The 71,856-nt window shown below is 44.1% G+C and overlaps 3 protein-coding genes across 6 annotated transcripts in view; 1 reads left to right on the top strand and 2 right to left on the bottom strand.

The window, feature by feature from the left end:
* The window catches only part of LOC137438834 (polyadenylate-binding protein 4), a 27,229-nt gene extending 12,229 nt beyond the window's left edge, over window positions 1–15,000 (top strand). Inside the window, exons 3-15 of one of the 4 annotated variants that reach the window (XM_078767312.1) lie at window positions 1,967–2,082; window positions 2,185–2,324; window positions 2,454–2,548; window positions 2,648–2,785; window positions 3,282–3,377; window positions 3,552–3,824; window positions 5,332–5,419; window positions 5,523–5,636; window positions 12,303–12,436; window positions 12,539–12,632; window positions 14,277–14,407; window positions 14,499–14,597; window positions 14,710–15,000. In XM_078767312.1, coding sequence (XP_078623438.1) covers window positions 1,967–2,082; window positions 2,185–2,324; window positions 2,454–2,548; window positions 2,648–2,785; window positions 3,282–3,377; window positions 3,552–3,824; window positions 5,332–5,419; window positions 5,523–5,636; window positions 12,303–12,436; window positions 12,539–12,632; window positions 14,277–14,407; window positions 14,499–14,573 — 1,494 coding nt within the window. In that variant the 3' untranslated portion in view covers window positions 14,574–14,597; window positions 14,710–15,000. Of the gene's footprint in view, window positions 1–1,966; window positions 2,083–2,184; window positions 2,325–2,450; window positions 2,549–2,647; window positions 2,786–3,281; window positions 3,378–3,551; window positions 3,825–5,331; window positions 5,420–5,522; window positions 5,637–12,302; window positions 12,437–12,538; window positions 12,633–14,276; window positions 14,408–14,498; window positions 14,598–14,709 lie in introns of all 4 variants that reach the window. The other 3 variants (XM_078767311.1, XM_078767313.1, XM_078767314.1) reach the window with 3 other exon arrangements.
* On the bottom strand, window positions 5,943–7,723 carry LOC144888660 (uncharacterized). Its single transcript, XM_078767315.1, has 2 exons — window positions 6,949–7,723; window positions 5,943–6,805 (listed from the first exon to the last, which is right to left on the bottom strand). The coding sequence occupies exons 1-2, from the start codon at window positions 7,159–7,161 to the stop codon at window positions 6,065–6,067; spliced, it is 954 nt and encodes a 317-aa protein (XP_078623441.1). The 5' UTR covers window positions 7,162–7,723; the 3' UTR covers window positions 5,943–6,064.
* An 11,775-nt stretch (window positions 15,001–26,775) lies between the features above and the next one.
* LOC144888659 (uncharacterized) lies at window positions 26,776–34,430 on the bottom strand. The gene is made up of 2 exons (XM_078767310.1): window positions 32,883–34,430; window positions 26,776–31,159 (listed from the first exon to the last, which is right to left on the bottom strand). Exon 2 carries the CDS (start codon window positions 27,640–27,642, stop codon window positions 26,806–26,808), a length of 837 nt encoding a protein of 278 aa, XP_078623436.1. The 5' UTR covers window positions 27,643–31,159; window positions 32,883–34,430; the 3' UTR covers window positions 26,776–26,805.
* Between the last annotated feature and the right edge of the window lie 37,426 nt (window positions 34,431–71,856).

The following is a 71,856-nucleotide window of genomic DNA, read 5'->3' as shown; positions in this document are numbered from 1 at the left end:
TGACGTGCTTGTTCCATTTCAGGTCAGAGGTGATGGTGACACCAAGATACATGGTAGAAGTCACAAAGTCCAACAGGATATTTTCCAGAGTATAGTGTTGTTCGACATGGGTCCATTTTCGGGTAACTGTGATAACTTCACATTTTTCGGTTTTCAGTTGAGTCGTCCAGTCTGCAGCCCATGCTGCCAAGTTGTTGAGATAATCTTGCTCTGTTTGAATGGTCAGATGATATATTATCAGGCTGTTGATTGTAGTACAGGTAGCGGCACGGTCCAAGGACCGATCCCTGTGGGTATTCCAGATCCAAACTCTACCTCGTCCGATTCTGAATCACCTGTTGTCTCCTGTTCCGGAGGAAGTTGGAGATCCACGTCATCTTGCAGTCTCTTACTCCATAGTAGTCAAACTTCTGGAGGAAGGAGCCTCTAATGGCCGACTTTATCAAAAGCCTCACTGAAATCCATAAGAACATTCTTCTGCTTGTCCTGCTGCATATTTTAGGAAAGATCACTGATGAATCCCAGCAGATGCGGCTCACCAGACCTGTTATCACTAAGCAGTGTTCAGAGTATAAAGGATGTAGTGACTGTGGGCATGTCTTATGATGTGTTCCATTAACCTGCATGAGATACACGTGAGTGGGATATCGGTCGATAGTTCTCTGGATCGGACTTGTCCCCCTTCTTGTATGTAAATGGGCACATTTGCTCGACATCGGTGATCAGGTACCTCACCTGTCTCATAGCATTTCTTGAAGATGCCACACAGGATTGGAGCAATCATGCTGGACAGAGAATGCAAGACACACGGCATGATACCATCTGGACCAGAAGCTTTGTGGGGCCTAAATGCTTCTCCCAGCATCTTCCTAATCACCTCTGCCGCCACTAAGGTGGACGAAGGTCGTGTTTTCACCCCCTTCTCCGTCTGTCTATGAACAGAGTATCCCAAAAAACTGGGAACTGATTCAGACGAATCATGTTAGGTGTGTGACAAGGAAAAATTCATTCGATTTCATTCATTCATTTAAATTTGTGTATCCCAAAAAGTTATGGACGGATTCGGACGAAACTCGGTGGACAATTTGGGTATGTGACAAGGCCGAATAAATTTGATTTTGGTGAAGATCTGGATCCGGATACTCTAATTTTTTTTATTCTATAAGTGATTCTTTGCCATTGAGAGACGGGGCAAAAAACGATATATAGTATGATATTTCAAAACATTGGGGATGGATTATGATAAAACTAGGTGGACGAGTTGGTTGGGTGACAAGAACAAGTCGATTGGATTTTGGTTCAAGCCCGAATCCAGATCCGGCCTATCAGTGGGATACAAAACAAAACGTTCAGCCTGGCGGAGGTATGTCCTCTACCGACTTTACCACAGGAGCTGTTCTCTCCAAACCCATGTTCCAGAGGGTAAAGGATGTTGTGACATGTCTTATGATCAGGACAATACATCCGACGTAAAGCTCTTATGATCAGGACAATACATCCGACGTAAAGCCATACATAACTCACAAGAACCATCACACTGAACACCTTTTGATTTCCATGTGACTGCATCAGTTTAATGATATTGTGATGTCTGGGCAATGAGGGGTGTCCCAACGTGATGCTCCGCTCCAATGTAGTATGTCCAGGCAAGGTGCAGCACTCCAGTAAAGCGATTCGGTCCCAGGAACACGTGTAGGCCTTGCCGTTCTCAACTACTCGGGTTAGGCGGATGAGACTCGTGGAGCCACAAGCCGATGCCGATACTTTGTGGCCTACAGCTCAGGCTCAGCTCAGAGTTTGGAGATTTAAGACCCGTAGTTCCCCTTGACCCTTCGTTGCCTAGGCCTCGTTTTTCTGAACTTTTCGTGATGCTGACTCACAGATTGCATGCTGTCCATGATGCACACACACCTGCTGCTCTCAACACCCAAACTTTGTGTTGTTGATACAACCTCATGTCTTTCAGGTTGTATGTGACGAGAATGGCTCCAAAGGTTATGGCTTTGTTCACTTTGAAACCCAAGAAGCAGCGGACAAGGCCATTGAGAAGATGAATGGCATGTTGCTGAACGACAGGAAAGTGTGAGTATGCTGCCAAATTAGTGTCGCCGAGATGCTTATTCTCCCTATGGGCGGATTAAAACTTGTATGCTCGTGGAGTGAGGCTTATGTGTGGGATTGCAGGTTTGTCGGGCGGTTCAAGTCCAGGAAGGAGCGCGAAGCTGAATTCGGAGCCAAGGCAAGAGAGTTTACCAACGTGTACATCAAAAACTTTGGGGAGGACATGAACGATGACCGCCTGAAGGAAATCTTTGAACGATTTGGTAAGGAAGACTCAACGGTGCCCTGAATTACCCTCAATGGTCAAGTTTGGATTTTTTCTTTGTTTTTTTCTTATTCCTTCCATTCTTGCTGTTTCTGAGCGTGTCATTTCTCTACACTTGTCCTAGCAGGAAAAACCTTGAGTGTAAAAGTGATGATCGACGATACAGGAAAATCAAAAGGGTTTGGGTTTGTCAGCTTTGAACGGCATGAGGACGCACAGAAGGTGAGCTTTTAGGCCATCGTGCCAGGTGAAAGGAGGCAACGGGGCGGGTGTGTGAGATGGGCCTCGTACTGAGTTTTTGTGGGGATGTGCTCCATGCAGGCTGTGGACGACATGAACGGAGACGACATTAACGGGCGCCAGGTCTACGTGGGGCGAGCACAGAAAAAGGCGGAAAGGCAGACAGAGCTGAAACGCAAGTTTGAACAAATAAAGCAAGAACGCATGAGCAAGTACCAGGTTTGCAAGTCCGGCGCGACTAACATCCTTGTTTTTGTGCAAGCTTAGCTGACGTATCTGGAACAACTTCAAACCAGTATTTTCTTTTACAGTCCTGATTTTCTATCCATGTTATAAATACACACATTCTTGGTATACAGTACTATTTTTGAAAGGTATTGTGGGGTCTTCATTTTGTGCTATCCAATGAGAGTAGCCAGCCCATTGTCCCTGAAAAGTTTGCGTCTATGAACATTACCTTGTGCCTGTGGTACCTTCTCCTGCCCTTTATTTACTTATCGCTCTTCATCCTCTTCCCCTTTGTGGGCCTCAAGAATGATTTTGAGGCCACTCAATGATTTTTTATATATGTACTCCTCGGATTTCTCGCCCTTATTTCCTGCTTTAGTTGCAAAGCTCCCTGTTGGTGTCCATCGTAAGCACAAGTTTACCGTGGGCCAATTTTGCTTGTGGAGGTTGCACTCGTGACATCTTTCCATTCCCTTTGGTTGTTTAGGGGGTGAACCTGTACGTGAAAAACCTCGATGACAATATCAACGACGAGCGCCTCTGGAAGGAGTTTTCACCTTTTGGGACCATTACAAGTGCAAAGGTGGAAAAGAAGCGATCATTTATTTTACTGCCAAATACGGTCAAAGGAAGGACATTTTTGTCGATTTGTACATTTATTTTGTTTTGTTTGTGCATGTATTAGCTTTATTTTTTTGGAAATCGTTCTGTAGCTGCAAAGTGCATGTGATTGATGACTTCCTGTCCTCCGCTGCAGGTGATGACTGAAGATGGACGAAGCAGGGGATTTGGCTTCGTCTGCTTTTCTTCTCCCGAGGAGGCCACCAAGGCAGTGACGGAGATGAACGGTAGAATAATAGGCTCAAAGCCCCTTTACGTGGCACTGGCCCAGCGAAAGGAAGAGCGCAAGCTGCATCTCACCTCACAGTTCATGCAGCGCATGGCAGGCATGCGTACCGTACCCCCCAGCGCCATCATCGGGCAGTACCAGCCCGCAGCATCTGGCTACTTCATGACACCAATGCCACAGGTTTGCTTGGCGTTTGAAAGCCACCCCATCTTAAAGAAAGGACGAAATGGCTGAACCAATTGCCACGGAGCTATAGAGAGCGGATGGTTTGATTTTTAAAAATGACAGGAAAGTTTTCTGTCTCTGGTGAGATATACCTGCTTCCAGGTTTTGGTCCAACTGAATTTCTCGCTCTGTTGCTTTGCAATCTGTGTCGCCTTAATTGCACCGTTAATTCGCAGACAAATTTGGTTTAAGAGCTGTCAAAAGTTGCTGTTTGCATCCTTTCTGTAATTCACGGATCAGTGTTGGTGTGCTTGTCGTGCTACCACTCCCACAGTTCTGGCCCAATTTAATCAAGACACTACATAGGATCAGCATGATCCATATAGGGGTGTTTTTATATTTGCCTATGGTCTTGGGAGAGGAGGGGGGAGCGAGTTGGGATATAAATTGTCTATGTAAATGTGTATCGTGTAGCACCGCCTCCAGGTGGGAGCGGGTATTACATGCCTTGCCCTTTACATTTCAGTATTCCTGTCTCCACGTTTTCCAGTGCAGTGAGATATTTTGAATTATAAGCAGCAGCCATGTTTTTGCTTCATACACGTAACCCGGGTTATTTTATTTTTTCGGGAGCGATTGAGGGAGCTGTCAGTTGCCTATACACTGCTCAAATAAAGGTATCTGTCAGAAGAACGTGTTGCATGCTTAGAATAAGATCGTCCATGGGCGTGTACTCTGCTAGTTTGATATGGGTATTGTGATTTGCATTTTAACACCAGCAACAGATTCATCAGAGCGTTACGGTTAATTTGTCATATTCAGTTTTTGCTAGTTCGACTGAATTTCGGCACTGATGTGGAGAACATTGTTCGGTTATTTTTCCAAGATATGTACATGTGTACGACCATTAACATTGGACTTAAACAGCTCACAAACTGCCCAACCAATATGGACCAAATTTGGTGCGCTACATCAGGACAGCAAGACCTTTTGGGGTTGTGCTCCCGTATGGATGTGCCCCCTTATAGAGAGGGTGAAAGGGGGAGGTTTCGCCCAAATATTGGCATTTTATTCAAAAACCTTCTCCGAAAACACTCCAGACAGATCCAGACGAAACTTGCCACAAGGCATCGGGACCATGCCCTTAACCTTAAGTTGTGCTCCCCAGGGCTGTATCTCCCTTGGATAGAGGGCCACGGGCTCCCTCCCCTAATCCCTCATATTCACTAAAACGTATGTTCCTCACAAACTACATGACGAATGTCAATCAGATTTGATGCAATACTTCAGAATATTAAGGTCTCATGGGGTTGTGCCCCCCATAAGAGGTTGAAAAACGGGGGTTTCGCCTCAAATTCAGGAAATTTACTTGAAAGTCTTGGAAACTGTGCGGCAATAACTGTTGGCAGTTTCCCACAGGGCTAATTTTTCTATTATCTGCACTGTAGTTTGTATATGAAGTTTTGAGTAGGCTTTTGTCGCAGTTTCTGAACCGCTTAATTTGCTTCTCATCTCTACGCAGGCCCAGGGTCGTACCGCCTTCTATGCTCCTGGGCAGATGGCTCCCATGCGTGCCAGTCCCCGCTGGCCAATGCCAGTTCGTGCCCAAGGTAACTGGGAATGTTTCAGCCTTGTGATGAAGTGGGTGAAAGCACGTCGGTAAGTTGCCTTTGAAACGGCCCTGCCCTGATCGCTTGTGCTTTTGCTCTGCAGGTTTCCAACCAATGCCCAGTGCCATCAGGCAAGCGGCTCCACGCCAGTCGATTCGTTCCGTGAACCCCAACTCTGTACAACAAGCGCAACGCACTATGCAGGCCTCACGTGTCGGTGAGGCTCATCGGCTTATCATTTTTCCACCGAACGATGGTCCGCGGTTCGTTACACCGAATGGTTTAATTTAGGGCTATCCACCACTTAAAGGCTTTCATTCGCTACAATGAAGGAGCCATCACCACAACGGTGTCTGGTGATTACACTGGTCTGCGTCATTTCAGAGGTCTAGGTTTTCTCAACGGTTCTTATATGCTTTTTGCATGCTGAATTTAGAAATGCATCTCATTTCGCTCTATCAGGTCAAGTTTTTATGCTATCTCAATTTTAAGGAAAAAAAATAATCAAAATTTTTGTTTTTTTAATTAGCCTTTTTAAAATTCAAAATCAGACTTACATTGACAGAAAATGTACAAACTATATATAAAATGATGCACAAGTACCGTTAATGTGAAATTCAACATTAAAAAGACGAAGGAAAACAATTAATGCGGAATAAATGGCTTTCGCAAAGATTTTCGTCTGTGTGTCGCATCTGTAACATCTCTCTTGAGGCACCAACAGTTGTCTGCAAGCATGTTGACATCCCATCGGCCCTGGTACCTCTCTTCCATCACTCGAATATCCTGGTGAAACCGTTCTCCTTGCTCCTCGCTGACATCACCACAGTTTTCCGGAAAGTAGTCTAAATGCGAGCTGAGAAAATGCATCTTTATGGACATGCGTGCACCAAGAGCCTGGAAGCTCTGCAGGAGCCCTTCCACAACACATTCATACTCTGGACTTCGGTGATTGCCCAGAAAGTTCGTCACAATGGATTTGAATGAGAGCCAGGCATTCCTCTCATTGCTCTCCATACTTTCGTTGAATTTAGGATCTTTCATAAGCTCCCTGATCTGAGGGCCATCAAAAATGCCTGCTTTCAGTTTGGCCTCACTTACGCGAGGACATTTCTTGTTCAGGAAAGCGAAAGCTCGACCTTCTTTGTTCAGTGCTTTGACAAAATTCTTCATAAGTCCGAGCTTGATGTGCAGTGGCGGAAGTAGAATCTTCTGAGGATTCACAAGAGCGTGTGACACAACGTTGTGGGAACCTGGTTCCAGGCCAGATCTTTCTGGCCAGTTGCGTTGTACATAGTGCTGCTTGTCTGCTCGGCTGTCCCACAGACAGAGAAAGCAGGGGTATTTGGTGTAGCCGCCTTGTAGACCCAGCACCATGGACACAACCTATAAATAAAAATAAAGAACACACATATTTGTTTTAAAATTTGTTATTCCAGTTTATTAAAAATATATATTTTAATCCATGTTAAGAATATTTCAATAAATAAAGTAGAAAAATATATGTAACTAGGTTGACACCAACATACCTTTAGGTCTCTGCAAATCATCCAATTGTGATCTTTGTATTTCAAAGCAGTTAGCAAATGCTCCATGTTACTATAGTTCTCAGTCATCTGTACCGAGTGACCCACCGGAACAGACGCGATCTTGTTGCCATTGAAGAGTAGTACTGCTTTCAAGCTTCTACTTGAGGAGTCGATGAAGACGAGCCATTCTGTAGGATCATACGCTAAACCCATAGCTGCAATGAGGCCGGTGATGTTGCTACAGTAAACCAGAGAAACTTCATCGTCCGAACTAAAATATTCTCGAAACTCTTCTTCACCGCTGCGGTACCAGGAGAATGTAGTTTCAGGAGCTAACAAACGATTTTCACAAAGTCATGACCCTAGCAACTGAGCAGATTCTTTGGACAAACACAAATCTCGTGTCAAATCGTTCAACTCCGCTTGGCTAAAGAGTTTGGGTTGACTTGTCTCGCCCGTAGGTTGATATGTACCAGATATGTCACCATCTTCCATTTATTCATCGGAATCGGACGCCGAATGTCTGCAATTTTCGGGCGGTGCTGGAATTGGAATTCCTGGTCCATGAGGCACTGGTTTAATGGCAGATGGAACGTCTGGATACTTTAAGTGTTGCTTGTTTTTTCGATTTATGCCTAAAATGAAAGAGATAGACATACCGTCAAGGGGGTGACATGATATATAAAGTTAAACAATTTAGAATGTTTGGGAATTTATTAAACATAAAGTTAAACTCAAACAAAATTGATAAACTCACCTTGTAGGTTTGTCATACAGAAATAACAGTCATTAGTATGATCTCTTCCCTCCCTCCACACCATTGGGATACCAAAAGGCAGACACTCAATCTTCTTGTGGCTCCAGCGCCGCAGACTCTCAACGCACGTTTTGCAGCATATGTGAGGGGCAAAGGCTTTGTCCTGGTCACCAAGTTTCATTCCAAAGTATGCGTGATAGCTTTTCCTTACAAAACGTGTGATGTTAGACTGCCGGTCTGGCATGGTCACTTTACCACAGATATAGCAGAACTTGTTTGGGTCATTCTTGCACTTTCAATTCATCGTGAATCACAGGAATGTTATAGTAAGGAGGACACTACGCAGGACGTACTGCCGCTCACGTGCACCTAAGTGGACAGGAGACACCAGACTGAGCCACGCAGCTGCTGGAGCGACTGAAGTTGGGTGTTGCCAGAAACAACGATTTATCTATATTTTTCTGAAATTGAAATGAAAGTAATTGAGAAAGCACTTTCTTCCACATTAAGTGTACTTGTGTGTCATTATATGTATAGTTTGTACATTTTCTGTCAATGTAAGACTGATTTTGAATTTTTTAAAATGCTAATTTAAAAAACAAAATTTTTGATTATTTTTTTCCTTAAAATTGAGATAGCATAAAAACTTGACCTGATTGAACGAAATTAGATACATTTCTGAATTCAGCATGCAAAAAACATATAGGAAACGTTGAGATAACCTAGACCTCTGAAAAAAATATTTCAAATGCAGCCCAGTGTTATCACTTCCGTGGCCGATATTTTTCTGCCGATTAACTTTTCTCAATGGGGGGATTAACTTTTCAGAAGGCTTGCCAATAAATAACTTTTCAGAATGAAAGGGTTAAAAATAAGCATCTCTTCCACCACTCCTGCTGCCTAGTGTTCAAAAACTTGGACTCAACTTTTGATCAGATACATCAAAATTAATTTATTGTGTTGCTGTTTTTATTCTTTGGTAAATAATAAAATTATGAAGTAATTCGCAGCTCAAACCATTGTTACACCAAGCATATGGCTTTGCAAGTAGACTGAAAAATTACAGTTAGGAAACTAACTGTAATTTCCCCATAAGAAGTAATGTAAAGCAAGCTCCCACATAATAAAGGTTCGCATAACGAAGGCGTCTCTGGAGAAGTAACCCCTTTGTTAAGTGGGGGATACCGGAAACGCCGCGGGTCCCTCCTCCCACCCTGTCTCTTGCCTCCTACCACCCCACACCACCTTCGCCTCTTCCCGTTCCTCCTCCCACAAAGGTACCCGGTGTTTGCCCGGATCTAACGTACATCGACTGGACTACCCCAATTAAGCACGTATTAAGCAGGCTGACCAAGATGACATTCTCCCGTCTTGGTAAGGTGGTTTTAGATGGTAAAGTGGTATCTTGGTAAGGCTGACCCCCTAAATTATCTTCAAGACGGGTGTTTAAATTTAACCACAACACCCAGTTTTCATTCATGCACTTCCTTGGAGTTCCCTTGGCATGCATGAAACGTTTGGGGCCGCTAGGTTTCATTGTTTTGGAATTATGGAGGAGACACACTGACACGCACACTTTTTCTTGTATTATTATAGATTTTTATGGGCAGAGCTGTCTAGAACAGTGTTTGTCCATCTGTATGTATGTATGTCCCCTCAAACGTATACCAATCAGAGCTGAGGATCTCTTCACATGACAGGGATGATGTCATTACGGCATACAACAGCTGATACCACACACCGCCATTTTGATTTAGATGCCGTTCATGCCGAACATATTGTCGACCCTGTCATATATCACAATCACCATGCTCTACCTTTACGTTTTTCATTCAGTGTGAAACACAAAGAAACCGATTGTTAAAATGACCATCAAATATCAAAAGCATCGGCGTTACGTCTCTTCCAACAATACGGTACGTATGGGCCTTAGGTGTGATGACTCACCGTCCGCTCGGACAAATTAAACCCAAGTTTCTTAATACAGTGGTATCATTTCAGTAGTATCGTTTTCGTTATAATAATAATATAGCAAATATAACCATATCACTTTAATCCCAATGTCATGAATGGAAAGTTCATGGATTGAAGCGGTGTAACCACGGAAGTAAGGAATTCACCTCGGTTTTTTTAAAATAATAGAATTTTCGTAATAATAACGTAACTTTATTAGTCCCCTACCGGTGTACACCGGAGGGGACTATAGGTTTGCACGCCGTCCCTCCGTCTGTCAGTCCGTCAGTCCGTCACGCAAAGAACAGTTTTCCAGACTTTTTCTAAACGCTTAATGCTAATGATTTCAAACTTGGCACATGGTTTCCTCATGATAAGTTACAGATCGAGTTCGAACTTCACGACGTTTCGATCATTTTTGACAAAGTTATGGCACTTTGAACTTTGGGAATTCTGATAATTCTGATGATCCTTAACTCAGTGCCATTTTAAGTTTTAATTTCCTTTAAAAACCATTTTCTCTGCAATAATTGGACCGATTGAGATCAAATTTTCACCGTAGGGGGGACTCGGTCTGTAGAATATTTTAATGGTAATTATGACGTCACAGGTCACGTGGTTCGGCCGCCATATTGTTTTTCGTGAAAACACGAAAACCCCTTTTTCTCTGCAACGGCTGAACAGCTCGAGGCCAAACTTTGCAGGCAGAATCGCATACCCATGACGAACAAAAAAGTCAGCGAGCATGACGTCATGCGTCACATGGTTTCAGAGTTATGACGTTTTTAAGCAGGAACCTTTAAAACCGAGCTCCTCCATCATTTCCGGGGGGGGGGGGGGGGGGGGCGGAGCCAAGCCGAGCAACATATATATACATCGATCATTGATCGTGAACCGGAAAATATAATAAATTACTGATATTTAGCGACTCGAAAGGTTTTTATCAACAACTTATTTTCTCGTGCTTCTGCTGACCTGTCTGCAAGGTGTATAAATCGAAGTCCCGAGTGCGAATCACAGGTGAGCCCGTCCTGAGGTAATTAGCGATTGGGAACGATTCAGAACCTGTGGGTGAATAACCCTTTTTAATTTCCCCAACAGTTTTCCGGACGACAGACTGCCGGGAGGGGACATGTATTGCAGCGCAATACTCAGAATGCTTGTTATAAATAAAAAAATAACCACCTTTAGAGGCCATTTTTCCCTGCAAAGCGGGGGTTGGCCTTTTTCGGGAACCGTGGTTGTTGTTGTTTTTCGGTCCCCTTTTTGAAGCAATGTTTTACGGCCGGATGCCCTTCCTGACGCCAACCCCTTTTGCCGCCTTTAACGACAAACAAGGAATTACCAGTGAACTGGTACTCAATTAGCCGACCTCGGAAGGATGACAGGCTGAGTCAACCCCCCTGGCGTTAATTCAGCGATCGACCGGGATTCGAACCCAGGATCGTAGGATCCTAAGCCGGCACCCTAGCCGCTAGCCCAACACCAGGGTTTGTTATTATAGTAAATCTAATCGTAACACAAATCCCTTTGTAGTGACTGCAACATTACTGGAGGTTAAATATATCTTCTTCTTCTTCTATATTATTATATATATATAAAAGAAAGTTTTAGTTTGTTTGTTTGTCTGCACGCGCTAATCTCCTGAACGGTGAAAGATAGGAGGAAACCTCTGAAACAAAAAATGTCGGGACGGGCCCCGGGAAGGTTATAGGCTCGGTGGCGAGGCCGGTCGAGGCAGCCTCGGCCGAGCTGGGCCAATTTTGCAATTAAAAGCTGAGCTGAATTATAGTAGTCAATCTTCTACGGCCTCGAGTAAAAGCTGAATTGTAGTAGTAAATGAACGTAATGCGGTCGCGGCCGGATAGTCAAACTCCGCTGCTTCGTAAGGCCGCATTTTATTCCTTTTCTATCGTTGAGCACTAACTGATACTGGGCTCTGATACTGCGTCTGATACTGATACTGCATCAGACCTATGTACAGAAGATTAAATTCATTCAAAAAGAACCCGGGCTAGCTCGTAGCTAGTATCAGCTAGTATATTGTATGTATTAAAGTAGCAGAAGTTTTGTGTCCGGCCGTCATGCTATGTCATTACGTATATGATGTCATTACTTACAGCGTAAGCACCTGCTCACTTTGAGTGCGGCAGGAAAGGTCATTCATCTTTGGGGTATATAGATTACAGTCGATCTATGGTCGAGTCTCAAGAACATTGGGTTTGTGTTCATGTACCAAGTTTCTTGTGGAGAGATCGCCAAGTGGTTAATGCATTCGAGCAAGCACTCCATTCAAAACCGTTAAGGAACGACTTGCTTGACAAGCGCTAGCTAGCTGCTTGGTAAATGTGCACACCTCCAACCCTTGTGGGGTATATAGATTACAGTAGATCTTCGCTCAGTTCTGTAAGTAAAACTTACCTCATGGATGTCGAGATTCCTCAAAATTTCTTTGTTTATAACATTAAACAGCATTAGCGACTGTTTAAAAAGCCAATCATGTGTGTTTGTGGTTTATAATATTTTACAAGCCCTGCTACGCCGCTGTTAGACGTTTGGTCTTGTTTTTTTTAAATTCGAGTTTCATTCCTTTTATCACATTCTTTCATCGTAAATGTTGAATACTCCCTGTTCTTGTTTGCAGCGACTCAAGGTATTATTCCCCGTCCAGGTTTCCAAACCCAGGCAGCACCACGACCAATGACCTCGTACAAGTACACTGGCAGCGTGCGCAACCCACAGGCTCCATCGGTGCAGGCACAGGCTTCTCTTCAACAGGTACGATCCTGATCACGTGTGTTGAGGCATCGTTCACGTTAAATTGGCCGTCCTTTGCTGTCGGCTTCTTATCTGCTACTCCAACGCGTGTTCACCTGACAGGCTCCACAACCAGCTGTTCACATCCAAGGACAGGAGCCTCTAACTGCCTCCATGCTGGCTGCTGCGCCTCCAAACGAGCAGAAGCAAATGCTTGGTATGCCTGCATAGCCACGTTTTCTACACCAAGATTGAGGCTCATGGGAAGAGCTAGACGACAGAGGGTAAAAATGCAACGCACTGACAGTTGGGCCACAGTTAGCCTTTCCAAACAAGTGAATGATCGAATGGGAAAGGAGAACAGAACAGAGGAGTGGAGGAAAACCAGTGACCTGCATGTAAGACAGTACGGGACTTTCAAAGTAATGGATGAGTGCTCATGCGGCCTTTGCGCATGCGCTGTGTGCGTTTTCAGTGACTCGCTTCTGCCAGCCGGGCACTTTTAACCTGCTGTTGCAAGCGCAAAATCTGTAATTTAAATAGTCTTTGAAATATATTTTTCACCATTTAAAACATGCAAGGACCTCACACCACCTCCACAAAAGGAATTTCAAAGACAGCCCAACATGTGAATGAGTCTCACCTACCCAAATTTTATGAAGGATTTAGGGCAATCCACCTAACAGACAGTGCTGTGACTTGACTTGCATATGTGGGTTGCAATTTATCATACGCAATTAAGATAAAGAGGCATTTAAACAACATAAAAAATTCAAAATAATAATTAATCACGGAAACCTGGTGTTGGTTTCACGGTTAAGGTGGTGGCGGCTGGTTTAAGATTGCAAGGTCCTGAGTTGAAGCCCCTGTCATGCTGTTGAATTAACACCTGGTGGGTTGACTCCAGCCTGCCATCTGAGGTTGGTAAAATAAGTACCAGCTTACTGGAATGAGTGAGCCATTCGCGTATCCTGCGTCGGAGTGCCGCCCAATAGCTAAGAAACTTCTTTGGCACCCATTTGCATCTGAAGATGCAAAAATGAGTGGTTAACCTGGTGTTGGCAGGAGTGTCCAAAAAGTGTCCAAAAAGGAGTGGTTAATACCATCATATTTCACGGACAGTTGTGTGTTTGTTTGTTTGTTGCACTATTCCTGCAGTTCTGGACCGATTATATCCAGATTTGCCACATAGGATCAGCATGACCCAATTAGTGTGTACGGGTGTCTTATCTTGGGGAAAGTGTGTCTTGGGGAAAAAGACAGACAGACACACACACAGACGGACACACACACACATGCGCACAGAACAATCTGGGTACAGATTACGTCATTTCTAAAGTCCCGCCGTATTGGATTGGGTTACGTGAGGTTTGGGGGAATATATAAAGTTGTGGGTAAAGATGGGGGGAGGGGTGACATGAGCTAATGGTACACCACGTGCTTGTGGTGATGTGTAAAGAGCAGGATTAAATAGCCTCAGTAAGAGTAGGGCTGGGTGGGAAGCCTGAGTTTAGGGGATTTAACCAGGAGGGGTTACTGGAAGAACAGGTACATCCTGGAGGAGCTGGGGAAGGTCTGAGATCAGAAGTGGCTGGATTGGAAAAAAGGCCAAAGGCCTGTCTGTGATGTAAGGGCAACAGGCTTTGTTCTTTGACCTCCTTGCATTGTGATTATGAAGGAAAAATATGTTAAGTTGAATCACTGAATCTGACTTTTGGGGAGGGGCGATGGGGTGGTTGTGGAAGATGTCATGTGATGTTTGTTGCTGGTTGGTTGCGTTGGTTGAAATAGTTTTTCTCTCTGGTGGCAAAATGAGCCTAACAGTGACCGCACTGTCTCAACGGATGTTTTTCACGCACAGGTGAGCGCCTGTTCCCCCTCATCCACAACATGTACCCGACGCTGGCTGGGAAAATCACCGGCATGCTGCTGGAGATCGACAACTCTGAGCTACTGCACATGCTCGAATCGCCGGAGTCCCTGCGGGCCAAGGTTTGAATCGGGCCACCAAAGGCAATGAGCGCGAGCAGGAACCAGATCGAATCTGAAGTCTGAACCGTGCTAATGTTCTATTATATTCCAGGTGGACGAGGCCGTGGCCGTTCTTCAGGCCCATCAGGCCAAGGAAGCCGCCCAGAAGGCTCCGGGAGCCGTGTGAACATCGTGCAGATAGGGTGGGAAGGTGGGTCCTTTTGTTTATTTGTTTGTTTATTTATTTATTTTACGATCACTTGAACTTTTATGGTAAAGCCTGAAGTGTTGATCGTTATCCTGCATTTTCGTCGTCGTTTCAGGAACCGCCTCAATTGGCAGATTCACAAGAACAACAGCCACAAGAGAATCCAGTTGAGGATGTCCATCAGAGCACATCCGAGGCCCAGTTATTGTAACAACCGTTATTTTCTTTATTTTATACGGCTCGGAATGGTTCTTCTCATTTTTTTTCTTTCTGGAACCCCATTTAAATTTAAACCCGGCAGGAAACATCGTCGTGTCTGGGCCTCTATAACTGGTTCCATTTTAATTTTTAATTTGAAAGCTGCACACTTGGTGTTTTACGAAAAATAAATGTCAAGCTCTCTCTTTCCCTGCGTCGTTTAAATATTTTGTCATCGTTGATGCGTCGTTCCTCCATTGTTGAGGATTTCCTTTCAGAGCACAACGATGCCAATTGTTCATCTTGTTTGCAGCAATTGCAAACACTGAAGCAAATACCATGCAGAAGTAAAATGTTAAACTCGAGTGCAGAATGACGAGGGGTGTTGTAGTGTAGTTGAACTCTATTTACAACAGGTGGACGGAGATGGCTTGGAGGTACCGTGCTCACCTTTGAGCATTGATTCTGGATTTTAATCCTGACCCGACTAAATGCCCATCTTGGTGCATCCCAGTCCCGACGTTGAGCCAGAGCGCGTCGTCCTTCGGCCGGATGTGTAAATAGGGTGTCCCCTATGCTGGTGTTTGATACTGGTATTCCACTTCTTGCAGGAGTAGGCCATTGTGTGCCAATACCCTGACCAAGTTCTTCCTCTGGCCTGTTGGGAAAAGCAATGACAAATCCCCCGTTTTATTCCTTGCCGTAGAATGGGAAAGAGAGCTTTGGATTAAATTACCAGCCACAAGACCTGCGGGAGAACCAAATATTAAAAATGACTTCCAGTGACTGGGCCCTCACCATCGAGTCGTCCTCACCTCGATGTGGCTAAATGTATCGGCCTCAAAGACATTTTGTACGTGGTGTGATCGCAACCTGTGGGCTTGAGGTCTTCGCTTCCCAACTCACTTGTGGACGCTGCGGACAATATAAATTAACTGTCTGTTCAATGAGAAGCCAATGCACAAGGCCTGTGTCCCTTTCATTGTGCGTAGATGGTCTTGGTATTTTTCCTGTCTTGTTCAGTGCTGCACCTGCTTCCCTGGAAACTATCTGCCTTCCAAGCCCAACCGAGATACATGCATACATCTGCCAACCCCCTCGGACGTTGGGTATTTTCCCTCACCAGCACTCCATCATTCCCCTTTTCACCTGCCTGGAGAATTTGCTTTGAAAGTCGAAACAATATCGCTCTTCCTTTCACTGCTTCAAGGTGGCACTTCATCACCATCTCTGATCCACACTTTAACTTTTTGTCTTTAACTTTTTGCCCACTTTTTTGCTTTCTTCATTTTTGAACAACCTGTTTTATTCATATGTGGGTGAAACTCCTTCCGTATAGCATGGAACTCCATATTTTTGTGACGACTCATGCAGAGGTTTCCGTATTTTCATGGTCAGAAAAAATTGCCATGATTACAGGGAATTGAGGTCCTGATTCGTTTCTCAACCCATGTCATCCAGATCCGGATTCATTTGCAATGCTGAACCATGGCAATGATTATGTGAATTAAACCCATGGTAGTTTTTACGAGGTATTCTTGTAGAAGTTATCTGGGTACAAAAGCTTGCAAGCGCGTCACCGTGATTCAGATGTCCGCCAGGCAGGAGAATGTCTATGTCGGTAAATATGGTGTGTGTGTGTGTGTGTGTGTGTGTGTGTGTGTGTGTGTGTGTGTGTGTGTGTGTGTGTGTCAGTGAGTGTGTGTGTGTCAGTGAGTGTGTGTGTGTCAGTGAGTGTGTGTGTGTGTCAGTGAGTGTGTGTGTGTCAGTGAGTGTGTGTCAGTCATAGGGACTGGAGTGTTAAAAATCAATATTTAAAAACTTTTGTTTATTACAATTTGTAACTTTCTATTGTACATGTGACATGGTGTGTTGCTGACTCTGGTGGGGATTGGGAGTTGGGGGGGGGGGGGGGGAGCAGGGGGAAGAGGGGGTTGAATTCCAACCTCTTTTTGGAGAACATTACCAATTTAACCTGCCCTGTGAATTTGCCATTAAAGAAATGGTTTCTCACATGCTAAGTCTGCAACAGGTGGTCACCACACCAAACGTGTTTTTACAGAATAACAGTTTATGATAAGAAAGCACAGAACGACGACAACGGAGAACCCCGGGGCAAAAGATAGACGGACATGAAAACGGGCAAATAAATAAATAAAGTACACTCACGATTCGAAAGCGAGTCCAGTACCCACCAAGTAAATAAATGAGGATGACATGGTGTGTGTGTCGCTGTCGCTGTGCCTGGGTGGTCATTGAGCATAACATATCACTCTTGCTAAACCACCCCTCTCTCTCTCTGTCTCTGTCTCTCTCCCATCTTTGTCTCTCCCCCATCTTTGTCTCTCCCCCCTCTTCGTCTCTCCCCCCTCTTCGTCTCTCCCCCCTCTTTGTCTCTCTCCCGTCTGTCTCTCTTTCTCTTTCTCTTTCTCCCCCCTCTTTCTCCCCCCTCTTTCTCTTTCTCTTTCTCTTTCTCCCCCCTCTTTCTCCCCCCTCGTTCTCTTTCTCTTTCTCTTTCTCCCCCCTCTTTCTCTTTCTCTTTCTCCCCCCTCTTTCTCTTTCTCTTTCTCCCCCCTCTTTCTCTTTCTCTTTCTCCTCCCTCTTTCTCTTTCTCTTTCTCCCCCCTCTTTCTCTTTCTCCCCCCTCTTTCTCTTTCTCCCCCCTCTTTCTCTTTCTCCCCCCTCTTTCTCTTTCTCCCCCCTCTTTCTCTTTCTCCCCCCTCTTTCTCTTTCTCCCCCCTCTTTCTCTTTCTCCCCCCTCTTTCTCTCTCTCCCCCCTCTTTCTCTCTCTCCCCCCTCTTTCTCTCTCTCCCCCCTCTTTCTCTCTCTCCCCCCTCTTTCTCTCTCCCCCCCCCTCTTTCTCTCTCCCCCCCTCTTTCTCTCTCCCCCCCCTCTTTCTCTCCACCCCTCTTTCTCTCCCCCCCTCTTTCTCTCCCCCCCCTCTTTCTCTCTCCCCCCCTCTTTCTCTCTCCCCCCCCTCTTTCTCTCCCCCCCCTCTTTCTCTCTCCACCCCCTCTTTCTCTCTCCCCCCCCTCTTTCTCTCTCCCCCCCCCTCTTTCTCTCTCCACCCCCTCTTTCTCTCCTCCCCCTCTCTCCCCTCTCTGTCTCTCTACTTTACCCCTTTTTTTCCTTTCCCAACCATCCCCCTTGACTTCCCGTCCCCTCTCCACTACCCCCCCACCCCCTTCCAGTACTCCCCATACCCTTCCCATCCATATCCTTCCCCTCCCCTCTTCCCATCTCACGCTGCCTTCCCCTCCACTCCCCTAGCTTTCCTTCCCTTTCCCTCCTCCTTCCTTACCCCCTTTTCATTCCCCTCCTCCTCCACCCCTTCCCCCAGCACCTCCTCTCTCTCACCCCTCCCATACTCTCTCTCACCCCTCCCAAACCTCTCTTCCCCCTATTACACTCCCCTTCCCCCTTTCATCCCTTGCATCTTCCCCTCCTACCTCTCATTATTTCTCTCCACTCCTCGTCTTTCCCTCCCCCCATTCCCCTTCTCCAAATATTCCTGTCACGACGTGAGTGTTTGTTACCTGGAAATGCGGGGTGGGGTACCTTTTGTAGTCTATTGTAATAAGAGACTGGTGGTCAGTGTTTCCTTCATAACTCCACAACCATGAAGCCTAGCGGTCTCCAATTTTGCATGCATACCGAGGGAACTCCAAAGGAGTGCATGAATGAAAACCAGGTGTTTGGATAAATTAAAACACTCCTTTTGAAGATCATTTATCTTTGGTCAGCCCAACTTCACCTGGCAAGGGTGTTTTGATTCAGCCTACTCAAATAGCCTTACCATGGAAATACTACAGTGCATTCAGAAAGTATTCAGACCCCTTCACTTATTTCACATTTTGTTATGTTGCAGCCTTATCCTGAAATCGTTTAAATTCATTTTTTCCCTCATCAATCTACACTCAACACCCCATAATGACAAAGAGAAAACAGGATTTTAGAAAGTTTTGCAAATTTATTAAAAAGAAAAAACTGAAATATTGAAGGAGCTGGGGCTCCCACGTCGATCAGAAGAATGGACGCGACAAAAAGCTGGAATTCATCCGAGTTGCTTTAATCAAACCAAACACTCAGGCACTCTGAAAAGCCCGTTTATCGGGCAGCAATATATATACATATTATCCCGGAGCGTTTGCCCAGGAAAAACGAGAGGGGGCGTGGCCCAGTGTCCCGACCGAGGCCTGGCAGGTTGAGCGCGGGCCTGCCCGGGCGTCCTGGACGAGCCCGGCATGGTGATCGCTCCGCGTCCTTGATAGGTGCAAGGCGATTGTGAAAACCCAGCGGTAGTCGCTACACACGTCCCCCCAGAATCGACTTGCACCGGCAGGGTCAATTTGAGGGGGGTCCTGATGACCCGGCCGAAGCGACCCCTGGCGGGTCGTGGAAGGGGGTCCGGTGTGGTGGTGGGCGGTCGAGTGGGGGGCACCGTGGACGGGGGGCGGCCTCGCCGCGGCGGAAGGGCCACCCGTGGTGGGTGGTCGACGTCCACGTGCGCCGGCTTGAGGCGGTCCACCGCAATCCGGTCCGACCTGCCGTCGATGACGAACGACTTGTCGTCCCGTCGCAGCACCCGGAAGGGCCCGTCGTACGGCGGCCGAAGTGGCCCCCGATGTGCGTCGTGACGCACAAAAACATACTCCGCTGTGCGAAGTGCTGGGGGGACGTAGGACTGGGGGTCACCGTGGTGGGATGTTGGCACGGGGGCAAACCGTCGGGCGGCCTCCTGGAGGTCCGAGCGCTGGTGAGCTGCGGACCAGGGACTGGTAGCGTCGGGCACGAATTCGCCCAGGACGCGTAGTGCCTGGCCATAGACAAGCTCGGCGGTGGATGCCTGGAGGTCCTCCTTGGGGGCCGTGCGGAGGCCCAAAAGGACCCACGGCAGCCGGTCGGCCCAACCGCCGTCTTGAAGGCCGGCCATGAGCGCGGCCTTCATGGAGCGGTGGAATCGCTCGCACAACCCGTTTGCTTGGGGGTGGTAGGCCGTAGTACGGTGGAGCTTGACCCCCAGGTTGCGGGCGACCGCACCCCACAGCTCGGAGGTGAACTGTGGTCCGCGGTCTGACGAGATGTCCGCCGGTGCGCCGAAGCGGGCGACCCAGGTGGCGATGAAAGCCTGCGCCACGTCGGCGGTGGTGGTGGAGACGAGGGGAACGGCCTCCGGCCACCTGGTGGTCCTGTCCACCATGGTGAGCAGGTGTGTGAACCCCCGTGACGGGGGGAGGGGGCCCACCAGATCCACGTTGACGTGGTCGAAACGTCGTTCGGGCACGGTGAAAGGTGCCAGCGGGGCCTGGGTGTGTCGGTGGACCTTGGCCCGTTGGCAGGCCGTGCAGGTGCTGGTCCAATCGCGGACGTCCCGACGAAGGCCGTGCCAGACGAATCGCGCCGACACCAGCTTCTGGGAAGCTTTCCGGCCCGGGTGGGAAAGGCCGTGGAGGGAGGCGAAGATGCGGCGTTGCCAGGTGACGGGCACGATGGGGCGAGGCTGGCCTTGGGAGACGTCGCAGAGCAGGACAGTGTCCGCGAAGGGGATGTCGGCCAGGCGGAGGCCCGTGTCCGCCGCCCGGAGGGCTTGCACCGTGGTGTCGGTGGTTTGGTCCGCCGCCATAAGCGCAAAGTCCACGCCCAGGTGGACCGCGTTCGCGCTGGCCCGGGAAAGACAGTCGGCCACGGCGTTGTTTTTGCCGGCAACGTGCCGGATGTCCGTGGTAAACTCCGACACGGCGGAGAGGTGGCGCTGTTGGCGGGCCGACCACGGCTCCGTGACCTTGGCCATGGCGTAAACCAACGGCTCGTGGTCGACGAACGCCGTGAAAGGTCGGCCCTCCAGGAGGTGGCGGAAATGGCGGACGGCCAGGTGTAGACCGAGGAGCTCCCGGTCAAACGTGCTGTATTTGAGCTCGTTCGGCCGGAGCTGCCGGCTGAAAAAAGCGAGTGGCTGCCAAACCCCGTTCACCCATTGCTCATGTACGGCGCCCACCGCGTAGTCGGAGGCATCCGTGGTGAGGGCGATGGGAGCGTTGAGCACCGGGTGAGCGAGCAGTGTTGCGGCGGCGAGGGCCCGCTTTGAGCTTTGGAAGGCCGCATCCATTGCTGCGGACCAGGCGATGTCGTGCTTGGCCGGCTTGCCCCGGAGGGCTTCGTAGAGGGGCCGCATGAGTTGAGCAGCGCGGGGCACGAAGCGGTGATAAAAATTCACCATTCCCAGGAATTCCTGCAGGGCCTTTATGGTGCGGGGACGCGGGAACGTGGTGATGGCCTCGACCTTGGTTGGCAGCGGCACGGCCCCGTTCTTGGTGATGTGGTGGCCCAAAAAATCAACGGCCGTCGTGCCGAAGTGGCATTTGGCCGGGTTGACGATGAGGCCGTGCTCGCTGAGGCGCCCGAACAGTGTTCGGAGGTGGAGGAGGTGCTCGGCCCGGGACGTGCTGGCGACGAGGATGTCGTCCAGGTAAACGAAAAGGAACGGCAGGTCACGCAGCACGCCGTCCATCAAGCGCTGGAACGCCTGAGCCGCGTTCTTGAGACCAAACGGCATCCGCAAGAATTCGAATAAGCCGAACGGCGTGATGACTGCTGTTTTAGGGACGTCGGCCGCCCTGACAGGTACCTGGTGATATCCCCGTATGAGATCAATTTTCGAAAAAATGACCCGTCCCGCCAGACGGGCGGAGAAGTCTTGGATATGCGGGATCGGGTACCTGTCGGGGGTGGTAGCGTCATTGAGACGGCGGTAGTCATACCCTTTACATTACATTACAAGCATGAAACAAGTACAAGCATGAAATTTGGCACAGTCATAGATAATAATCTAATGAATAATTCCAGATATGGACCCACCGCGAAAACGTCCTATGGTAGCCATGGCGGCCATTTTACAAAATGGCCGTTTTGACCGCGATTATTTTTTACCGGACGACACAAATGCTTCTTTATGTTCTAATGAAATGACTAGATACACATATATGCCATAATTGTATTCTCCAAATGACCACAATTTGCATTTGTGTTGCCAGCAATGTCAATTAACCCACCAAGCACTGTAACAGTAACTTATATTACTAGATAGTTCCAGTTTGATCTTGTTTATACGTCACAATTTTCTCCACCACACTGGCACAAAGCGGTACATTTCAAACTAGCTTGTTTGCACTTGCATCGTCCCTTGCAACCCTTTTTGCATTTACAACAAATCAGCTCCCTTGATGAAATGCTGGCTTCAGGAAGCATGGACCACAGGGGTTTCCAGTTGTGGGGATCGATCCATCCCCAATCCCCAGGTGAGGGCAGATCCATAACAACCTTGAGCATGTTTCCCCAGCAGTGGCCACCCGTGTACACAGCCCTCTTGATTTGTTGTACCAGGGCTCCTCTGGTAGGGGGAATAGCTTGCATGGCTCGTCCTTTCTTCGTGAAGAGTGCCTGTCGAGCTTCGTCTATGTTGACGAGATTGCTGGTGCGATCGTAGAGAAGAATGGTGAACCGCTCGAGCACTGCCACAACGTCATCAGAGATGTCTGCTGTCCTCGTGGAGAGATGAACTAACGCTGGCGTCAATTCGTCAAATACTTTCCAGGTATCCCAGGCTGTATTCTTGCCCCGTGTATTAAATGACGAGACTGTGTCACACCCTGTGTATGCATGGAACATCGGGAGGGCCTGTGACTTATCTGGTCTGAGGAATGCTGCAATTTCATGTGCTGGAATATACCTGAAGTGCTGGCCTGTCCCAAAGGCCACCCAAAGCTCCTGGATTTTGAGTTTGGTTGTTGCTGCCACAGCCAATACCACTATATCTGTATCCACCGTACGCAGAAGAATTTTCTGAAATCCATCACGGACTGCATCCGCGAGATGTATCATCATTCGTGTATCAGCCTCCTCATGGTCACATGGGGCAAGATGACTGGTGTCGCGTGCGGGAATGCACGTCACATCTGAACCATCCGTGGTGACTATCTGCTTATCTGATACAAGATGTGTGATGTGTTTTGTCAAGAAGGCAAACAGTTCTGTTTTGTTTGCATCAATTCCCAGGAACTGCTGCAAATTTCCTGGAAGAACAGTGGATCCGTCAACTCTCCTTCGAATGCCTTTCCCACGTTTGTCCCTGGCTTGAGATTTCAGGCTGTTGTCACGGTACTGGTCCCAGACTATATCCACATGACAGGCTCTTTGCAAGTGACCTTGTATGTGTGGCAAGAATACTTTCAGCGCATAATCATCAAAGGTTTTGGCAGCAACTGGTTTCAGAACGTTCACCAACACTGCCCCGTCAAGGATAGTGACGTCAGTATCTGGTTTTGGAGCATCACCTCTGACCTCTGCGCAACTCTCTAGACACACCAATAGATCTGATTTGGTTCCCAGTCGTAACTTCCCAAGCTGAGATAAAGACGGGGGACATGCTTGGTTTTCATGGCGGAGAAATTCTGCAAGATCACCATCTCGTGTTTGAGACGCAATGTAGAGTCTTGAGAATAAAGAGCAGTCACTCTTTAGCGAAGTTACTTGCAAACTTGTCTTGGATTTCTCTCTTGGAGACGATCGACTAAACAATGGGAGTTTATTCTTCTTTATTGGCTCTAAGAGGTACGGTTCGCTCCAGTAGACGGTCTGCTACGAAGGTCTTGTACTGTTGCTTACCTATCTCCTCAGCCTGTTGAACAGTAGAAACAACAGTTGGGTCAGCAATGTCTCTTGTGTCCAGCCGCAGCAAGTCTGTACTCTCTTCTAGGAAGGGGTTTCCCATTTCCTCTATTACTTCAACCAGACGTTTGACATGTTGAGTAAAGATTACCTGTGAACTATATGTTTGCTCATGGTGGCGTGTGTCTTGATTAATCCTTATTTTCCTTCCCTCCATGGATGCTTCAAACTCGGTAGTCATTCTAACCAGTTCCGGCCCAGCCACCATCCATCTTCTAAGAGCATTTGGATTTTGAGTGAGTCCAACAGCACCAGCCAGTCTCTTCACAGCAGCATTATTTTGCTCATGAGCCTGGTCAATGGCCATAGATGAGAAAACTCGTTTTGTCTTGTGAACTGTGAATTTGCCATTGGTGAATTCAGTAGCAATATCTGGGTGTGACTTGCTAAGACTCATCATGTCTCGAATGTGGACAGGCACCCATCGTGCATAGTTGGTGTGGTCCATGCTGAAAAACCATGGTGCAAGCTGTGTGAGGCTGTCCATGTACAGGGGGAAGTTTGCTGTCCTCAGTGACTTGACAAACGTTAAGAGGAGGACTTCCAGTTGAAGAGTGATGTGCCAGAATTGGAACTGTGGCACATCTCGAATTCGTTGACCACACCAGTCATCAAAGGATTCAGGATGGCTTTCAGACTCCAGAGACTCTGTGTAATGGGCGTAAGATTTTGTCAGTAGGATATATAAGCTGCTTGCTGTCACTTGATGCGCATGTCTGGTTCTTGTAACATGAGATGCATGCAGAAATGAATCTGCAGTTCCAGGAGAAGCAACTTTGGCCTGAACCAGGGCTTCCACCCATCCAGCATCTTCCAGCCAGTCTCCGATCACTTTTAGTCCAGCCATCTCTATATGCAGCCCTCCCAAGATGATGACGAAATGATCTTCCCCGTACGTTGATGGCCAAGTCCACTGTATCTGCTTGGAGATGGTGTCGAGTGATCCACAGTGATCACTGGTTTCTGTCCTTGGTTGACTTCCATCACAGCTTTTTAATCACGTCCATGGAGTGCCGTATCATACCAACAGACTTGGAGTCGTCCGGAAAGAGGGGAAGTAGTGCTGTGATCGCCGGCAGATTATCTTGTCCTGACTCCTTACTGGCATGGTAGGTTGCCCATGATAAGTTACTGTCACTTTGTGGGATTTCTTGATACCTCTGTTTCACAGTATCCAGCCATCTGTAAATTAAGCAAAGTACATTAGAATTGTCAGAAAACAAGCAAACATTTACTCATGGTATAACAATAATGTTATTGCATCACGTTCTTATGGCATGGTATTATGTTAGAATGTTACAAGTACTCACCCATACTCTTGGTGCAATGCCTGGGTGATCTCCTGCCCATCACTCTTCAATGGACCATCAGCCTTTGGGAGTGGAGGATCCTTCCGAGGTAACACCAGCGGACGAACACAGGTGTAGGACTCTGGGAGCTCTGACAGTGTAGTGGTAGTAGATGGCTGTTCAAGGACGCTGTGTTCCCTGCGGTCCGTCCCATTATTTTGCAGACTGGGGTGCTGGAAAAGTGATATCCCAGTACCGTGAAAGGAATCTGTCGACGTTGTGGAGCTCGGATTGTGGTCGATATTATCAACTGCTGCCGTTGTGAATAAGCCCTCGCGTAGATTGGGTGGACACACTACCTCATCTCGGTGATACTGCTCACACACTCTGTTTCCCATGGATGTGGAGATTGCCATCACTCGGTCATAGGAGATGGACAGTCCGAGATCAAACAGCATCTCAATGAGGTCACGTTTCCGAGTCCTTGCATGGACTGTGAGTCCCACGTAGATGGGCAATGGGGTTTCTCTGTCTTTGTTGTGACGCACAGTAGTACTTCCCACTCTGCGACGGATGGAGCTATTGTACTGCAACAACTGAGCTGTGCTGAGGGTTGCTTGGGTTACACCATCACCTGATTGAGACTTGATGTTGGGGCTGTCGAGGATCATGGACACCAAAGTCAACAGTGACTGAGGTACTGATTTTACTTGGCAGTCCTCATCAAATGAACCTGTGAATGTAGCTGCAGTTTGGAACATTTCTCTACGTACTATCTCCGCTACCCTTGCAAGACATATGGCTTTGTCATCGTAGTCTTCTTTGCAGACTTTACGGAGGGCAGGTCCTACATCTTTATCAAATGCAAGTAGTATATCACGCCCTTCCTTATGAGCCGTAAGGTCTGGGATTTGGGCCAGGATACGATTTTTTAACTCTGTGCTATGTTGTCTGACATGCTGCTCCACTCCAAGTTGTTCTAGACGATTAGAATAAAGTTTGACGAGATCTGCAAGTTTAAAGACAGGGGCATGCTCTTCATCTATTCTTGTTTCATCGATAAATGACAGCAACTCGGCTAGTGCAATCCCATGGTTGACTTTATCAGTTGTGTCCATCTTCTGTTTATCTTGTAATGATTTAGTTTTGTTGTAAAGTGAAACAAGACACCTTGGATGATATTTTGCATCTTGTGCGACCATGTCCCCAGCACTCAATTTTGCAAGTAGCCTCTCGTCCTGCAGGTCTAATGCACATCTTCGTACGCGTGAGTCTAGACGAAAAGTTGATGCCTCACGGAGTGGTTCGGAAGTTGACACATCTTCGCATAAAAAACAGACATCCGATGCTGCCACTTCATGATGAGCGACTTGACGAGTGTATTTCTTGGATGGAGTAGCATCAGGGTCGCAACCCTGTGTGCATTTCCTTTTTTCTGCTCGTAGTTTTATATTATTGAATTTTGTATGGCAAGATTTGTGCCACTTGGCATTAGGCTGGGCCAAATCAGGGGTGATTTTCAATTTTTCATACTACAAGGTTGTAATTTACCTAAAAGTTGTGGCTGGGTAACAGAAACAAAACCATGAAATTGTTTTTCAAAAATATTGACGTCTTACGGTAAAACAGCCCGTTACCATAGCAACCGTTACAGACGACTCAAAAAATTCTTAAAATCGATGATTTCTCAGGCTGTGTGTGACCCCCAGAGTTGATTCTGGTACCAAAAGATTCAGAATTGAAAGCCAAGGATGATTGGATAGCTTAACAATGTCTGTGACACAATTCAATACAACTTTTATCCCAAAAACTCGTTTTTATCTCAAATGTAAGGCATTTGTTTGAAAAAAAAATGAAAATTTTGCTTTTTAATCATAGGATAATCATTAATCAGAGCTATAGTCAAATTAAATGTACTTTAAATTAACTTTTGTCATTGATTAAGCTTTTTTGTCTCAAATTTAAGGTCTGACATTGAACATTGATAACAAAATAAAAAACCTAGTCCCAATTGTAATCAATGGAGGCCAATGACTTCTTAGTCACAACCTCAGTGGATGTTGCCAGTCCATGCAGCTTCTCCCTGACGCCCTTCACAACCCTGTATAGAGCCTGGAGCTGCGCCTCAGATTTGGGGGCCTTGTTAGTGTTCAAATCTGTGGCGAGTCCAAGTGTCCGCTCTGCTGCGTCATTGACAACTGGGAGTTTGGCCACAACTTCCTTGCCATGACGATAGCTGTCTGAGGTGGGCCACTGTGCAACGGGGAGCTTGACAAAACTGGAGTCAATACCCAAGAGTTCAAACATGCTCCAAGAGTCGTAACCAACATAGTCTTTGAGGGCTTTACTCCCCAATTGCTGTGAGGCTGGCATCTCCTGTATCATGTTATGTGCAGTCCCATGGTACCTGAGCATAGCCCTTCTCATAGTCTGCTTGTCAGATGACGTTCTGTCCGAGAAGAGTGCCAAAGAGACCAATCTCTCTGAGAGGTACCACAAATGGTTTTGTAGCTTCTCTCGGGCCACAGTCACAAAGGACAGAAATTTGGCAGGCCACTTTGTTGGATTCTTTGCGATACTGGCCTCAGCCTTGAGGAGGTTCTTCATCAGGTACATGTCGTTAGATGGTGCATCTGCAGCACTGGTACATGTCAACCACGCTTTAGTGTAGAAGACTGACATGAATGCAGCGAGACTGGTTATGTCTTCCAGCTCTTTGGGTGTGTAGATATCTCCCAGCTGCCAACGGAAGAGTGCCACCTTTATAGTGTATAAAGTCTTGCTCATCCAACGGGCGTGGTGGAATGCCCCAGGAGCTTTGATAGTGATGGTCCTCATACCATCAGGGACAGTCCCTCCAAGAAACAGCAGTGTGAGGTGTGCCAGCTCCAGGTAGTCGTGTCAAAGAGTCTCCTTTGTGCTATTGTCCATCCACGTCTGAAGGAAGGTGATGGTGGCATGTACATGGCCAGCCAGCTCTCTCTGTTGAGCAGACACCTCGACCAATGTGTAGTTGCCCTGGTCCAATTCACTCCAAGTGTTGAGCAGTCGCTTGAACAGCTGTTCATTAGGTCCTGTGGTGGGGCCATACACTATTGAGCAAGACGCCCCTCCAACCAATTCGTGGATGTGGTGCCGACACGCCAGTTGCAGAAGACTCCTGCCAAACTCAGTCTCCAGTCTTACTACGACTCCACTCTTGACCCCAGAGTTCACTGCCGTTGTATCGAAGACAAGAGCACCTATCCTTGATGTGTGCAAGAGCGCCTTGAACGCCCTGATGAATGGTTACAGTAACAACCGAAAGCAGGCATTAAAATTAATGATTGTAAGCTGCTTTTGTTAACTTTTTTTTATTGAAATGAAGATGGCCAAATTTAAACAACGTTATAACAGTTATAAAAACTGGACAATACAAGGTTGTAAAAGACAATTTAAAGTAAATTTAATCTGATTAATGGTTATCCTATGATTAAAAAGCAAAATTTTCAATTTTTTTCCATAAATATGCTTGAAATTTCAGACAAAAATCAGTTTTTTGGATAAAAGTGGTATTGAATTGTGTCACAGACATTGTTAAGCTATCCAATCATCCTTGGCTTTCAATTCTGCATCTTTTGGTACCAGAATCAACTCTGGGGGTCAAACACAGCTTGAGAAATCGTCAATTTAGGCATTTTTTGAGTCGTCTGTAACTGTTGCTATGGTAATGGGCTGTCTGACCGTAAAACGTCAATATTTTTGAAATTTTTTTTCATGATTTTGTTCCTGATACTCACTCACAACTTTTAGGTAAATTACATTGAATTAGGAAAATCACCTCCGATTTGGCCCAGCCTACTTGGCATTGTTCTCCAGAAACGTAGCTTCAATGCCATTCCCGTCATCAAGGCGTCCTAATTCTAGTGGCATCGGTAATTCGTGAAGTTCATTGAAACGTCTGATGTTGAAGGCAATGGTAGAATAACCAACTCAAACATCGTGCCGTTTTGATTCTGCTGGGCATTGCAAACTTTCTCGTGTGATTTTTTGGCACAAAACGCACTTGTTCCAATCCGTCTGTACCTGCGCCTTTGATTGTCCAGGTTGCAATGGATCCACTAGCTGATAACTCTTAGACATTTCGCTGTTCGAAACACCAACTGAAAAAAAAGATAAGATACGATAACAAGTTGCTTGAAGGCAATGGTAGAATAACCAACTCAAACATCGTGCCGTTTTGATTCTGCTGGGCATTGCAAACTTTCTCGTGTGATTTTTTGGCACAAAACGCACTTGTTCCAATCCGTCTGTACCTGCGCCTTTGATTGTCCAGGTTGCAATGGATCCACTAGCTGATAACTCTGAGACATTTCGCTGTTCGAAACACCAACTGAAAAAAAAGATAAGATACGATAACAAGTTGCAATAAATAAATAAAAACTTTATTTAATTTGCTAATTTGCACTTTATTTAATTTGCTAATTTGCACTAATTTGCATAAAAATGATACGTGGGACATTTTTTCAACTATTTAACATAGCAAATCATTTTCTACACATTTTTTCCTATCTATAGACACCAATGAGAAGTATATTTCGGGGGGGTGCACGAGACCCCTATCTAGCCACTAGACTAAAAGCGGCCATTTTGTAAAATGGCCGCCACGGCTACCATAGGACGTTTTCGCGGTGGGTCCATATCTGGAATTATTCATTAGACTATTATCTATGACTGTGCCAAATTTCATGCTTGTACGTATAAACCCACAATTGTTACACCTATCTGCCTGACTACAATGCTTTCTTATTCACCTCTTCTGAATATAATTTATGTTTATAACTTCTTATTCCATTAATCTTTCTAAACTCTTCTTTCTTTGTTGTTAAACAGTTATAATAATCCTTAAAGTTTATTGTTTCTTTAATAACATTTTTCTTTACACCTTTTAACTTCTTATCAGTCTTTTCAACGTTATTCACAATGTATTTATAAGCATAAGCCTTAGACCTCAATCCCACAAATTCACTCATGACATTTCCTCCTAATTCATCCTTAAACTTTCCAATCACCTTTTTATTTTTAGAAGAGAACAACTCACTCTCTGGACTGTAATTACTAGTGTCATAGATATTAATGTCCTTTTTCATGTCTGAATAAACATCATCAGTATTAATTTGCAAAATAAAACTATCTGTATCCATATAAAGTAGATTAACATCATTTTGATATTTCTTCCTCAAGTTATTATAAAAGTAATCATACATTAATGACTTTGATAAATCAAGAATTGATGTTCCAATATAAATAGGTTTGTCCATTTCAATACTCTCTTTAATCAAATGGATCGCACAAAAGTTCTCAGTAAAGACCTCAGCTCTAGTAAAACTCGGTCTATTAATTAATTTTGATGCTTGTTTCCAAGATGTTGATAGTCTGATATTTTGTCTTTTCCTCACATTTTCCATGGTCTTACCAAAGACCGCATTATTCATCGATTTATAAAAGTCTTTCTCAAAATCTGTTTTTGACTCTGTTCTTCTTTGTGTATTAAAATCAATGTACCCCTTTAACCAATGACTTTGATTGAACTTTAGAACCCTATGGATCTTCTCTACTCTTAGACCTTTTGATAAATATTGTCGCAAATTTCTTTGGTGTAGAACATAATTTTTCTTGTTATATAATGTAGTAAGTAATTTTTCTGTTGATTCACCTATATTAAATGATTGTTGATAATCACTTAACCACTCATTCTTTGGACTTTCCTTTTCACAAGCAAATGGGAGATTTGTGTAGGTTATGAAGTTCCTCTGGATATTTCAAATCGACCTCAAAATAATAACCAACCTTTGAATCATCCAATTCTTTTTGTGTAGAGATACATACATCTTGTAAAACCTTTTTGTAATCTTTTTCCTTTACCCATCTAAGTTTTCCATAAGGAAGAGCCTGAGACATTGCCCAGCCATACAGGTTGTTCGCATCATAATACATCAAGTAGGAGCTCTCTACCGATGGATCATAATTTGGAATGTACTTGTTATTTGCTTTAGCATATCTCTTTGAACAGACTTGTGAAATTCCTCCTCTCTTTGCCTTTTCAATCATCAAAAGCATATCAACATCGGTTATCAAATCCAAAGCTTGTTTTGTCATTTTCAACATCGCACACCAAGCCAATCCAGGAGCAGTGTAATAGTGAGCAGGATCCAATCCATATCCAGAATGACAGATTGTTCTGAAAGCCTCAAACACATCAGCCAACAAAAGCACATCAGTTTTGAGGTATAAATCGTGATACTCACCAAGATTCTTAATGTTATATTTTTTCCAAACATTTTGGGCGTGTACATAATCTTTATCAGATATATGACTATTTTTTTTTTTTTTTTTTTTTTTTTTTTTTTTTTTGTATACAAGGTCGAGGCTCGTGAAAGAGCGAACATTAATCACACAGAAAGACAAACCGACACATAAAACATATAACATAGGGAGCGGTAGACAAGATGGGGAGAGAGGGGGAAGGACACAAACACAACATTTGAGAGCAGGGACCGAGAGACATGGAGACATCGAGAGATCTGAGAGAGGGCGAGGGCTTTGGGGGGGGGCGTGGGAAGGGGGCGGTGGGAGAGGTATAAAACATATGGACACTGCCAGGACTTCCAGGAAAGAAGTTGGAATTTCAAACAAGGTGGATCTGGGGTGAATTAGCGGGGGTAGAAAAGATCAAGGTTTTGGATGGGGGAAGATAAGAGATGGTGGTGAACAGCTGTTTTAAAGACCTGGAGGGAGGAGTGGGATTGAAGGGAGTGAGGGAGTTTGTTCCAGAGGCGGGAGAAAAGAGGAATGAAAGAGTGAAGGTGAGCAGAGAGCCGAGATTTCGGCAGTTTAACCATCAGAGGGTTGCTGGCAGACCTTGTGCGACCTGTAGGAATATTTGGGGGACAGAGCACAGAGAGAGCTGGGGGTGCAAGGCCGGAGAGGAGTCGGTAGAAGACAGAAAGACCACCTACCTGCCTGCGGTGAGTGAGTGAAAGGCCCTCAGAGATAGCTTCATCGCGGGAGATTCCAATAATTCTGAAAGCTTTGGTTTCAACAGCGTGAAGCCGAGCTAGGTGTGAGGCAGGAGCACCGGCCCATAGGGGAGAACAGTATTCCATTGAGCTGCGGATGAAAGCCTTGTATGTGGTGAGGAGCTCAGGTGTGCCGAGGAAGGACTTCGCACGACGGAGGATGCCCAGTCGGCGACTGGCTTTGGAGGCCAGCTTGGAAATGTGGTTTTCCCAAGAAAGATCATGGCAGATAGTGAGACCCAAAATCTTGAGCGACAGAACTTCTTGGAGAGGATTGTTGAGAAAGTAGATGGGAGGGTTGTCCAGTCGATCTTTTCGGAGAGACATAGTAAGAGTGTGAGATTTGTCAGGATTGAAAGACATGTTCCACTTGTTTGACCAGTCTGTGATTTTGTCCAGGTCTTCAGAGAGTGAGGAGGCAGCAGACTGCCGATCTGAGGGAAGAGGAATGGAGCGGCAGAGAGTGGAGTCATCAGCAAAGAGATAGAGAGGATTTTCGAGAGAGTCAGAGAGATCATTGATGAAGACCAGAAAAAGCACGGGGCCCAGAACACTGCCTTGGGGAACTCCAGCCTGAACAGGAAGAGGAGATGAGAGAAACCCATTCAGGGCCACACGTTGACGACGACTAGAGAGGAAGTCCGCCAGCCATGCGTGGAGATTTCCATGGATACCAAAGGAGGAGAGTTTGGTGAGCAGAGCGGGGTGCCAGACCGTGTCGAAGGCACGTGATATGTCGAGGGAGACAGCTCTAATTTCCTGTTTGGCATTGAGGACGACTCTAGCACGCACTCGTCCAATCAGGATGGAGCGGTATGGTCCCCGGATCATCACTGCCCGCAGTTTTAATTAATTTTACTTTTCTCTTGGTCATATAATTTTGAAGACATGCGTGTCATGATAGAGGAAATGTTTGTTCTGTTGAACGGAATAAATGTTGTTTATTTGTGTGGGAGTGTATTTTTGTGTATTTCTTGTGTATTTTGGATATATTTGGATATATTATACAAATATATAGACCTCTCATTATTTAATTTGTTATAGAAATTTTCTTTTAAAGGAAGTTGTGTTTCATTGAATCTCTCAAATGAGTCCATATAGTCATAGGGGTAAATTCCCTTTTGTGTTAGAAAATCTTTATCTGAAAAATACTCTGAAAGACATGGAAACTCTTTAAGATTTTGAACCAAGTTAGCCAATGGACTTGCCATGAATTTAAATGTATCAAGAAATCTGATATGAGTAATAGGAGATGTGTGAATTGTTTTTGTGAATGAAATGTATTTCTGATCCGTGTTTGGAATTGCTGAGATACTTCCAGAAGTCTTTGAGAGTTCCTTGATAAATAGATGTGTATCATAATGAGCGTTGTTATGAAGAAAAACAGGAATGAAAGAGGGGAGTTGATAATTAATATTACAACTTTGATGAGCCGGACCTCTATATTTACCAGTGAGATGACAATGGTCTCTAACCTTTAGACCTTTACCAATTTTCTTCTCACAAATATGACAGGCAACCTTTGGCTGTCTAAATTCTCTTTTTTCTTTACTTGTTAAGGACATTGGTTTATTGGTTTCTCTCATTATTTTGGTTAATCGAACACAGTCTTTTTCTAGTCGTTTCACAAACTCCTCTGGGGTATTTGAGCCTCTATACACCTCTGACTTGTTATATTCATCACCAACGGATGATTTGATACAATAACAAAAACCACAAGGAGTATGTTTTTGATATTTATTTGTGTATGATTCTTTTGGATCTGGAGAAGCAGTATCAATTTTTTCGAAAATACTTTCAAAATCAGCATATATAACAAATGGATGCTTTATTGTTTTCTTTTCATCTTTGAATGTGATCTTTGAGCCTTTTTTAGGCATGTTGATTACCGTTGATTTATGTTCACCACAATAATTTGAATGTTTATCTAATCTTTCTTGTGCATGGAAGAAGTTAAGACAACGCATACAAATATATATTTTATTTGTTCTTTTACATACTTGTGGTTTTATTAATTTTGTAATATCTTTGATGTATGTATAATGTGAATTTTCATCTGAATTAAAATATAGAAGATTAATATGAGTTTGTTTACAATTGTCAGAAAGCTTTAAAACCTGAATGTTGTTTGTTTCTGTTAGACCATAAACATTAACTGATAAATTATTCAACTTTTCAAATTTAGGAATATCATTTAAAGCCATAGGAAACTTTAGATCTTTCGTATTTAATGTATTCTCTTATTTTTTATAATGAGATACTCTTTCATCATGAAAATGTGGAGGATGCAAGTGTGCTAGAATAGACCAGAGAAAACATTTATTGTCTTTATTTTTGATATCGATAACTGCTTTTCTATTTTTGATAACACTTGGTAAATCAATGTAAGAAGAAGCTTTTAGAGGATCTGATTTAAGAATATGAATGTCTATGTAAATAATTTTTCCTATATTGAATCCACTTCCTACGATTGAATTATCCACATCTTGCTCTTGTTTAATAAGTTCATCATAGACTCCTGATGTTTTAAAATCTTGATATGAAGATATAAAGTGTGGCTCAGTTCTCATGTATGGTGTATCTATAACTCCTTCGTCCTTTGTCATTTCTAATTTTACTCCCATATAAAATTTAAGTGGTTTCATTTCTTTTAGTGTTTTTTCAATCAACGTTTGAACAGCAGGTTTAACTATTTCTACAGCATCAACTATAGACTCTGGTTCAGGAGGTTTGAAGTTAAAGACTCTTATTTTAATATGTCCTTTGAATGCGCCATCAGAGTTTTTAGTTGTGATAAAATTTGATAAATGTTGATTTGTTTTAAGATGTATTTCGAAGCCTTTCTTGAGGATATTTTTATTACAGGCAGAACAGTGTTTTGTTTCCTTCTGAATAGGAGATAGTAGGTGAAGTAGATTAAATGTGTGTGTTAGTTTTAAGGTGTCTTTTGTATTGTTTATATTCTTGTTCACAAACGTCGCAATACGTTGCTTTGATCATATTTATAAAGCAAAATTATACTTAAAGTAAAACACCTTTTTAGAGGCTTTTAAAAAATATGAAACTGTGCTTAAAGTAAAACACTTATAGAAGAAAGTGCCTTTTTACAGGCTTTTTATATATGAAACTATACTTAAACTAAAACACTTTTTCACTATCATCTGAGTCATAACTATCACATGAATACTGAGAATCATACTCAGTCATCAATAAAGCTATTCTCATAACTATCATTTGAGCACAAACTATTAGCATCATAACTATCATCTGAGTTCAATGAAATACTATCATCACCATCGTCCGAGTTCAATGAAATACTATCATCACTATCGTCCGAGTTCAATAAAATAGTAAAATCTTCACTGCTGTAATGACTCATATTTAATTAGCAGGAAAAAAATTCCCATCAACATCTATATACTTTCTTTCATCAACAGATTCAATCTCTACATTTTTAATATCAAAAGTTATCTTTAAATAATCTCTAACTATCATAGAACGAAATGACATTTCACCAGAAATATTAACATCATTCATTTTACTTAGATCTACACCCTTTGGATTATTAAAGTAAATACAAATTTCTCCACGAGTATTGTTGATGGTCTTATCATTCTTTTTCAAAGTATTGCGATCGATCACTTTTTCAAGCTTTGAATAAATTGCCAGGAGTAGAGGAGAAACTTTTGTTAGATTTACTTTAATGGATGTCTTTCCAGGTATAGTTAGGGCTCTTCCTTTGAATGAAATAGAGGGGCTCATGTTATTTTCCATAACTGGTTTTACCCAAAAATTTCCATATTTATCTTTGTTCAATTTAACATCTTTGACATATTTTTCTATATCTTCCACCGAAGTAGAGATTGATTGAAATTTGTCTTTTGTGTTTTGAAACATTGTATTTATTAGCTAATAAACTTGCGTTTAGTTTAAGTAAACATTTACTATATAAATATGATAAGTTCTGAAGGATATTTAGAATTTCCAGACTCTCCATATGATAAATTAGAGAATTGTCCAGCTTGTGATAGAATAGGGCTTAATAATGAGGGTTCATACAAACAATGTATTTTCTGTGATTTAATTTTAATTAATAATAATAAAAAATATATAAATATATATAACTTTTAAATTAGAACCAAAAATGAATTACTTTACAAGATTAATAAGAGAGATGAATGTTAAGTATTGTGATGATAATACACCATTTCTTTCAAGGGAAGAGACTCTTTGTATTGAGGAAATGTATAAGGGTTTAATGATATTTATTATTCAAAATAATTTTAATGGAAATGTTAATACAAGATACTACATAAATAAAATAATGAATTATTTTGAAATTAAACCCGAACTCAGGATAAAATATAGAGTTTCTAAAATAGCTCAAAAAAAGTTAGATGACTTGTTTTCCAAATATATAAATGAATGATTTTTTACCCGTTTGGGAAAATAAGATAAAATTTAATAACCATAAAAACATTCCAAATTCATTGAGATGTCTAATAGTTGGTTCAAGCGGATGTGGAAAAACCTGTTTGCTTTTAAAGATGCTCCTTACCCCCAACTTTTTAGATTATGATAATTTAATAATTTTTACGAAGTCAAGTTTTCAACCCGAGTATCAACTACTCTCACAGGGTTTTAATGCAGGTCTTAAAAAGGAAGACATTATCGGTTTATTTAAACTTCAAAACAAACTAAATGATTATAACATTGAGGATATAATACAACTATTTTGTGATACACAGAAACCTAAACCAAAACCCATAACTTATATTCTCAGTGATAATACGGATGATATACCTTCACCTCAAGATTTAGATAAATCAAAAAAGAACCTCGTCATCTTTGATGATTGTGTTAATGAGAGAAACCAAACAGTAATGGATAGCTACTATACAAGAGGGAGACATTCTTCTTGTAATTGTATTTATCTTAGTCAGTCATATTTTCAACTCCCTCGACGCTCAATAAGAAACAATGCTAATACTTTTATTTTATTTAAGTTAAATTCAATAGATGTAAATAATTTTTGGAGAGATAATTGCTCTACGTTATGTAGTAAAAAAGAATTTGAAAATTATATGAAACACACGATTGAAAAATATAAATATATTGTTGTGAAACAAGATGAGATACTAACTGATATTTTTCAATAAATAAATACAGAAAATGAATGTCAAAGAAAGAGCGAGAAAGTTTAAAGAACATCAAGAGTTGGTTTCAAAAGTTGTAAAGCAACAGGAAGAGATAAAGAAGAAACGGAGACAGAAACTAACTGGTGAAGAAGCCTTTGAAAGAAAACAAGAGAAATTTTTTTAACCACTTTAAAAAACTCAACAAACGATTTCACCTACAGTTCCCACGGTAGAATTTACTCCGAAAAAACTTCAAATGCTCAAAGATTTTAGTCAAATGACAGAGCAAGAACTTGGAGAATTAGAATATGATGATGAAGGATTATTTCGGCATCTTGAGAAGGTAAATAAACTTTCCAATTATATTGTAGAAGCTCTTCAAAACAATGAATATTTGAAGGGTTCAAAAACCAGAGCAGGTCTCATTCCAACAGAAGAACCAGCACAGTTCCATCTTGTGAAAGAAAAGTTATTGATATTTAATGATAAATTGGTGTTCTTAAGTTCTGACCAACCAAATGTTGAATTAACCCCAAGATTAATGTTTCTTCTAACAAAAGATGGACATGCTAATTCACCTTATTTTGATGAACCGCTTGATATGGAAAGAGAGGAAGATAAAGAGTATATTGAGTTGCTAAACGCACTTGATTATGGAGTTTCTGTTGCTGGTAAAAGTAAGAAGAATGAGAAGGAGAAACATATTATTGATGCTTTAAGTAAGCTTGGTTCGGGTGTTAGTTTTCTTCCAAATGACCCATCACAATTAGTTAATAGGTTATGATTGTTGTTAGGTGGTAAGAAGGCTGGAAACAACAATTGTTTTAATGAAGCATCCGCCATTTTAGATCAGTTGATGAATATGAAAATAATTAATAAATGTCAATACAAAGATATTTTATTAGATATTAAATAAGACGAGAAGCACAATTCTTAGTTTTAATTTCACGAGTGATTACACAGCTTCATTCCCTTACCCACTACAACTTGACCCCACAAAAGAATACGAGGCATCTTTATTGTCGATGGAAACTTATAGTACCTTGTTTAATATCACAGAGAAAAACAACAAGTTTAGTTACAATCCAGGAAGTGGATATAAAACTATAACCATTTCACCCGGAGCTTACGAGATTTCTCAAATATCTTCTGAAGTCTCTCGCCTTATGAAAGAACAAGGTGATGAACCAAAAAATATTGCAATAGATATTCAAAAACACACTTCAAATTCAACTATTAAACTTAAAAATAATTATAAAGTTGATTTCACGATTGAAAAATCGTTTAGAGAGAAAGCTATTGGGTTTCTCTTCAAAAAAGATTGAAACTAACGGGACGTTTTACAGTGATAATGTCATTCAAATATCCTCCGGTATAAATTCAGTATTAATTCATTGTGATTTGATTGATGGTGCTTATAACGATGGAATAAGAACAAATACAATATTTTCATTCAGCGCATACTCAACACTGATTGGTTATAAATTCAATATGGAACCAAAAAATCTTGTCTATTTACCTGTGTCAGGAAAAACCATATACCGAGTAAATTTTAGGATAACCGATCAAGATAATTGTATGATCTCCTTTAATGAAGAAATTATTATATCCATCAGAATTCACCTTCGTGAAGTTTTTTTTGATAAATAAATAATCGTTATTGTGAGAAAACACGAGTTGGGAAAATATAAAATAATTACAGGGGATGGGATGTTCCTTTCACCATACTATAAGGGTGAAGGTATGTTTCTTGGTAGAGGATACTATAAACCAAAGAGACAACGGGGTGTGGGACATCAATTTAGAAATAAAGGAGATGGGATAATTGATACTCTTATGGGTACTCAAATATCTTCTTATGGGTTCAACTCTTATGGGTTCAACCATTCTTAAACATAAAGACCTAATTGGTTCAACTGCTTCTGCTGTGGGAAATGTAGCGGGTGCTATAAAGAGTATAAAAGATGCTCAAAAGGAGTCTCATAATCATAAATTACAAGCAATCAAAGAAATTTTAAAAAGGCAAAACTCAACTGTCTTCACAAGAACGACAAAAAATCATGAAAATACTTGGGTCAGGGTTTCAACGATTTTAATGCTATATAAATACAAGTATGGAAGCGATTGATAGTATCTATGATTTGGATGATCATAGATACTATCATCATTTCAAACTCCACGAAAAAGGAAGACTTTTTTTTTCTTTTTCTTTTTTGTATACAAGATCGAGGCTCGTGAAAGAGCGAACATTAATCACACAAAGAGACAAACCGACACACAAAAAACAAGGGGAGCGGCAGACAAGATGGGGAGAGAGGGGGAAGGACACAAACACAACTTTTGAGAGCAGGGACATCAGGAGGACTTGGGGGGAGGTGGGAGAGGAATAAAACATATGAACACTGCAAGGACTCTGGGGTGAATTACCGGGGGTAGAAAAGATCACGGTTTTCGATGGGGGAAGATAAGAGATGGTGGTGAACAGCTGTTTTAAAGACCTGGAGGGAGGAGTGGGATTGAAGGGAGTGGGGGAGTTTGTTCCAGAGGCGGGAGAAAAGGGGAATGAAAGAGTGAAGGTGAGCAGAGAGCCTAGACTTTGGCAGTTTAACCATAAGAGGGTTGCAGGCAGATCTTGTGCGACCTGAAGGAATATTGGGGGGACAGAGCACAGAGAGAGCTGGGGGAGCAAGGCCGGAGAGGAGTCGGTAGAAGACAGAAAGACCACCAAACCTGCCTGCGGTGAGTGAGTGAAAGGCCCTCGGAGTTGACTACATCGCAGGAGATTCCAATGATTCTGAAAGCTTTGGCCTCAACAGCGTGAAGCCGAGCAAGGTGTGAGGCAGGAGCACCAGCCCAGAGGGGGGAACAGTATTCCATTGAGCTGCGGATGAAAGCCTTGTATGTGGTGGGGAGCTCAGGTGTGCCAAGGAAGGACTTCGCACGACGGAGGATGCCCAGTCGGCGACTGGCTTTGGAGGCCAGCTTGGAAATGTGGTTTTCCCAAGAAAGATCATGGCAGATAGTGAGACCCAAAAGCTTGAGCGACAGAACTTCTTGGAGAGGATTGTTGAGAAAGTAGATGGGAGGGTTGTCCAGTCGGTCCTTTCGGAGAGACATTGTAAGAGTGTGAGATTTGTCAGGATTGAAAGACATGTTCCACTTGTTTGACCAGTCTGTGATTTTGTCCAGGTCTTCAGAGAGTGAGGAGGCTGCAGACTGCCGATCTGAGGGATGAGGAATGGAGCGGCAGATAGTGGAGTCATCAGCAAAGAGATAGAGAGGATTTTCCAGAGAGTCGGAGAGGTCATTGATGAAGACCAGAAATAGCACAGGGCCCAGAACACTACCTTGGGGAACTCCAGCCAGAACAGGCAGGGAAGATGAGAGAAATCCATTCAGGGCCACATGTTGCCTTCGACCAGAGAGGAAATCCGCAAGCCATGAGTGGAGATTGCCATGAATACCATAGGAGGTGAGTTTGGTGAGCAGAGCTGGGTGCCAGACCGTATCGAAGGCACGTGATATGTCAAGTGAGACAGCTCTGATTTCCTGTTTGGCATTGAGGACCTCCATCCATTGTTGAGACAGCAGAAGCAACATGTCCAGAGTAGAATGACCTGGTCTGAATCCAAATTGATGATCAGAGATCAAGCCATTGGAGAAGAGGAAGGATTTGATATCTGAAGCAATGATGGATTCCATGACTTTGCTGATAATTGGGAGCAGGCTGATTGGTCTGTAGTTGCAAGGATCTGTTTTTGCACCTTTTTTGTGTAAAGCGGTAATGTTTGCTGATTTCCAAGATGCTGGCAGATGACCTTGAGCAAAAGAGAGGGTGAAAAGAACAGAGAGAGGGTGAGATAGAGCGGCAGAGCAGGATTTTAGGACCCGAGGGCTGATGCCATCTGGTCCAGTTGCAGAATCAGAGTCGAGGTTTGATAAAAACTTCTCCACCTTGTCAGGAGAGAAGGACACAGAGTCCAGGAGCAGTTGGGTTTGACTGGGAAAGGTGGGAACAGAGAGAGATGGGTTTGGGACACAAGATTTTGAGGCAAACACAAAGTTGAGGCATTCGGCTTTGTCACGTGCGGTGTCAACTGTGTAGCCATTTGAGGTAAGGGAGGGGATCGAGGGGGAACAAACACCAGAAACGGATTTGACCAGACGCCACCAGGATTTGGAGGAAGGAGACAGGTTTGAGAGTTCAATCTTGAGTGTGGAGAGATAGTGCTTCCTGGCACTCCTGAGGGTAGAAACACACTTGTTTCGAGCTTGATGGAAGGAACTGAGATTGCCTTCAGTTGGATTTGCCTTCCAAGACGCAAAGGCAAGTTGTTTCAGGGCAACTGCCTCACCACAAGATTCAGTGTACCATGGACGGGAGGAAGGGTAAGACAACTGAAGACGAGATGGGATAAATCTGTGCATGAGAGAGAGCATTTTACTTTGGAAGAATTCCCAGGAAGAATTGATGTCAGAGGCATTAGAGATGGGAGACCAGACCAGTTGATTGATGGCTGCTTGCAGACCGTGCCAGTCGGCCTGAGTGAAATGCCAGACTCGTCGGCGCTGAGGAGGCTCTCTGAGAATGGCCAATGAGATGTCCACTTTAACAAGCACATGATCAGAAGAACTGATTGGAGCAGAAGAAGAGCAGCAGACATTTGCAGGGAAGTTAGTCGACTATTTTACTATTTTAAGTAGTAAAACTTTAGTTCGACTATTTTAAGGTAAATGCTATAACAGGAACAGACTGGAATTCAAATGGAACAAAAAGTTTTGAAATAAATAATCAACAAACTTACTTGAATCTCGCTGATAGTTTCTTGCTGTGTAAATTTAAATTCACTAAGGCTGCGAATAACACTAATGCTACATTCGTAAATGATTTCTTCTGGAAAATGTTTGATAGTGTTCGCCTGTATATTGGAACACAAGAGGTTGAAGCGGTTGATTATGTCTCTGCTACATCTGAAATGATGAAATTTACACTATATTCGTTTAGTGATTGAATGGGTAAGGGAGCTGTTGAAGGTTTTATTCCTGATATGTCAACGGGAACAAATGCTGACCCTGGTTATCGTCAAAGGAAGTCAATGTATAATGATGAAACAAAAGTAGAGAATAGTTTTACCGTAGCAGTACCTCTGAAAGGTATCTTTGGATTTTGTGATTATGATAAAGTTTTGTATGGTCTTAAAATTAGATTTCAACTACAAAGGAATGATAATGTAAATAGGTTGCTTTTTGGGGCTGAAAATGCTTTTGGCGACAATAATAAATTTGTTATTAATGATTTGTGTTGGTATATCAGTGAATATACTCCTAATCTTAAAACGGAAGAGATGTTAAATAAAAGACAACTCAAAGACCCCGCTAAATGTATCATACCTTAAAAGAAGATGTCAACACGTTAAACTGGAACACACTACCTACACTTGGAATTTAGGTGTTCTTCAAGGAAAGCCACAATACCTCTGGCTCATTTTTTTTTAAACCAGATGGAGAGGACGGTACTAATAAGAATAATGCGCTGTGTGATAATGCTAAGGTGAAACAACTTCGGGTTTCTCTTGATGGAACATTTTATCCGCGAGATAGATTGGAAATTGATTGGGAAAAAAATGATTATGCGGAAGCCTACAAGTCTTACCAAAAGGTGTGTGAAAGTAATGGTAATAATAACCCTATTTTGGATATGGTTGTGTTTCAAAAACTTTATACAATCGACACAATTGACCTGAGTTCTCAAAAAGAAACTATAAAGTCTAATAGAGTGGACACTTCTCTATACATTGAAAGAGGGGAGAGTGAAGAGGTTAATACATATTGTTTGCCTTTGGAAGAAACAGAATTACAGATTAATACAGATAATGGTGTTATGATTAATATCACATAGGTTTTTTCTCATAAATAAATGGTAGGGGTATATGTTAATCAAATCAATCTTAATAAATTAACATCTTGTATTCAAAATCAAAAGCCTTGTATTATTAATGTTAATACAATTCAAAGAAAAGGAGCTGTAAGAATTGATGTTTTACTCACACACACACACACAAGTAAAAACACTAAATGATACTGGTTCACTTAAAATTAAAATGACAAAACCTATGTTAAAGAAATATTCAATAGACGAGTCAAGAGGAGGATTTCTCCCGTTTCTAATTCCTTTATTTGCTGGTTTAAGTGCGGCGGGAGCATTGACTGGTGGTATTTCAGCAGCGGTAAAAACTGCTAACGAAAGGAAGGCACAACTAAAAGCTCAAAAAGAATTGGAAAGACATAAGGAGTTGGAGAAACAAATTAGTGGAAGTGGTGTAATTGTAGATTTTGCTCAAAAACTTGAAAGTCTACCTGATAAAGCTAGATTGTTGGTTGGAGATATGCTTTCCTCTATCGCTCAAGCGGGTGTTAAACTAACTAAACGGGGTAATGGATTGTATCTTTCTCATAAATAAATGGATAAATGGTTTAAACAATTTGGAAAGAATACAACGTCAAATATAGAACTAGCTAAGTATTGTAAAACACTAAAAATTGATAATGTGGTTATTTGTATGAGAGATGAATTAATACATATAAATAAGAATACAAAGAATATTATTTTGAATTTAGACACAGAATGGTTCTCATTGGGTTTGTATTCATAATAGACAGGATAAATATTATTTTGATAGTTATGGTATGCCACCACCTGTTGAAGTAATACAATTCTTACAGAATGATGTTTATCAAACATTTCAAGTTCAAGAAATTAATTCTAAATGTTGTGGTCAATTATGTTTATATGTATTATTTCAACTCAACAATAATGAAAATTTTTATGATATCATTTTTAATCTAATATAAATGACTTATGTTGGAAAAGATGGTTCTATCTTTGGAGAATCCTCTCAGGATATTGATTTATCAAATTATTATACAAAGGCACAGGCTGAACGACAAAAATATAGTATAAGTAAAAATATTAATATGAAGAATACTTATAAATTAATCAATTATCCAAACCCTACAGATGCGAATGACTTAATTAGATTCAGTGATTTATCACAATATATATTTTTAAAGAAAACAGCACGTTTTGTTAAACAAGTACAATTTACAACCACAACACCTGGTTATACTGACCATACACCTTTCCTCATTGAATTTAACTACCTGCTTACAATTGAATTTTATAAAGAAGGACATATAGTTAATATGCGAATTAATAAATGGGGGTATTATACGCCTGATTTAGGGTATAATTGGTATTTTTCAATAAACTTAGAAGACCTACATGATTTGAATCAGTCTCGTAAAGAAGAATATTATCTGCTTGGCGAGGATAAGGATTTATGTGGAAGTACAATTAGTAAACAACAAATACATGATTTTAAGAAAAGAAAAATATATGATAGTATAGCGATGGTTAGCATGACAAAGAAGGAAGGTAATGAGATAAGGATAGAAAGCCGAGGAATACAAACCGATTTGGTAGTGGGAAGATGGGGTGGTATTACCTGTCATAATATTAATCTCACATATATTTCTGATACATAAATGGCAGGAAGAAGACTACAAGAGAATTATAATTTTTGTATTCAAGGATACCTACAAGAAAAGGGTGCTCGGTATTACATACCCTATGATTTGGAGCATATACATGGGAATTTTGTCATAAAAAACTGGCCTTATACTGATATTGCTAAACCCACAAATAGAGACTTGTTTAAAATATTAAAAAGAAATGAACTTCTCAAAGTTATGAAATATAAAACTCTTTTAGAAATCATCAACAAATCTTATTGGTATCCTATTATGAGAAAAATAATTATAGATACAAGAATATCTCAAAATCCAGATGAGTATATGTATAATATTATTTGGGGCTCAAACTCAAGGGTAGCAAGGGATGAGGAAGGAGTTGAAGAAGAGAAGGAGGAAAGAGAGAAAAGGGAGAAAAAGGAGAAGGAGGAAAGGGAGAAAAAGGAGAGGGAGGAAAGGGAGAAAAGAGAGAAGGAAGAGAGGGAGGAGAAGGAGGAGAGGGAGAAAAAGGAGAGGGAGGAAAGGGAGCAAAGAGAGAGGGAGGAAAAATATAAAAAGATGGAAATCGGTGAGATTCATAAAAGATTGAGTGTATTACAGCAAATAAATCAATCTCAACGCACCGAAGAGGAAAATAAAGAATTAACGACTCTTACTAAGATAATGATTTTAAAAATGGTTGAGATGAGTTCAGCGAGGAGATTTACATGAAGAAGACAAAGGTCATATAGTTGATGATGTTGGTGTTATTGACTTTAGTTGGTTTTTATTTGTAAATAAATGGAGGAGAGAGTGAAGGCATTCCTAAGGATTCTTTATGTTTAAAAAATTAAGATAGAAATGTATATGTTGAAAACCAAAAAGGTTTTGATACTCTGTCGGACGTTTTCTGATAAATAAATATGAGTGATTGTCTCAAATGTAAAAAGAAAACGAAATCTAAAAATATCTCATGTTAAAGCTAAAAATAATAGAGTTTATCAAAAAGGAATATGTCAAGTGTGTGGCTCTAAAAAATGCCAATTCATCTCTCCTAAAAGTGGAGGAGACATACAAAAGTTTCTGTCAGGAAGTAAATTTACAACAACTGGAATTCCGGGGGAATTACACCTTCCAGGGTATTCTTTCTGTGGTCCTGGAACAAACCTGGATAAAAGATTAGATGAGGCTGACAATCCTAAACCTTGGTCTAAACCTATAAATAGGGTTGATGAAGTGTGTATGAAGCATGATATTGCTTATGGGAATACCACTACATTGGATGAAAAACATGAAGCAGACAGAGAAATGTTGTATAATTTGTCCCTGATACAAAATCCTACATTTAGAGAGAAAGTTGATAGGTTTATTGTGAAAAAAATGATAAGTGTTAAATTGAAACTTGGTCTTGGTTATTCCCCAAAAAACTATTAAACTCCAATGATGTTATCAAGACTGAGGAGCTTTTGGCTAATGAATTACATAAACCTATAATCACAAAGTTTAAAAGAAGGAAAGCTTATTCTAAATACACTGACCACATATGGTCTGCTGATTTAATCGAACTAAATAATGATAAGGGATACAGGTATGCTTTAACCGTTATTGATTTGAGGAGTAGATTTGCCTGGGTTGTTCCTTTGAAAAACAAGAGAGGTGATACTTTAATGTAAGCCTTTAAGCTAATATTTGATAGGGATAAAAGGAAACCAAAGAAGTTGTGGACTGACGAGGGAACAGAGTTCTATAACAAAATATTTATGATATTTCTAAAGGGGGAGGGTATTAAATTATACAGCACCTTTAATGAAGGAAAAGCAGTTGTTATTGAGCGTTTTAATCGTACTTTGAAAGAGAGACTATATAAAAAATTCACACAACTCAGTTCTCAAAAATGGGTGTACTTAATTCAGGATATTGTAGATAATTACAATAATACAGTTCATTCATCAACAAAATCAAAACCATCGGAAACATTTACAAAATTAGAATATGAAAAGGAGATTAATTTGAGAAAGCCCAAGTTTAAAGTTGGTGATATTGTAAGAATATACAAATGGAAAAGTCATTTTGAGAAAGGTTATACACAAAAATGGACTCGTGAATTATTTAAAATCATTGATGTAATGGATACAGTCCCTTGGACCTACAAATTATATGATTTAAATGGAGAAGAAATCTTGGGTTCATTTTACTCGCAAGAATTACAAAAAACACAAGTAAGCAGATAATACCCTTGAAATAACAAGTCAAGTGAATCCACTTGGATTCCGCCCAGGTTGGCACATGGAAATTATGATGTAGCATAATTATCATCTCGGGTCAAGATTTGAAATTATGCCATGGTTTTTGTAAAATTGCTACTAGTATTCACATTATGTACTTTCACCAAAACATACATCATCATAGAAACATACATAGAATTTGGGTCCTCTGGGTCATTTGGGTCCTCTGGGTCATTTGGGTCCTCTGGGTCATTTGGGTCCTCTGGGTCATTTGGGTCCTCTGGGTCATTTGGGTCCTCTGGGTCATTTGGGTCCTCTGGGTCATTTGGGTCCTCTGGGTCCTCTGGGTCCTTTGGGTCATTTGGGTCCTCTGGGTCATTTGGGTCCTCTGGGTCATTTGGGTCCTCTGGGTCATTTGGGTCCTCTGGGTCATTTGGGTCCTCTGGGTCATTTGGGTCCTCTGGGTCATTTGGGTCCTCTGGGTCATTTGGGTCCTCTGGGTCATTTGGGTCCTCTGGGTCATTTGGGTCCTCTGGGTCATTTGGGTCCTCTGGGTCATTTGGGTCCTCTGGGTCCTCTGGGTCATTTGGGTCCTCTGGGTCATTTGGGTCCTCTGGGTCATTTGGGTCCTCTGGGTCATTTGGGTCCTCTGGGTCATTTGGGTCCTCTGGGTCCTCTGGGTCCTCTGGGTCATTTGGGTCCTCTGGGTCATTTGGGTCCTCTGGGTCATTTGGGTCCTCTGGGTCATTTGGGTCCTCTGGGTCATTTGGGTCCTCTGGGTCATTTGGGTCATTTGGGTCCTCTGGGTCATTTGGGTCCTCTGGGTCATTTGGGTCCTCTGGGTCATTTGGGTCCTCTGGGTCATTTGGGTCATTTGGGTCCTCTGGGTCATTTGGGTCCTCTGGGTCATTTGGGTCCTCTGGGTCATTTGGGTCCTCTGGGTCATTTGGGTCCTCTGGGTCATTTGGGTCCTCTGGGTCATTTGGGTCCTCTGGGTCATTTGGGTCATTTGGGTCCTCTGGGTCCTCTGGGTCATTTGGGTCCTCTGGGTCATTTGGGTCCTCTGGGTCATTTGGGTCCTATATTCCTATCCTATAACATATATATCTCCTATAACCTATCCTATAAATATAGATTTGATGACGTCATGTTTACACATCTGAGCGACAGAAATGGGTGACAGAAACTAGCTTCACTTTTGAGCGCCCGAAATTCCCAGGCAAACGCTATAACGCACCAGGTTTACAACCTGTGCGTTAATAAATAAATAAATAAAATGTAATGGGGATACGTTCTTGAGATCTGTGAACCCCAAACACAGAATCCCTCAACTTTTCAGTTGGGGCTTAACTTTTGTGTGTGTGTACAATGGGGATACGTTCTTGAGATCTGTGAACCCCAAACACAGAATCCCTCAACTTTTCAGTTGGGGCTTAACTTTTGTGTGTGTGTACAATGGGGATACGTTCTTGAGATCTGTGAACCCCAAACACAGAATCCCTCAACTTTTCAGTTGGGGCTTAACTTTTGTGTGTACAATGGGGATACGTTCTTGAGATCTGTGAACCCCAAACACAGAATCCCTCAACTTTTCAGTTGGGGCTTAACTTTTGTGTGTGTGTGTGTACGTGTGAGTGAGTCATAATAATATTGTTGCGGATATGAGGATTGTGTTTTTTTTATTGTGTGCTTTATTATTACTAGGGCATTGCCCGTACGTGGGTGCCCGTTCCGTGGCCAAAAAAAAAAAAAAACGCTACCCGTACGCTCTACCCCGCCCGTACGCCCGTAAACAAAAAAAACAACGCTCTTCGCTTCCGCCCTTCGCTCTGACTGAATTGGGAGAAATAATGCGCATAAGAAATCGAATTACGTACCGTAATGGCGGTCAGCTCGTAACGCGCTCAGCTCCGCTCGTCTCACATCGGCCACGCCTACGCAACAGAGCGTTCTGTGATTGGCTGCCGGAAGATAAGTCGTCACTGTCCGGAAGTTCGCAAATCGCAGTTAGGATGAATCGTTTTAATTTAATCGCAGTTTGAATTCGTTTTAAAACATAGTTTAACGGCAACATAGTTTTCCAACGTGAAATAAATGAATACGCTGTCAAATGTGCCGTCCGAGGCAGAGTCTGATCGCCACGTTCGGCACACGTGATAGCTCGCTGCTCTCTGATTGGTTGAAGCGTTTTTTGGACATAGCTCGGTAAGTAATTGTCCGATTAATATGAAACCTTGAAAAGGCACATCCTCGGGTCCCCAGCAATATACCTGGCAAGTTTCAAGTATATCGGACCCGTGGTTGTCGAGAAACAGCGGTCACAGACACACAGACACACAGACACACAGACACACAGACACACAGACACACAGAGATTGCTGGAATTATAGATAGATTATTGTTTATTCTGCGCCTCCTGCCTCCGGAGTTGTGTAAAGGTAAAAAGGGCGTCTCGGTAATTAGTCCATAAAGCATCCACGTCAGCCAATCATAGAATACCCCTGATCGATAGCTTATATCTTATTATGTGTCTTAGGGCTAAGGCTGTGTCTCCCATTAGCTTAAATACTCCATTGTACCAAGTGAAATAAGAATAGGTCCCCTTTCATTTCATTTCGATGGCCAACTGCATTTTGGGCGGTTTTCTCTTCAACCACCATTGGCCATGAGGCAGGGTTGGGGAAGAAAGGCGTGTCTCCACCTCGTCATAGAGGGGAGGAGTGAGCCAGCCCCACTCGACCAACCATGAACAAGGGGTTTGGCTAGAGAGGGCGGAGGAAGAACGTTTGGGGGAGGTTCGCAAAGGTTGAGGGGCGGGGCCTATATAACCCGCCGGCGGGGCGTTCCCCAAGCAGTTGAGTCCCGGAGAGAAGTCCAGTAGTTGAGACAAGGAGGGAGGAGACAAGAGCTGGGTCGTCAGAGCTGAGCTGCGTGCTTGAGCCACCGAAACTGCATCTACAGCAGCTCGAGCCACCGAAACTGCATCTACAGCAGCTCGAGCCACCGAAACTGCATCTACAGCAGCTTGAGCCACCGAAACTGCCTCTGCAGCAGCTCGAGCCACCGAAACTGCAGCCACAGCAGCGTGGGGCCAGGACGGCAGTTTGGAGCAGGGCCGCGAAGGAACGGCGGCTGCCCAACGAGCCGATCGTGCTGCAGGACCAGTTGGACCTCCCTATCCCGCCAGCCATCCACCTGCCATCCCTATCATCATTCCCCGTGTAAGTGTGTTCGTAGTCTGTCTTTTGTCTTGTCCCTGGGAATAAGTTAAGCCTGTTAGATAAGCTAAAGATTTCACTGTGTCACCTGCGTCTCATGTCCCTGTAAATAAACGTGACTGCTTTCTTTTTGCTTATATGTGTGAATAATAATAAACCCAGTTACTCTTCTGTACGTTTTCTTCCTCTTTGCATTCGGTCGCTTTAGAGTTTTCCAGATTGAGCAGCTGCGGTGCGATACGGCCAACGTTTGGGTTGAATCTGGTTTTAGTCGGGGAATAACTGTTCGGTCGCGGAGCCTCCGCTCGGCAAATATAACATCTAATCCGCGGTCCGTAACAATATACAAACCCTAACCCAACCCCATCCCTAACCCAACCCCATCCCTAACCCAACCCCATCCCTAACCCAACCCCATCCCTAACCCAACTCCAACCCTAGCCCAACCCCATCCCTAACCCAACCCCATCCCTAACCCAACCCCATCCCTAACCCAACCCCATCCCCAACCCAACCCCATCCCCAACCCCAACCCAACCCCATCCCTAACCCAACCCCATCCCTAACCCAACCCCATCCCCAACCCAACCCCATCCCCAACCCAACTCCAACCCAACCCCATCCCCAACCCAACCCCATCCCTAACCCAACCCCATCCCTAACCCAACCCATCCCTAACCCTCACATTCAAAATCCCAACCCTAACCCAACCCCATCCCTAACCCAACCCCAACCCTCACATTCAAAATCCCACCCTAACCCAACCCCATCCCTAACCCAACCCCATCCCTAACCCAACCCCATCCCTAACCCTCACATTCAAAATCCCACCCTAACCCTAACATAATCCTTTTTTTTCTCCTTTTTTAAATACGTTTTTTTTTCTTCCTCCAATTCTGTCTTTCAAGGCTTTCAAGTTTGAAGAAGTAGAAATGGGAAAAAAGAATTTTCCAGCATTTTCTTCCTCGAACTTTCTTGATATTGCTTAAATCAAGCGTCATTAAACAAAGAACATTGTTCATTGCTTTAGAATGCAAAGAGTCTCCAAGATGGACCCCACAGGTAGAGTCTCCAAAATAAAACCAACTTTCCAAGTTCCCAAGGTATAACCACATTCCTGTTGAGCCTCCAAGATAGGTATCACATTCCGAGTCATCAAAACAAAACCCCCATTCCGAGTCTCCAAAAATATAACCATCTTTCCAAGTCTCCAAGGGAGAACCACAATTTTCAGAAATATTGGGGGTTTCCGTGATAAGTCTCACATAGTATAACTGCGGACCATCAGGGAAAACTTCCCTTTCCCAATTTTTTAGGGTTTCTGTGATGTGTCTCACATAGTATAACTGCAGACCATCAGGGAGAATTCCCGTTTCACAATTTTTTAGGGTTTCTATGATGTGTCTCACATAGTATAACTGCGGACCATCAGGGAGAACTCCCCTTTCCCAATTTTCAGAAATTTGTGGGTCTCCAATGTATGACTTGTATTCTGGCTCATCAAGGTAGAACTTGTTCAGTGGGTTTTGTTTTGATAACTCACAACAAGTATCATCATGGTAAAACTCTTTTTCAGGATTTTGTGGATCTCCAAGGTATAACTATTTGGCTGGGTCATCAAGGTAGAACTCGTTCTGTGGGTCTTGGTTGTTCAAAAGATCTTCAAACAAAAAAATAACTTTATCCCAAGTTGTGTTAAAAGTAGAATTTTCATTTCGTATCTCAGATACAATTTCCTGTGGGAGAAAATAACAATGTATTAATTTAATACAATATTTTTATTTGTATAAATCAAGCTCAATGAATATCTATCTATAATTCCAGTAATCTCTGTTTGTACGTTTGTACGTTTGTCTGTGACCGCTGTTTCTCGACAACCACGGGTCCGATATACTTTTAACTTGCCAGGTATATTGCTGGGGACCCGAGGATGTGCCTTTTCAAGGTTTCATATTAATCGGACAATTACTTACCGAGCTATGTCCAAAAAACGATTCAACCAATCAGAGAGCAGCGAACTATCGCGTGTGCCGAACGTGGCGGACACACTCTGCCTCGGATGGCACATTTGAGAGCGTATTCATTTATTTCACGTTTGCAAACTATGTTGGCGCTATGTTGGCGTTAAACTATGTTTTAAAACTAATAAAAACGAATTTGCGATTCATCGTAACTGCGATATACGACCTTCCTCCGGCAGCCAATCACCCATCAGCCAAAGACCTCACTTCCCGTAGCCAATCACGGGACACGTTGTTGCGTGTTTTTCCTTTTCATTTTTTAAATTGAATTGATTGATTCCTTGCGCTTAAATTGCAAACAGCCAAAATACGTTGGCGCTAATTGAATAATTGGGCATTATTAGCTTATATATAGTACGGGCATGCCCTAGTTAAAATAAACTTTGTTAACTCTTACACGAGTCTCATCTAAAAAAAATAAAAAAAAAGTAAAAACAAAATTACATAAATAATTAAATAAATAAATAAACAAACTTACCTCTATTGATAAGAGGTTCGAGTCCAGTTCATCAATCTGAAGGTTGAGTTCTGCACAGGTAGTAGGACTCCAAGGAATAGCAAAGTTATCCCATTCCATTTCGGCATAGTAGTCCATTCTCAAGTGAAGCAGAAAGCGTGTTTGAAAAAGCCTGTGTGGTCAGTGCCTTTTATAAGAAGGACTGGGTGTGTCATTTCCTGTGGAAATTCCCTGGGTGTCTTAACTGGAAATGATGGAAATTCCCTGAAAATGATGTCATGTATTACCTGGAAATGATACAATGCTGAAGAGTTTATAAAGTGGGTGGGGCTTAGCAAAAGTGGGCGGAGCTTAGCAAAACTGGGCGTGGCCTAAAAAAGTGGGCGTTGCTTAACAAAAAGTGGGCAGAGCCTACCAAAAAGTGTGTGGCACTGGAGATGCTCAGACAAGGACATTGAGGGAGGTTTATCGTTTTATTGGAGCTCAGTTAAAATATCTTGATAAAGAACCAAACTCAAACATATACTTTGTTAATGTCTTAGATGGTGAAGCGAGTTGTAGGAGAATTAAATTATTTCCTACGCATAAACAAATATTTGTAGGATCGTTGTTTGAGTGGTCTACTAAACAACAACAATGATCATCGATATTAAGAGTAAAAGGTTAAAAGGTCCACAAGGCCAAGGGGGTGTTAAGGGGAAATGAAGAAAAGTGATGGTGAGAGGGAGCAAATATTCATAGGATCATTGTTTGAGTGGTCTAATGAACAACATTAAGGATAAGAGTTGGTTATCCTTCGCTATAGCTATGATGTCAAAAGGCCAAAAGGTTCGTAAAGATCAGGGTGGCAGAAATAGAGGTGTTAATGGGCAATGAGGTTAAGAGGAAAATTAAGATGTAAGTCAATGGGAAAATGAGAGTGTCCCAGAAGCAACATATATACACTACTTCTGTCTGGCCATTTCAGCATAAGGCTGCAACATAACAAAATGTGAAAAAAGTGAAGGGGTCTGAATACTTTCTGAATGCACTGTATCTACTCTCATGGGATAATTTAAAGTACATAATTAGGTTTCCTCAACATACAATGTCGAGGAAAACCTATTGTTTCTGATAGTTTATTCTTCTTCCGCCTCTTATTATTTTATGTAAACATCGTTTATTCTTTATTCCATGACCCTGCTGAAATTAATGTTCTCTGCAACTGTTTGTCCAATTGGCACGAAATTTTCAACCAAGTAATTTGCTAGACCTGTATAATTTTTTACTGCTAATTATGATGCCATAGGTCACGTGGTATAGGCACCAACTTGGAAAAACCAAAAAACTTTGCACCGCTGTCGTCTATATCTCAAACGGCTTGATGGAAAAAATTGAATCATGGCTCATTCTAAAGAGCTCTGCATTGGGACCAAAAAATGTTTACTTGGGATATTAAAAGTACTAACATCATGACGACAAATATAACAATTGATGCCACGAACATAACATTGTTTGTGCCGAACCAAAGTGAAAAAAAATAATTCAGAATGCAAAAAATTTCGACATACATCACATGGTTTGGCCGCCATATTGTTTTGCACGAAAAACACAAAAAACCCTTTTTCTCTGCTATGGCTGAACAGATCGAGCCCAAACTTTGCATGCATTATCAGTTATCACATACCCACATTATCACATCATCATCATCACATGATGAACAAAAAGTTCAGTGATCATGACGTCATAGGTCACATGGTTTTTGAGCTATGACATTTTGAAGCATAAACATTTTAAACCAAGCTCCCTCTCTCATTTTTGAAGATATCGAGTGGAAACGTTTTTTTGTTTTTTTTAATTATTATTATTTTTTGTACACAAGATGGAGGCTCATGTAAGAGCTGGCACATTAAACACACAGCACATAAAAAACAAACGGACACATAAAACAACAAAGGGAGGGGGAGACAAGATGGGGAGGGAGAGGGAAGCACACAAGCACAACAGTAGAGAACAGGGACATTGGGAGATCTGTGGAAGGGAGGGGGGTGGGGGGAAGGAAGGGGTACATGGTAGAAAACAAATTAACACTTCTAGGAATTTCAGGAATGAAGTCGGAGATTGAAAGAGGTGGATTTGGGGTGTAATAATGGGGGTAGAAAAGATCAAGGTTTTGGATGGGGGAAGATAAGAGATGGTGGTGAACAGCTGTTTTAATGACCTGGAGGGAGGAATGGGATTGAAGAGAGTGATGGAGTTTGTTCCAGAGGTGGGAGAAAAGAGGAACGAAAGAGTAAGATGAGCAGAGAGTCTTGATTTTGGCAGTTTTACCAGAAGAGGGTTGCTGGCAGATCTTGTGCGTCCTGCAGAAATATTTGGGGGACATATACAGACAGAGCGGGGGGAGCTAGGCCGGAAAGGAGTTGGTAGAAGACAGAAAGATCACCAAACCTGCCTGTGGTGAGAGAGTGAAAGGCCCTCAGAATCAGCTTCGTCGCTGGAAATTCCAACGATGCTAAAAGCTTTGGTTTCTACAGCGTGAAGCCGAGCTTGGTGTGAGGCAGGAGCACCAGCCCAGAGGGGAGAGCAGTATTCCATTGAGCTGCAGATGAAAGCCTTGCACGTTGTGAGGAGCTTAGGTGTGCCAAGGAAGGACTTCGCACGACGGAGGATGCCCAGTCGGCGACTGGCTTTGGAGGCCAGCTTGGAAATGTGGTTTTCCCCAGAAAGATCATGGCTGATCGTGAGACCCAAAAGCTTGAGTGACAGAACGTCTTTCAGAGGGTTGTTGAGAATGTACAGTGCATTCAAAAAGTATTCAGAACCCTTCACTTTTTCACATTTTGTTATGTTGCAGCCTTATGCTGAAATCGTTTAAATTCATTTTTTCCCTCATCAATCTACACTCAATACCCCATACTGACAAAGAGAAAACAGGATTTTAGAAAGTTTTGCAAATTTATTAAAAAGAAAAAACTGAAATATCACATTTACATAAATATTCAGACCCTTTGCTATGACACTTGAAATTTAGCTCAGGTGCCTCCCATTTCAATTCTCACACATTTCCATAGATGGTGTTGCAAAAAGTTGCCATGGCCTGCTTTTGGGTGAAGTCCCTGGTTCACATTTTAAATCATTACATTTCCAAAACACATTTCAAAACGCTCAATAATTACTAACTCATATTTCCATTCTCCACGACCACATGAAAACACAAAACCTCTACACCAAAACAAACGCCACCCACAAGACTCTGTGGCACACATTCCACCCCCCTCACCAGCCATGTCATCACTCTCACCCGCCCCCAACTCCAAATTACCTGTCCCCAATTTACATAAGCAAGTCCTGAAACCTGGGACAGTACACCTCGAAACACGCACTTCAAGTGCAGGTAGTTGCAGGTTGGTCGGGTCCAAGAGTGCCATCCACCACACCTAATTTCCCCCTCACCCTTAAAATCCACCCAGGAGCCTCCCGACCCATGTAGGAGCTCGATCTATCCCCGTGAACTATCTGTGGAAGGGTATGCGGGCCCATCTGAATTTTGAACACCACATTAGTCACCTGCCGAAGCACCACCCCGGGGCCCTTCCAGGGTGAGGTGAGTTTTGGGCACACCCCCTTCCTTCTCCGGGGCCAGTAGAGCCAAATAAGGTCTCCGGGAAGGAACGAGGTGTGTGTGCCCGAGCGTCATACCGTGTTTTCATATGCGAGGAAGCCAAGCCAATTTGCTTCCTCGCAAACTCGTGAGCCTTTTCTATGCTCGTTTTCAAATTGGTTGCATAACTTTCCACAGATGCTCACCGGTTCCTCTGGTGACGGTCCCATCAACAAATCTGTGGGGACTCGCATCTCCCTACCGAACATCAACAAGGCGGGGGTGCACCGAGTGGTCGCATGCTGGGTGGTCCAGTATGCCATCAATATAAAGGGAAGGTGCTCGTCCCAATCCTGTTGGTTTTCGGATGTAAAGAGGGCCAACTGGGTCAACAATGTCCGGTTGAATCTCTCCACCATCCCATCCGATTGAGGCCTAAGAGGGGTCATCCTGGTCTTATGAATTTGGAGGAGCTCGCACACCGACTGCAGGAGGGCGGAGTCAAAGTTCTGGCCCTGGTCGGTGTGTAGCTCCCTTGGAACGCCAAATCGGGAGAAGAATCTCTCAACTAGAACTTGAGCTACCAGCCGGGCTTCCTGGTTGGGCAATGGGTAGGCTTCTGGCCACTTGGTGAAGTAGTCCATTGCTACCATCATGTACCGGTTCCCTCAGCGGGTGGCTGGCATGGGCCCCACCACATCTACTGCCACCCGCTCAAGTGGTGCTGCTACGTTGTATACCTGGAGCGGGGCCTTGCGCGCACGTGGGGATCCCTTCTTACCGTGGCAGAGGTCGCAGGATCTCAGCCAATCTTGAATGTCCCTGCCCGAATTCACCCAGTCGAACCTCTGCCGCAATTTGGACAAAGTTTTGGCCATGCCCAAATGTCCCATTGTCCTAGTCCCATGCACGTGCCCCATAACCACTTCCTTCAATTTGTTTGGTACAAGTATCAACCAGGAAGCTACATCCCCCGTTGGTGTTACCCACTTTCTAAACAAATAGCCATCTTTCAACCCCAACATCTGCCACTGTGCCCAATAGGCCTTTACTTGGGCCCCGTGTAGAGCAATCTCCTCCCAAGAAAGTCTTTTGTCCTCCTCTAGCCAATGAAAAAGGGGCCCCAAAACAGGATCCTCCCTTTGACTCTCGCCAATTCACATCGGCCAATTCAGGTGGGGGTTGTGGCAAAGTTCGCCTGGTCACTCTCGCTGCATGTAGGCATGCATCAATTTGGTCCTGCCCAATTGGATCTTTGGCTTCCTGTCTATCACAAAATTTGCACTGATCCCAACAGGGGCGCCGAGAGAGAGCGTCTGCATTGGCATGTGCTTTGCCAGGCCGATGTTGCACAGAGAAATTATACTGCTGCAGTCTCTCAAGCCACCTTGCAATTTGTCCCTCCGGCTCTTTGAACCGAAGAAGCCATTGCAAGGAGGCATGATCCACTCGGATCACAAACTCCCTCCCATAAAGGTAAGGGTGAAAGTGTCCAACTGCAGACAGTAGGGCCAATAGTTCTTTGCGGGTAACACAATAATTTCGCTCGAGCCTCGAAAGTGCCCGACTGTAATACGCAATAACCCTCTCGACTCCCTGTTGCATTTGTGACAACACAGCTCCCAATCCTTCCTGGCTCGCATCTGTGTCCAGGACGCAATTGCCATCATCCGTCGGGTATGCCAAAACTGGGGCCTCCACCAGACGTTGTTTTAAGTGATTGAATGCCTCGATGCAGCTCTGACCATATAAATTTGGCTCCTTTCTCTGTCAATTTGTGCAAAGGTCTTGCAATTTCTGCGAAATTTGCCACAAATCTCCTGTAGTAAAAGCAGAGGCCCAAAAATCCTCTGACCTTCCTTACATTTTTAGGGGCGGGCCACTCTTTTACCGCCTTTACTTTGCCAGGGTCAGTGGCCACGCCGCTCTCACTAATCACGTGGCCCAGGTAAGTCACCTCTCTTCTGAAAATTTTGCACTTGCTCGGGTTTAATTTCAACCCAGCACCTCTTAATCTCTCAAATACCTCTGACAAATTTTTAGCTGCCTGTTCAAATGTGGGAGCGTGGACCAATACATCATCCAAGTAGACAAGGCAAGTCTGCCATGGTAACCCAATTAAAACACGTTCCATCAGACGCTCAAACGTGGCAGGGGCATTGCACAATCCAAAAGGCATGACTACAATGCCAGAGACCCTTTCCTGTGGTGAACGCTGTTTTCTCCCTCGCCTCTTTATCCATTTCCACCTGCCAATAACCACTCTTTAAATCCAATGTTGAGAACCATTTTGAGCCTGAAACGGCATCGAGGGTGTCATCAATCCTTTGCAGGGGATACGAGTCCTTGAGTATCACGTGATTGAGCTGGCGGTCATCCACACAGAACCGAATGGTCCCATCCTTCTTTTTCACCAGCACAATGGGTGACACCCAAGGACTCGCCGAGGACTCGATAAATCCGGCTCTTTCCATTTTGCTCACGTGTTCCTCTGCCTCCTCTTTCTTAGCGAAAGGGAGCTGCCTCGGCGGTTGGCGAACAGGCCGAGCCTCGCCAGTATTAATTTGGTGCCTGACGAGACTCGTGCGTCCAACATCCTCGGGGGAGAGAGAAAAAACATCCAAGATCTTACCAACCAAATTGTGCAATGTCTCTGCCTGCTCCGATGTTCGGCCCTCTTCAGAGCGTGTCATCATGTCCCGCACTCCCTCTGGCCAATCACATTTCCCCAAATTTTGCCCTCTTTCCGGCTGTACTGGCAAGCATGTGGATCCACTTCCTCCGGTGACCTCTACTACACCACTGCTTTTGGCTACGATGGCTCCGCCCCTTACAGTGCGAGGGCTTTCGGACAAGTTGAGCAGCCTAACTGCCAACATAGGCCCACGGGTGTCTACGAGGGTGCAACCCCCCATCAATCCCTCCGTCCCCTGCGAGAACCACGACTCCACTAGCCCCAGCTGACCAATGGGCTGAGCACCTGCTGATAACTCTGCCATCACCATTCTCTCGGACCTGGGAGGCACGGTCACAGTGCGTGCCACCTCCAGCCACGTCCCCTGCACCTCCTCGTCATCCCCCAGTTCCACCAACTGCAGCCTCTCAGTGCCCAACCACATATGACCACGCCCAAGGTCTAGTTGGCAGTCATGTTCCACCCGGAAACTCAAGCCCAATAGACACTGATCGCACACCTCTGCCACCCATGAAACCACGCTGACCTACAGACCACCCAACTCCATCCTCACTACTCCACGTCCCAATATTGGCGCCGTTGCCCCGTAGCCAGTTGAAGGCTGTGTCCTACCCTATCAATTTTGTCCCAGCCTCCAACACTCTGGTCTAGCACACTCGGATTGATAATGGTGTCACTGGCTCCAATGTCCACCACAGCCTCACAAAATTCTCCCTCAATTATGCATCTAACCCTGAGATTACCCATGCCAATTTTTCCGCAATTCACTACTTTCACCAAAGGAGGGCGCTTCTCCACACACTTGCCAGCCGAGCATGGCCCTGTATGCTCGGCTCGTTCTAGTTTCCCGCACACTCTATTGCAACAGGCCCAGTCCGAGGTGGTGGTCCTCTTTCTGGCGCCTGTGGACATACTGGGGGCCCCCTCCTTTCTGGACTGCGAAGCCTGTAAGGAGGTGGTGGCCCATATGGTTGCCGACAATTCCTCTGACTGTGCCCTCTTCTCCCACATCTAAAACAAGTCCCCATGAACGGACCCCTCTGGTACCCAGGCGGAGCACCTCTTTCTCCTGGCCCAACCCGATGAAAATCAGGCCGTCCTGATGGCAAACCTGGACCAAACTGCCGTGACTCACTCCCTGCGAATTTGCCCCCGGTCAAATTTGTCAGCTGGCGACTGATTGCCCTTAACATTCGGCCGATGTTATCCTCTGGCTTCTCCTGATCCCGCACCTTGGCCTGCCGTACCGTCACAGGTACCCTCTCTGATGTGCGGTTCGACCTCCTCAAAAAGGTCAGTCTCGCCGCGCATTCCGCCGCCCGTTGCACCGTGGGTGGGTCCTGTAACTCCACCAACGTCCGGACCTCGGTGTCGGGAAGAGCGGCCATAAATTTCTCTATCGCCAGCTTGTCCCATGCCTGTGCTGGTAGATCTCTGTATGCTATCCTCACAGATTGGTATATATCCTGGGCCAGCTCCTGCAACGTCTCATTAGGCTTTTGCCTGCGATGCAGCAGCTGTGCCCTGACCAGGTCGCACCTTGCACCTGTCCCATACCTGTGATTCAAGGCCTCACAGATGGCCTTGCTGGTCAATATTCCCTCTGGGACTACGTTTAACACGTCTGCGGCTGACCCCCGCAGTGTCGCCACCAGATTCCCCATGCGCTCCCGCTCTCCCCAACCATTGAGCTGAGACACGCACTCAAATTGTGTCAGGAAAGCCTTGAGGCTCCCTGATCCATCAAAATGTACAAGGGGGATTGTTTTTCAAGAGACTCTATTCCCCGATTCCTCTCTGTCCAAATCCAGCCCGGGGTGAAAACCCCCAACTGGGTATTCAGTTTCGGAGCCTCTGGTGTCCAAATGTGGCTCGTGGTGAGGGTCTCCTGGGTCACCTTAATCTGATCCTGGAGATGTTTAACAGACCGACTCACCTCTTCTCTGAGGCTTTCTTGGACCGGAACAACCTCCGCCGTGATGGTATTGTCCCAGGTCTCCAGTCGCTCCTGCATCAAATCACTCACCTTTTCATTATCCAATTGCGGCCCCCACAGGCCTTTTTCAATTAACCCCCGCTCCTGCTCTGTTATGCGGGCTTCCAACCCTTTTACCTCCTCGGCCAATTCGCCTCCCTGTTGTTTGAGCAGTCCCCATTCCTCACTCTGTTGTCGCATTCTGGCATCCACCCGGCCCCGATAGCCTTCCAGTTCTCCATTTGCTTTATCAATTCGGGCATTTGTGGCCCCAATTCTATCTTCCAACTTTTCCCCCATTCGGACAGCCTGGGTCATGCCCTCTTCTATTTTTAACACATTCTTCCCGTTTGAGTTCAATTTCCACCCCCATGGATTTTTCCATCTCCCCCATTTTAGTTTCTACTTTGCCCTCAAATTCCCCCAGTCTGTCCGTAATTTGGTTTTGCACTCTCCCTTCTATGCCATCAATTCGTTCCCCCAGCTGCTGTGCCATCTCCCCAATTTGTACTTCCAATTGTTAAACCTTTCCTTCATTTCATTCCCTTGTTCATTCATTTGTTCATTCATCCCCTCCATTTTCCCTTCCAATCCATCAATTTTATTTTCCATCCCTTCAATTTGTTCTTTCAATCCCTCCTTCAATCCATCAATTTGCCCCTCCATCTCTTCCTTCAATCCCTCAATTTTATCACTCTGGGCATTCAATTCCCCCTTCGATCCATCAATTTTTTGCGTTTGAGCATTAATTTGCTCATTCATTCCCTTAATCTGCTCACTCTGAGCATCCATTTTGTTTTCCAATCCCTTCATGTCTCCCTTCAATTCCCCTTTCATTCCCTTCATGTCATTGTCTATTCCCTTTAATTCATTTTTCATTTTTCCCATCTCTCCTTTTAGTTCATTTTTCATTTCTCCCATCTCATTACTCATTCCTTCCATCCGCTCACCCTGAGCCTCCATTTTATTGTTCATTTCTCCCATCTGCTTGCTAAAACCATCCTTCATTTCCTGCATATTGTTATCCAATCGCGCCATAAATTGCATTAGGGCCTGGCTGTCTATGGGGGCCGTCCCTGCGGCGGGGAAGTTCCACCACTATTCTCTACCCCAACTACTTCCGACTCACTCCCAATGCTTCCCGCATCTTCCATTCTTTCTTCCTCCATATTGCGTACCTCTTCCATCCGTGAAGAAGAGCTAGCTTCCCCGCGCGGCTTTTAACAGGAATAAAATTAAATTTAATGATGCGCCGTCAGCGTCTCGTAAGCCCAATCGACTATACAATTTATCGCCTCGGACTACGAAAATATTTCGTCCAAATGGCAGGCGCGATATACGCCCGACCGTGTCTATGTCTCGCCGCGGACAAAAAAATTTGTCCGACGGGCCCAGATCCTCACTCCTGACACCAGTTGTCGCGCGGACCCTTTGGTTAAGACCAGGGACCGCGGATGGACCAGAACGGATTTACTTGAGGCGACGACCAAACACGGATTCGGCTATAAAACGCGGGAGGAAGAAGGGAAGTGGAAGCTGTGGCAAAAGCGCTTACCTGGAGCGTGCCGACTGCAGCTTCGATCCTGCAGGGAATTAATGAACTCACGAACGACAAGATTTAATGTACAAAAATAGCGATTTATTCACGGACCCCAAAACAATGAAATGCGACGGTAATGAAATAATGGGCCTAAATTGGGATCCCACACACCTCACTTCAGAAACGAGACACAGGAATGGATGAAAGGAAAAGAATCGTCATGTGGTTGTAAATGTGATACGTCCTTATCTGTCTTGTCGTCTTGTCCCTACGCGGCTCCAAGCTCCGCTGCACACCACGAGGCTCCTCGCTCCAGCACCACAGCACCGTGAAGGCCCGAGCCAACGCCCTCTCCGTTCGCACACGAGGCCCCGCCCGTTCACAGCACCGAGCACCGCACCAAGCACCATGCAGATGGTGAACCAACGACTACCAGGACCTCTCAAGACCAGGAAGGGAAGCGCAGAGAGCACAAGACATCGTGCAGCGTCAAGACAGCCAGGGAGGGACGTGCAGCACAAGAGGCAGCGAAGAACCGAAAAACTAGAGCTGCTGAAGCTGTCGTGCAGCCCCTTTTATCACCTTGCGTCCACTCTCCTCCAATGTTCCCTCTTGCTGGCGCCCTCTCATTGGCCGAGTCCCTCCCACCTGGTAATGCTCGCCCTGATTGGCTGGAGGTTCGTGCCTTCCGCGCAAACCAATCACTCGTTCCCTGTAGCGTGGTGATAGCTCGTGTCACTCTTGTTACGGATTCGTCACTTCCGTTGTTGTGGTTCTCTTCCACTGTAAACTTTTTTGGTTCCATGTACTATTATTGTTATCGTTTAAGTGAATTGGAGATAACTGTTTTCAAAAGGTAAAAAAAATTAATGTTTTAAAAAGAAACCGGAAACAGGATCGGGAACCAGAGGAAGAAGAGGAGGAAAAGGAGGCGGAGCAAGTGAGGTCGGAGAAGGAGCCGAGCTGCGTTGAGGTTTTGAGCAAACGCTGGCGAACGGGGGTCACGAGTGAACTTTGGGTTTCCTGGGAAAGGGATTCCTGCGACAGAGTTGTTATCGCTGTGACAGATAAACCTGCGTGTCAGGTTTTGCGGTTGATTCTGAAGAGAATCATTGGAGTGCCGTTACGTCTCGAGTACGGGCAAGTTGGCCGTTTTGCCTCGCGCCTGATTTCGGATCGCTCCAGGTTTTTCACCTCGCTCCAACCATTTCAACGCATCCAGCCGTTAGCCTGGTTTGCATGTGTAACGTGGATTTCGAGTGGGAATTTGTGGTTCGCCGTGTGGGGAGCCGTTGAACATCCATACCCGAAGGTGTGATTTCCCAGTCACCTCTTGAGGGTACCTTTGCCCATCTTTGGCAGTGTGACTGTCAACCGAGCGGGATTCTGGTCTCGATACAACATCGATCTGACAATCACTGGAGCGTGGATCGACTTTGGCTTGATGCTGGGATAGAGACATTGGGAATGTTCTTTTCGCTCACTTGGAGCACAGTGAGTTACATTGTACGAAACTGATGGTACCATCATCGGAATGATATCTTGGTTGTACAATCTATATAATAATAGCGTAAGGACTCGACTTTTTATCCCTTTTACGCCACACCCAGTGACCCGATGCCAATGGCACTAATGGTTTTACGATCTACGAACTCTTTGTTTATCACGTACAGCCATACTCGAAAAATCTGAATTAGCCGACGTTCGGGCCCAAAAGCATCCGATTAACTGCCGATACGACGCCATCTTACGACGCCATCGTATTGGCGTCTGCTGGGCGAAGGCGAAGCAAGCCGTCCGCTGATTGGACAGGCGAAGGCAAAAGCAAGCCGTCCACTGAGTGGACAATCCAATCCAGAGCATGCATTTGTGCCGGTGTCGGCGATCGTTTTTCATATACGCACTCTTCATTCTCATCTTTCTTCCTAACTCTTACTCGGACAAGCAAATCCCCTATGCCATCCATAATGGTACACTCTATCCAGACACCACATCCTCCCTTCCGTGGATGTTCCACGGGTTTCGGCTAGTTGATAAATATTGTTATTGTACTGTTATTCTTGTGTGACCTTAATACAATACTTGTTTGTTGGTAACAATTGTTGTGGTTTCACCATTGATCTTTGACATACAGAATAACACATCTTTCTGCCGTGACTCCTCTTAGTCCGGCAGATATGTGAAGAATTGTGGTAGAATTGTGCCTTTGATGATACAAGCATGAAACTTGGCACACAGTTAGGGCATACCCTTACAGTGAAATTTGGATGTAGGGGCATTCCAGATTTCTCCTTGGCCCAAAATGGCGGCCATTTTACAAAATGGCGGCTAAGAAGGACATACTTACCTATTATTTCAGACTTGTCATTTGTGCTGCTATTGAAACACAATGTAATGAGCATATTATAAATTGTCATGTACATGCTATGCAATACCTTCATACTGGGTTCAAAATTGGAATCTACGGTGGCCTATAAGGGGCAGAACAAATGGTTTACCATTGCAATAGACAGGACTGGTCTAGCGGTTTAATTATTTAACTTTGCATGACTATCTGATTTCTCCTGGGTGTAATTTTGGTTCAATACCTTTATATGAACAACTTTGATGTAGCTTTATGAACTTTCCTATCATAGACTAGGTGACTATAAGGAACAATGCAAGGCTAGTGAAAAGTTACGAAAGCGAATTACTATATTTATGATAATAATGTATGTATTTCTTTTTCAGATGATAACTCGACTGCACTGCACCTTCGCTCATTGACTGTAGTAGCTACCTAGATTTGGTTCCCAATTTGTATATTGATTGGATGGTGGTGGTGGATAATGCTTAATTGACAATGGCCAACAAAAATTTCAAGCTATTAGACCCCCAAAGCCCTAGTACATCTGGAACAAACATGCCTTATCTGACAGATTGGGAGAAGTGTGTGTTATGTCAGGAGGTCACCGATGAGGCCCTTGCCTGTCCAGCTGATTCCAAGCGAACCACAGGGTCCGGATACCAAACTCTTGCAGATTATCTCCTCACCTTCAGCCAGATGGGCTGCCTGCCAAAATCTCTAGAACTGTCCCGCCTGGACGATGGTGAAGGTATCCAGTCAACCTTCCAGAGCCACAAGGCTAAGTGGCATGATTCATGCAGACTGAAATACAACAAAACTGAACTGCATCGGGCACAAAAAAGAGAAACGTCTAGTGAAGAAACCGCAAGTGTCTCAAGAAAGTACACCCGTCACAGAGTACATGTAGACCACACACAGCCACAGCCTGAAAAGTGTTTCTTTTGTGACAAACCAGCGGGTACTAATTCTCTGCGAAAAGCTTCCACCTTCGACCTCGATAAACATGTCAGGACAGCTGCCCTGAAACTAGGAGATCAGGCACTTCTTGCTAAACTGAGTGCAGGTGACCTTATAGCACAAGATGCACAGTACCACGTGAAGTGTCTGGTGTCACTTTATAACAAAGCAAGGGCCACAAGCACAACACTGAATGAACAAGATGATATCAATCACGGTATAGCACTTGGAGAGCTAGTGTCCTACATCGATGATGCCCGCACAGATGCTCTTGTGACACCAGTGTTCAAGCTGGTAGACCTAGCAAGACTATACACCACCAGGCTGGAACAGCTTGGAACAGTCTTGACCAGGCGTGTCCACTCCACCAAACTCAAAGATCGAATCATGACATATTTTCCAGACCTAGAGGAGCACATGTCCGGTCGAGATATTCTGCTTGCTTTCAACCAGGATGTTGGCTCAGCCCTTCAGAAGGCATGTGATCACGACACTGACAGTGATGGAGTTTGTCTTGCTAGAGCCGCAAATATAGTTCGTAGAGACATGTTGAAAATGAACTCAACATTTAGTGGTTCATTTGAAGCCCACTGCCAAGAACATTCGGTACCTAATTCGCTTGTATCACTAGTTTCTATGATCTTGAATGGTCCTAACATCCAAGAGCAGTCAAGCCACTCGTCGGTATCAACACCTACTCTCACAATCTCACAACTCCTTATGTTCAACAGTTACTCACGCCGCAGAGAGAGTAGCAGTACTACCACGTCCACGAGGCACAGTCACAATCGGGAGACTCCCCTGCCTGTGTACCTGGGCACCCTTATCCACACAAAGACTCGAAAAAGAGACCTGGTTGATACTATGTTCAACCTGGGTCTCTCGATCTCCTATGACAGGGTGCTTAGCATCTCCACGGACTTGGGGAACAGAATCTGCCGTTTCTTCCAAAATGAGGGTACAGTTTGCCCCCCTGAGCTAAAAAGTGACCTCTTCACAACTGGGGCAGTGGATAACATTGATCATAACCCCAGTTCAACAAGTGCCCACGACTCCTTCCATGGCACTGGCATTTCACTTTTCCAGCACCCAAATAGCGATAGCCGTGGAGTTCAACGGGTAAACCCAGATGACACATCAACAACAGATGCACACCTGCCACAGTCATACACCATCGTACCTCCTGTTGTTCTGGGTAAATGTGACCCACCTGTACCCAAGCTAGCGGGTCCCAACAAAAGCAACTGCCAACTCATCCCTGAAGCAATGCAGATTGAGTAGAGGTAACTGATTATTGTGTTTGAACTGTGGACAGTTACTGTATATGTGTACCTAAATAACCAAGACTTGTTAACTTGTGTGGACTTGTTTGTTCTTAATTGTGTTCATTATCTTGCATTTTGACAGGTGGCTGGAGCAGATGGAGAAGACAGTGCTATCTGACACACCACTTAAGGGAGACGAGACAGTATCATGGGCTGGATACCATGCCAGCAAGCAGTCTATTCCAGAAGAACCAGAGTGTAGTGTGGCCTTAACTTCATTGCTGCCTCTCTTCTATGACCAGGCAAAATCTGTGGCAATGATTCGTCACTCCATGGATGTCATCAAGAAAGCAATCGATATTCTGAATCCAGGTCAGATCCCTGTAATCACACTTGATCAGCCGCTGTACACACTTGCCAAACAGATCCAATGGAGATGGCCAGAAACACACGGAGAAGATCACTTCGTCATGGTCTTTGGTGGACTCCATATTGAGATGGCAGCATGGAAAACCCTCGGTGACCTTCTGGATAGCAGTGGGTGGACAGGCGTTCTGATGCTTGCAGGGGTTGCTACAAGTGGTACTGCTGATTCCTTCCTGAAAGTGACCCATGTGACACGCACACGACGAGCACACCAAGTCACAGCCAGTACTCTCTATCTTCTCCTGAAGGAAGCCTACAGCCAGTACACCAGTGGACTAGATGAGGGACAGGATACGATACCACTAGATGACTGGTGCGGTGAACAAGCCAATGCAAGTCCACAGTTTCAGTTCTGGTTCCTAATTATGCAGCTAGAACTGGCAGTCCTGATCTATGTGAGATCCGTCCGTGAAGGAAACTTCCAACTGTACACTGATGCTCTGACCAAGCTTGTACCATGGTTCTTCGCCTTGGGACATACAAACTATGCCAGGTGGATCCCAGTTCACTTTCGCGACATGGTGACACTTGCAACAAAGCATCCAACTGTATACGCACAGTTTCTGGCAGGAAACTTCACCATGAAGAAGACTACACGTGCATTCTCTGCCATAGCCTTAGACCAGGCACACGAGCAAAATAATGCATTGGTGAAAGGTGATGGAGGGGCTGTAGGTCTTACGGAGAATGCTGCAGCTTTGCGCCGATGGATGGTGTCTGGTCCAGAGATGGCCAAACTGATCTATAAGTTCGAGGCCACAACAGAAAAAAGAACTAGAACGGGCACTCGGTAGAGCGCATACCTTCGCCGCAGCTACTGTTCTGTACTTGGCATGGGAGTGTAGGGAACAGAACAGTGAACAGTTTGGTGCTGATTTCATGCAAATCGGATAAGAATTGACCGAGTTATGACAAAAAACGCACATTTTGCAAGGTCGTGACCCCCCTGACCTTTGACCCCCAACCGCTAACAAGGGTAATGTCTTCATTGGGTCATGTCGTATATCACAAGATCGGGCATTGAATTCTGAACATTTTGGCATTAGTTGCATGCCAATTGGATAAAAATTGACCGCGCTATGGTAAAAATACGATTTTGACCTTTTCGTGACCTTGGCCTTGACCTTTGACCCGATTGCTCCCAAAATCTAATCAAATGTGTCCCGTATAATAACCAATCATCCCACCAAATTTCATGCAATTCGGTTGAATACTTTTTGAGTTATGCGAATAACATACACACACACACACACACACACAGACATACAAATAAATACACAGCGATCAAAACATAACCTTCCGCTTTTGCGAAGGTAATTAGGAAAACTGAACTAAAACACCATGAACAGACAAAGCACACGCAGGTAGCCTTTGCTCGAGATGTGAGAGCACTCACCCGTGTCATAGGAGAGATGGGGAACCCATTCTGTGACGACAGCAAAGATCTCTTGGTGCTAGACAGCAGAGACCTGGCAGACCCAGCAGTCATCAACACCCTTTACCAGATCGAGAAGCTGGGAAAAGAACAGTATGACACATATGTGAACGAGAGGCTTGTACATCAGACAAAGCCTATCACTGACCCAATAAAAAGAAACAATCTCCCTCTCTTCAGCCGACCCCCAGTCAGAGAGAAGTCAAGAACAGAGTTGAAGGTGGTATCTCTGAAGAATGACTGCGTTCTGTTCTCCAGGCTGTTTATTGCATCCCAGACACGGAATGGAGATCTTGATGAATTCTTTGCACATGAAAACCAAGCTTGTCCCCCTGCATTGTCACAAATGGGCAAAATCCGGCTTGGAACCAAGTCTGATCTGGTTGGGTGCTTAGAAGATCTGATCACCTCACGGGAAAATGATGATGTAAGCCCCCCTGTTGAAGTCATGATCCTGGATGGAGCAGCCATCGTGAACATGCTGGCACCTCGTAATGCGAAGACCTTCTCTGAGTATGCATCACTAGTATTCTTGCCATACATCACATCTCAGATACAAAATAAGAGCAGGGTTGATATTATCTGGGATGAATATTTCCCAGACAGTTTGAAAGCCGACACCAGGAAGACGAGGGGTAAAGGCACCAGGAGACGAGTTGAGCCATCTAGTTCCATCCCTCGAAACTGGCAGGCCTTCCTTCGCATAGACGAGAACAAGGTGGAGTTGTTTGACTTTCTAGCAACGAGGATAGCAAACATTGAGACTGACAAGCAAATCGTCACCACAAACCACAAAGAAGTTTTTTGTACACAGCCACGAGATGTTACTGGTCTTTCCCCGTGTAGTCACGAGGAGGCAGATACAAGGATACTACTCCATGTCCAAGATGCAGTCAGACAGGGCTATACCAAGGTGTCAATCCGCACAGTGGACACAGATGTTTTGATCCTTGCAGTGGCAGCAACTGGATATCTTGACATCGATGAACTCTGGGTTGCTTTTGGCACAGGGAAGAATTTCAGGCACTTGGCAGCTCACGAGATGGCTGTGGCACTGGGACCAAACAAGTGCCGAGGGTTGCCATTCTTCCACGCCTTCACTGGGTGTGACACCGTGTCCTGCTTCGGCGGAAGGGGGAAGAAAACAGCATGGGAAACATGGAAAGCCTATGATGAGGTCACCTCAGCTTTCTGCGCACTGGCTGCCACACCAACCATTTCAACTGCAAATGACAACATGGATCCACTGGAGCGTTTTGTTGTTCTGCTCTACGATCGAACAAGCAGCCAGGAACATGTTAACGATGCCCGCAAGCATCTCTTCACCCAGACTGGTAGATCAATAGAGGCTATCCCACCAACGCAAGAAGCCCTCAGACAACACATCAAGAGAGCTGCCTACCAAGCCGGCTTTTGTTGGGGCCAGATGATGATTTGCGCACCTGAGCTCCCATCGCCAAGTGAATGGGGTTGGAAACAGAGTAATAACGGCTGGGGGATATATTGGACAACCCTCACAGAGGCAACTGAGGCATGCCGACAATTGATTAGATGTGGATGCAAGAAGGGTTGCAGGAAACAGTGCAAGTGTGTTAAGGCCGCACTCCAGTGCTCAGCTCTGTGTCACTGTGCAGGGGAGTGCACACGATAGTATACAGGAGGAATAACACACCTGTTACATATACACAAACATGTGGAAGACTGTTTTGTAGACTGTTTTATAGTGAAAGTCACTTCCACAGCGTTAATGTGGCATTTTCACTTCATTTCCATTGTGTTTCTGGAGTTTACTCAAAATAGCTCAAAAAGTAATTATTTTTGTAAAGAATAAGGACCAAATAAATGTTATGTGAGTTTGTTGACATTTAATTATGATCTTACAACCTGTTTACGTGAAAAAAACATCATAGGTGTGCTTGAGCAATAAGTAAATCTAGTTTTATAGACATCGGTACTGTGTATCTTATTATCCGTAAACGGCCATTTTTAAAATGGCCGCCATTTTGTCCCTAGGAAAAGATTTGAATGCCCCTATATCCAAAAATCTTCCTAGTAGTATGCTCTATCAGTGTTCAAAATTTCATGCTTGTATCACCAAAAGCACAATTTTTTCACATATCTGCTGGGCTATCTCGGGGCTCGGAGGTACACCGTGACCGGGGTTTGGGGAGGAGCACGTAACAGAAATTGGGGGCTCTTCCGGGATAGAATTCCCTAACATTCCCAAAATTCCCAAATTTCTAATTTTCTAACATTCCCAAATTTTTCAAAAAAATTGGATTTTATTTTTTTTGTGTGAAGGTTAACAGTTGCTAACTGATAGTCACTATGGTGTTTGACGCAGAAAAGTTTGCGGCGTCCCCTAATGAGGCACATTTCCAGGCGTTAAAAAGATCGGAACTCATGATATTGGCCAAATATTTTAACTTGGAGGTCCGAGTTAATATGAAGAAAGCAGAGATGCAGACATTGGTGGTGGAGTCTAGTGGGACAAGGAACATGGGAAGAGGTAGCCTTGGATTGGATACCAGAGGAAAAAGGAAATGTGGAGCTCCGGAAAATGGAGATGCAACTGCAGAGCCAGGAAAGGTTAAAAGAGTTGGAATGGAAAGCGGAAAAGGAAAGAGCAGAACGGGAACGAGAACTCGAGGAGAGAAGAGCCGAGGAAAGGAGAGCTGAAGAAGAAAGAAGAGCAGAGGAAAGGAGAGCTGAAAAAGGAACTCGAGGAGAGAAGAGCAGAGGAAAGGAGAGCTGAAGAAGAAAGAAGAGCAGAGGAAAGAGCAGAGGAAAGGAGAGCCGAAAGGGAGTTAAAGGAACATGACATGGAGTATCAGAAGGAACTTAAACTCAAGGAGCTGGAATTACTGGGAGAACGGAGAGAGGTAGTATCCATGCCGGCTAGTTCGACAACTAGTGAGAACTCTTGGGATGTTGGTAGGCATGTGAGGTTGGTTCCACCCTTCAATGAAAAGGATGTAGCCAAGTTTTTTTTACATTTTGAGAAAGTGGCTCAAATGCTAAAATGGCCTGTGGGGTCCTGGACTATGTTAGTGCAAAGTGGTCTGGTGGGTAAAGCTCAAGATATCTATTCGGCTTTACCGATTGACCAATGTGCAGATTATGAGATAGTGAAGAAAGCCATTCTCAAAGCCTATAAATTGGTCCCTGAAGCTTACCGGCAAAAATTCAGGAATTCCAGGAAG

The sequence above is a fragment of the Myxine glutinosa genome, chromosome 13 (assembly GCF_964187855.1).
Source record: "Myxine glutinosa chromosome 13, kmMyxGlut1.1, whole genome shotgun sequence".
Taxonomy (NCBI): domain Eukaryota; kingdom Metazoa; phylum Chordata; class Myxini; order Myxiniformes; family Myxinidae; genus Myxine; species Myxine glutinosa.
Note: the sequence above shows the minus strand (reverse complement) of the source record. Positions and strands in the feature narration are given on the sequence as shown.

Bases quoted from the DNA above. Each gene is read 5' to 3' on its own strand.
- LOC144888660 (XM_078767315.1), bottom strand. From the start codon at position 7,161: ATGGGTTTAGCGTATGATCCTACAGAATGGCTCGTCTTCATCGACTCC. The intron at 6,806-6,948 runs GTATGTTGGTGT...TTTTATTTATAG, and splicing joins TGATTTGCAGAGACCTAAAG to GTTGTGTCCATGGTGCTGGG.
- LOC144888659 (XM_078767310.1), bottom strand. From the start codon at position 27,642: ATGAGGACCATCACTATCAAAGCTCCTGGGGCATTCCACCACGCCCGT.